Source organism: Lactuca sativa, chromosome 5 (genome assembly GCF_002870075.4).
Source record: "Lactuca sativa cultivar Salinas chromosome 5, Lsat_Salinas_v11, whole genome shotgun sequence".
Taxonomy (NCBI): Eukaryota; Viridiplantae; Streptophyta; class Magnoliopsida; order Asterales; family Asteraceae; genus Lactuca; species Lactuca sativa.
This window is the reverse complement of record NC_056627.2, coordinates 352,179,352-352,251,440: the sequence shown is the minus strand read 5'-3', so window position 1 is coordinate 352,251,440 and position 72,089 is coordinate 352,179,352. Positions and strand designations below refer to the sequence as shown.

The 72,089-nt window shown below is 35.1% G+C and overlaps 2 protein-coding genes across 2 annotated transcripts; both read left to right on the top strand.

Annotated features, from left to right (window-relative positions):
* Positions 1–14,299: 14,299 nt before the first annotated feature.
* Positions 14,300–17,421, top strand: LOC128126154 (protein FAR1-RELATED SEQUENCE 5-like). Its single transcript, XM_052763917.1, has 6 exons — positions 14,300–14,429; positions 14,505–14,609; positions 14,792–15,608; positions 15,677–15,935; positions 16,071–16,709; positions 16,816–17,421. The coding sequence occupies exons 1-6, from the start codon at positions 14,300–14,302 to the stop codon at positions 17,419–17,421; spliced, it is 2,556 nt and encodes an 851-aa protein (XP_052619877.1).
* A 19,804-nt stretch (positions 17,422–37,225) lies between these two features.
* LOC111900638 (serine carboxypeptidase-like 20) lies at positions 37,226–68,712 on the top strand. Its single transcript, XM_023896520.3, has 14 exons — positions 37,226–37,380; positions 37,511–37,656; positions 38,027–38,100; positions 38,589–38,714; positions 38,820–38,922; positions 39,006–39,043; positions 39,130–39,231; positions 39,408–39,488; positions 39,575–39,832; positions 40,559–40,624; positions 40,708–40,829; positions 67,234–67,347; positions 68,138–68,183; positions 68,484–68,712. The coding sequence occupies exons 1-14, from the start codon at positions 37,235–37,237 to the stop codon at positions 68,565–68,567; spliced, it is 1,506 nt and encodes a 501-aa protein (XP_023752288.1). The 5' UTR covers positions 37,226–37,234; the 3' UTR covers positions 68,568–68,712.
* Positions 68,713–72,089: the final 3,377 nt, after the last annotated feature.

The window sequence follows — 72,089 nt, the reverse complement described above, 5'->3', positions numbered from 1 at the left end:
GTATGTATCACGACATGGTGATGCCCCTGTATGCAGAATTTCAGGGTTTTGCTTGGAATTGGATGAGGATCATTACCCTAAACTATTTTTTGAACCTTAAAACCTGTTTTTGATGTGGTAATAATTATGCTAATCCAATTTCAAAGGTTATTATCAAAATTTCAAGTTTTATATGGTTTATTTATGATTCTTGAAATTGTTGATATGCATGTTCATGAACTTATGGGCTTAGAAGATCATAGGAATTATTTGTAACTTGGTTGTTAGTTTAATTCTTGATCATTATGTGTTTAATGGAATCCATAATTTGTCCTCAAGTTACGGATTACCAAAAGTCATTCTTTTAAAGTCCATTATTAAACACATAGGTTACATAAAATGAAAAGTCACTCATTTTATTACATCATTAACTCATAAGTTATGAAAGATAAAAAGTTTTGAAAGTTACAAAACTTGCCCTCAAGTTTTAGAACATGTAAAGTCACTTTTAATACTTTAGTTCCAACCCCTTGATTTTTAAAAGTTAAAAATCAACCCTTATACTTTATAATATTATAAGTTAATATATATATATATATATATATATATATATATATATATATATATATATGTATAAGAGCAAGTCGTCTTACCATTAGTAGGCCTCATTCACGAAGCCAGTCTATAGGGGGGGGGGGGTATAAGGTTGCTGCCTATAAAATGGCAGCTTAATGGGTGTCCACTCTCACCCACCGCTTCCTTGATCGGTGGAGGGTCGTTATCCGAACGGGTAGGACAAGGCCTTAAAAAATTCTCATTAAAAGTATGATAAATATTATAAAGTAACTAAATGTTTTATTAAATTCTCAATCTTAGTTACTTTAGAAAAATGTGAATAAGGTGCTAATCCATGAAATTACACTTTACAATTTGTTTAAGTCGTTAGTGGAGCGTGTGTGGTTAACCGGCACACTAACTTGGACTTAACAAGGTAGGTAAATGGTGACTTAAGGTTTATTATAGGTCGGTAGAGTGCGTGTGGTTAACCGACACATCGATTGAGTGATAAAATTTAAGGGTACCAAGTAATTTGCATGGTTACTTCACACCTCTTTTTGTGATCCTCGGTATCCCAGTCACAAAACTTGGAGGGCACACTCGAGATTGAAACATGCCTTTGAAAAGTTCATTGAATCTCAAAAGAATCTAGGAATTTCTAAGAACCAATTAAAACCTAATAATTTATATTTCGGTTTTTGATGGAAATTGGTGAATCGTAGGGATAAGCAAAAGGACCGGACCGGCCCGAACCGGACCGGACTCGGGAACTGGCTTCGGCCAAAATCAAGAACCGAACCGGCCTGGCGGTTCTACCGGTTCCCAGTTCCTCCCGGTTCTTGTCGTGTCTTCAAATGTTGGAAACGGTCATCGAAAAATAGTATCTTACGGTTCCGGTTTTTGCCAGTTCTACCGGTTTTTTCCGGTTCTAATGGTCCCGGTTATATCGGTTCTGGTTCCTACCGGTTCCCGGTTCCAAAAATCCACAAAAATAATGTCCTGGTCCGGCCTGACCGGTTCCGGTTTCGATACCGGTTCCGGCCCGCTCCCCGGTCCATATGCTCATCCCTAGTGAATCATCATTCAACTACCTTTATAGCTTAGATTACGACGTCCCTCTTCTAAGTTATGATATATTGTGATTGGATCCTAACCTTAATATTACATTTGGGTGTTTTATTAAAGACTATCTTTATATCTAAACTAAACTTGTTCTCTTCTTTTTCAGATGTCTCCCAACAACTTTGCTTCTGGATCAAACCCTACTGGCTCATTTTCCCTCATGAACCTATGTGGGAGGGTCATCTTTTATGGTTCCAACTTTATGGATTGGATCCGAAACATCAGGATGGTGACTCGCTACGAGGATAAGGAATATGTCCTTGATAAGGAGCTAAAGGAGATCGATGAGTCCACTGCTACTCCCCAGAAGATCGCTGACTTCCGGACTCATGAAAGAGATGCCACCAAAGTGGCATGCATCATGATGGCCACCATGACAACTGAACTCCAGAAGTCCTATGAGGACTACTCCCTTTTTGAGATGCACCAAGATATGATGGAAAGATACCATCAGAGTGCTCGTCAAGAGCGGTATGAAATAATCTCCTCCATGATAACAACCAGGATGAAGGATGGAGAATCCGTCACGAGCCACATACAGAAAATACAAAGGTATGTGGATCGTTTGCTGAAGCTTAATGTGAACTTCCCTGAGGAGCTAGCAATATATATCATTTTGCACTCCTTACCCTCGTGTTATGATCAATTCCACATGACATACCACATGAAGAAGGAAGAAGTCACACTCAACAAACTTCAAGGAATCCTAAAGACCGCAAAAAAGGTATTAAAGGTAAGTCAGTTTTTACCACTCCTACTCCTACTCCAAACTCCGCCCCTGTCCTGGCAATCAGGAAAGGTAGAGGGAAGAAGAGGAAGAGCCCTTCGAAGGGTACCAAGGGTAAGACCATTGATGGCTCTTCTTCAAGTGGAACCAAGAAAGGTTTCGTCACTCCTTCTTTTAACCCAAAGGAGGCTGAATGCTTCTATTGCCATGAAAAGTCGTATTGGAAGCGGAACTGCCCAAAGTACCAGCAAGATGTGAAGGATGGGAAAGTCAAACCCAACCATGCAGGTATTTACACTATTCTATCTAATAACTCACCCTATTCTAACTCTTGGGTTCTTGATACTGGCTATGGTATTCATATTTGTTCTGATTTGCAGGGACTAAGAAGAAGTGAGAATGTGGAGCATGTAAAGATAAACTTGATCATGGGAAATAGGAAAGCTTCACCTGTCACCAAGATTGGAGTTTATTCTTTGTTGCTAACTAGTGGGTTTACTTTAGATTTGAATAAATGTTGTTATTTTCCAGAAATGGAAAGAAATATTATTTCCTTTCATGCTTTGTACAAACAAGGGTTTACCTTTTCTTTTGACAATGAAATTGGTGGAATAAATGCTTTCTTTAATAATGTTCTTTATTTTAAAGCACTACCTTGTGATGGTGTGTATGAAGCTGTATCTGTTGTAGGTAATCTAGGAAATAATGTGTTGTGTATTGTTTCTTCTAGTAATAATAACTTGGATAAAACATCATTATGGCATTGTCGTCTTGGACATGTGAGCAAGAAACGCATAGACCAACTCCAAAAGGATGGAGTCTTGGAGTCATTTGACCTAAAGTCAGATGATAGTTGTGAATCATTCTTACTTGGAAAAATGACAAAGTCACCCTTCACTAGTGCTTGTGCTAGGGGTGAAGGTTTGTTGGATCTGGTACACACGAATGTGTGTGGACCCTTTAAATCTTCCACAAGGGATGCTAATCGTTATTATTTGACTTTTACTGATGATTATAGTAGATATGGATATGTCTATTTAATCAAGCATAAGTTAGAGAATTTTGAAAGGTTTAAAGATTTTAAACAGGAAGTCGAGAATCAATTGGGCAGAAACATTAAGATGCTTCGATCCGATCGTGGTGGTAAGTATCTTAGTACAAAGTTCCTCGACTATCTTAAGGAATGTGGGATTATCTCACAATTGACACCTCCCAGGACACCACAGTTGAATGGTGTACCTGAGAGGCGTAATCGAACCTTGTTGGATATGATTCGTTCCATGATGAGTCGAGCTTTGCTACCAATCTCATTCCGGGGGTATACCTTAGAGACTGCTGCCTATATCCTTAATCTGGTCCCTACAAAGAAAGTTTCCAAAACTCCTCATGAGATGTGGACTGGAAAAGTACCCAAACTAGACCATATCAAGATTTGGGGTTGTGAGGCTTTCATGAGGCGCGAGACTCACGATAAGCTCGAACCTCGAAGTGAGATGTGTATTTTCATCGGCTACCCACATAAATCCTCTTCTACAAACCTAGTGAAAATGTGGTCTTTGTAGCAAGGAGGGGTGTCTTTCGAGAGAGAGAGAGAGTCCATAAGCCAAGGAAACAATTATTGGATTAATGTCTAAGTCCATAACTATAATTGGTAACATTTGACCCAACCCGACATGGTCCATTTGGGTTGCATGGCATCAGGACAATTGGATTGACAAGATGAGGAAAAAGGATACTAGTGATTTATATTAATATATTATAAGTTCTAATATAATAATATATAATCATATTATTTAATTATATTGATCAAGAATTAATTTGTAATTAATTAAGTGATCAAAAGGAACTAATTAAATATTGACTCTAAGATATATGTGTGTGATGGGTCAAGTTCATTTAGGTTGGGCTAAGCTTTCATGGATAGTCCATGGAGTATTTAACCCATGGATCATATGAAATGAAAGGTCATGGGTATTATGGTTTAACCCTAATCTCCACACTATAAAAAGATGTCCTTGGTTGGTGAAATTGGCACTAGTGTGTGTACATAAAAGGGCATGGCCGATTTCACTAGAGAGAACCAAAGTATCCTTATTCTCAAGGTTATTCCAAGTGTTCATGGTGTTGTGTGAACCATTTGAGGTGTCACACTTGGGGCACTAGGCACTCAAGCTTCATGAAGACAAGTTACAACAACAAGGTATGTATTCTAACTTGTTTTATTACCCAAGTATCATAAATTGTATGCTAGATAGGGTAATACCTTGGAATATTCATATTTGCATGTATACTAGAGAAAACATAGATCCAAGGTATATAGGGTTGGATGTACACTTAGGAGTGTTAGAATGCTCAAAACCCTACAACAGTGGGAGGCAAATTGACCTTGAAGAAATTCAAGAGTCAAGTGGTGAAGGAACTTCAAACCCTAGCACTCAATTTGAGGAGGAAACTCTTGTTGATCCAATTGATGAGTCTGTACCTATGAGGCATTCCACGAGAGTTAGGAATGCACCTGAGCATTACTATGGTTTCCATATTATTGCAGAAGGTGATACACTTGTTAGTGATGAGACACTGGTAAGTCTGGATGAACCTAACAGCTATGCGGAAGCCATGGTAGGCCCCGAGTCTGCTAAATGGAAAGAGGCAATGGAAAACGAGATACAGTCCATGTATGCCAATCAAGTTTGGAAGTTGGTTGACAATGTACCAGGACGTAAGACAGTTGGGTGCAAATGGATCTTCAAGAAGAAGACTGACATGGATGGTAATGTACACACTTATAAGGCACGGCTGTACACACTTATAAGGCACAACTAGTTGCAAAGGGATTTTCTCAAACTCTGGGAGTTGATTATGATGAGACCTTTTCACTAGTAGCCAAGGTTAAGTCTATTAGGGTATTGTTAGCCATTGCTTCATTTCATGACTATGAAATATGGCAAATGGATGTTAAAATTGATTTCCTTAATGGAAAGTTGGCTGAGGATGTTTACATGAGTCAGCTAGAGGGTTTTGTTAGTACAGAGTACCCTAATAAAGTGTGTAAGCTTGAGAAATCCATCTATGGATTGAAACAAGCACCTCGCAGATGGAATTTTTGCTTCGATGAGAAAGTCAAATAGTTTGGCTTTTCGAGGAGTGAAGATGAATCTTGTGTATATGTTAAGGCTAGTGGGAGTATAGTTAGCTTTTTGGTACTGTATGTGGATGACATACTACTCATAGGAAATGACATCCCAACCTTGTAGGAAGTGAAGTCCTGGCTTGGGAAGTGTTTCACTATGAAGGACCTAGGAGAAGCTACCTATATTCTAGGGATAAGGATTCTGAGAGACCGGAGTAAAAGACTAATTGGACTTAGTCAGAGTACCTACGTGGATAAGGTGCTGAAGAGGTTCAGCGTGCAGGATTCCAAAAAGGGAGAGTTACCTATTTAGTGTAACGCCAGATTGAGTAAGACTCAGAGCCCGGGTACCGAGGCTCAGATAGCAGAAATGAGTCGAGTACCTTATGCTTCTGCTGTAGGCTCGATCATGTATGCTATGACTTGTACTCATCCTGATGTAGCCTTTGACTTAAGCATGGTTAGTAGATATTAGGGGAATCCTGGCAAGGCTCACTGGACCGCGGTAGAGAACATTCTCAAGTACCTACAGAGGACTAAGGACTGGGTCCTTACCCTCAGCGGGAGTGATGACTTGAGAGTTGTAGGGTATAATGATGCTAGCTTTCAGACTAATAGGTATAATTTCCGCTCTCAGTCAGGCTGGGTCTTTACCTTAAACGAAGGAGAAATCACTTGGAAGAGTTCCAAGCAGGAGACAATGGCTGATTCAACTTGCGAATCAGAGTATATAGCAGCAAGCGAGGCAGCAAATGAGGCGATATGGTTGAAGAACTTCATTGGAGACCTTGGAGCTGTACCAGCTATAAAGGAGCCAATGGAAATTTTCTATGATAGTGAAAGTGCAGTTGCCTTAGCCAAGGAACCAAGGGATCACAGGAGATCCAGACACATTGACAGAAAATACCATTTCATCAGACATCGAATAGAAGAAGGACTCCTTGTGGCAAAGAGGGTATCATCGGATGGGAACCCAGCAGATCCCCTCGCGAAGGGACTGAGTAGGGTTAAGCATCTCCAACATGCGAGGCACATAGGGCTGAAGGATGATATTAGTTTTAGTAGTTAGATAACTCTAAAATTTTTAAAGTGTAATTGACATTTGATGATGAATAAAAGTTGTGTTTATTTATGAGTAAAGTGTTGCTATCTTTTGTCAATCGTTTACTATATTTCTTTTGCATGTTTTGACTTCCAGAATATTTATGTTATGTGTTACATATTATTCAAATTATCCACAGTCGGTCATATGTTGGAAGTATGTATGAATCAAGACTATCATGAGTTGGTTGTAGAGGACTAAGATGTTGGACATGGCTACAACACTCATGAGTGCTCATAAGTTCTGAGTATTGGATTCAACCCACGCTCACTGGTATCACTTCATGGAATTTATCTCGAGTGATCGTGAGACGGTAATATCATATAAGTCTTCAAACCTAGAGATATGACTTGTTACCTATGAATTGGTTATACATTGATTGTACGAAAACGCATTGGTAACTCGATGTTATAAAACGTGCTTTTGTGTGTGATTCAACAAGTAGTAGAACAAGCATATGAGTCGAAGTTTATCTGTTCCTTCTTGGATTAGAAGCGATATCTGGGCCCCTCGATGATTTTCTTTTGACCCATGTACCGGGCTCGGTCAGAACTAAGTTGATGTGTTCAATTAAGTTCTTTGTCAAACAAATCAGAAATCAGGAAACAAACTGCTAGACAATAAGTAAGACATTGTTCGATGTATTTGTCCGGCTGATATCTAGAACAGAGGATTATATGATCACTTATCTTAAATGACATATCATCATCTTCTCAGTTCCGAGAGACCTTGAAAAGAGCTACTATTGCTGATCGTTTCCTGAAGTCATACTTGCAGTTATAGTTATTAGACTTATCCAAATGGGAGACTTTTGGATAAGGTGTCTAAGTCCATAACTACTTCTGGTATGTACTTGACCCGACCCGGCATGGTCCATTTGGGTTGCATGACATCATGCATTTGGATAAACTAAAATGAGAAAATAACACTTGGTTAATTAATATATTATAAGTTCTAATATATTAATAATATTATTTAATTAGTATTGATCAAGAATTAATCTAGAATTAATTAAGTGATCAAAAAGGAGACTAATTAAATATATGGGTTGATTGTGTAAATCATCCATACTTATATAGTGGGCTAGATGCTCCATGGATTATCAAGTTGGGCTAAGGTCCATAGGATGCTCCATGGGAGTTACAAACCCATGGTTCATGGAAATGAAGAGTCATATCATTAGTGTTTACATGGTGTAACCCTAATTGTAACACACTATATAAATGATATGAAGCTCACCAAAATCGGTTACTAGTGGAAAAATAGAGGGCAAGCCAATTTCTAAGTGTGACATTCTCTCTCAAAGTTTATTCCAAGAGCATTTGGTGTTGTGTGAAACACTTGAGGCATCACACTTGGGGTGCTAGGATCTCAAGGTTTTCAAGGAATCAAATCAACTACAAGGTATGTAATTCTAGCCATCTTTTATGTTTAAAGTTCCCATGTATGCTAGATAGGATTATGAACCTTGGAAAACTATTTTGCATGTTCACGGTTTCTAGGGTTGCATGAACACCTTAGGAGTGTTAGAATGCTCAAAACCCTTCAGTTTTCGCCCTCAAGATTTGGTGACACTACCTCTATGGGGTCCGTTGTACCATTTACGCGGACTACAAGAGCTTGAGGTACATCATGGATCAGCCAAATGTGTTCATGAGGCAGTGTCGGTGGCTAGATGTGGTGAAGGATTACGACTGTGAGATCCTCTACCACCTAGGGAAAGCCAATGTTGTGGCCGTCACACTTAGTCGCAAGGCATTTGTAGCCCCGGTCAGAGACATCTGTTTGAGGATGACAGTAGTGACTCCACTTCTGGAGAAGATCCGGGAGGCCCAACAGGAGGCTAGGAAGGAGGAACACCGAAAGAGTGAGCGTATAGTGGGACAGATTTCATCCTTCGACTATGATAGCCGTGGGCTGTTGACACTTCACCGTGGAGTGTGGGTTCCGTACGCAGGCGATGTGCGCCAGATCCTAATGGAGGAGGCGCACAAGTCCAGATTTTCCATCCATCCCGGGGCGATGAAGATGTATAAAGATCTTCGCCCTGATTACTGGTGGCTCTGCATGAAGCGGGATGTAGCCTGACACATTGAGAGATACTTGACCTGCAGGAAGGTCAAGGCAGAGCACAAGAGGCCTCACAACAAGACGCAGCCGTTGGATATCCCTATGTGGAATTGGGAGGAAATTACTATGGATTTCATCACAAAGCTTCCCAGGACCGCACAAGGAGTGGATTCGATTTGGGTCATCGTGGATCGATTAACCAAGAGTTCCCATTTCATTCCGATTTAGAAGAGCATTTCGGCCGAGAAGTTGCCCGACATCTACATCAGAGAGGTAGTAGCCTAACACGGAGTGCCAGTCTCCGTGATTTCTGACTGAGACGTACGGTTTACTTCCAAATTCTGGAAGAAATTTCATGACTAGTTGGGTACTCGTCTGTACTTTAGCACTACTTTTCACCTACAGACGGATGGTCATTGCGAGCGGACCATCCAGACATTGGAGGATATGTTGCGAGCGTGTGTCTTAGACTTTGGTGGTAGCTGTGATACCTACCTTCCCTTGGAAGAGTTTTCCTACAATAATAGCTACTGCGTGAGTATCGATTGTCCTCCCTTTGAGATGTTATATGAGAGGAAGTGCAGAACCCCGATATGCTGGGGTGAGGTTGGGCAGAGGGTCATGGGGAGTACCGAAGTGGTACTCAAGATGACCGAGAGGATTCAACAGGTCCGGAGCAGGCTACAGACTGCTTAGAGTCGGCAGAAACGTTATACCGACAAGCGCCGCTCAGACTTGGAGTTTCAGGTAGGAGATATGGTTCTCCTAAAGGTGTCACCTTGGAAAGGTGTCATCCGGTTTAGGAAGCGGGGCAAGTTGGGCCCCAAATACATTGGTCCTTTCAGGGTTATTGCTCGGGTGGGCAAGGTGGTGTACATGCTGGATCTGCCAGCCGAGCTTAGTTAGATCCACAACACCTTTCATGTCTCCCAGTTGCGGAAGTGCTTGGTAGATGAATCTGCAGTGGTGCCTTTAGAGGATATTCAGGTGGATGACATCCTGAACTACATCGAGCGACCGATAGCCATCCTCGACAGGAAGACGAAGGATCTGAGGAACAAGAGGGTCGAGTTAGTGAAGGTGCAATGGAAGTACCACAAGGGCTCGGAATGGACTTGGGAGCCAGAGGATGAGATGAGGGAGCACTACCCAGAGCTATTCCTAAACGCAGAAGACTTCAAGGATGAAGTCTAAAATAAGTGGGGGATATTTGTGATGCTCGGATCCTGGTATGTATTTTAAATCAAATTAGTCATTTTTGCAAATGGACTTGACAAGTTAGAGGCCCTAAACTCGTTGAGTAGGAATGGATTTTTGGACGTGGAACTTGAAGTCTACTTGACGAGTTGAGAGCCTCAACTCGACGAGTAAGGATGCCAGAGTGAAACCCTAATTTTCAGGGTTTGCACCTTATTTAAACCCCTTAAACTCCAAAGGGTGACCTCATTTGTAGCCTCCATCATTTCAAATCCTAGCCGCGAAACCCTAATCCACCTTTCAGTGCTCTAGAGCGATTCTTGTGTGTTATTGGTGATTTTGAAGCTTGAGAAGGAAGGATAAGCTTGAGGATTCAAGAGGAAGCCAGTAGATCCGAAAGTTGAGCTGCATTTCTGACTCATTTGAGGTATAAAGTTGATACCTTAGATTTCCTTTGCTTAGATCTTCATTTAGGGTTGTATTTTGTTACATTTAGGCCATATTGAGTCATTTTTGGGATTTGAGTGTATCATGAGGTTTTGACATTAGATCTAGGCACTCATGAGCTTATGAGGCTTAAAGTTGCCAGCTTTATCAAGCCTTGGCCCTTCCCCATACCCTAGACCTCTTATATAGCTTAGTTTTGGTGTTTCTAGCTTCATGGCACCATGTATAAACGTAAAGTTAGCAAATTTACATGGTAACTTAGTCCCAGGGGATCAGATCTATGGTTTGGAAGCATTAAAATCGAATGGAAACGACTGAATGAGTTTAGCCTATGGGGGACTCGACGAGTTGTTAATGCAACTCGGCGAGTTGGGTCGTGGTCCCCCAACCTTTTCTGTTACTAAGCAAACTCGTTGAGTCTAGGAGATAACTCAGTGAGTTGGCCATGATTTTGGGTTTAGAAGATTGAAGATCTCGACGAGTTTAAGGAGGAACTCGGCAAGTTGAGAAGGAAATGTCCCAAATCTGTTATGAGGAGGAGCTCGACGAGTTGGATCGAGATTTCCAGGGATTTATGGATCATGGAACTCGACGAGTTGACGGACCAACTCAACGATTTGAGTAATCGGGACGTTGACTTTGACTAGGATGTTGACTTTGACTTTAACCATTGACCATAGTTGACAGTTAAAGGGGTTATGAGTATCAAAGGGTAATTAAAGGAGATTTTTGTGTGTAGGAGCTTGAGAGGAGTTGATCCCAGAGCCGAGGACAGTTCAGCTATTACACGACATTTGAGGTGAGTTACCTTCCAGTAGAAGTGGATCGAAGGCACCAATTCCAGCCCACTAGTAAGAGTTATAGTAGAGATGATTGTCTTTGTGATAATTATCTGGTATATCACTATCTGTTATGCTTTATGTGCTAGTATGCTATGATATTATGTGATAATGGTAGGAGGGGTAGGATAGAACCCAATATCGGTCGATAGGGCCGAAGGGGTATGCCAACACCCGGATAAGCTAGGTAGTATATGACTTATGTGTTTATGAGCTAGAATGTTATATAGTAGAAGTAGGGGTGGCATAGTCGCCGATACCGGTCGAAAGAACCGAAGGGGTAGGCCAGCACCCTGATATGCTAGGCGAGGTACCGTTCGAAAGGACCAAAGGGGTAGACTAGCACCCTGATATAATAGACAAGGTACCGGTCGAAAGGACCGAAGGGGTAGGCCAACACCTTGATATGCTAGACAGTCACCGGTTAAAAGAGACTGAAGGGGTAGTCCAGTACCCGTATATGTTAGACAATATCATTATGGTATGATGGGGGAACTCACTAAGCTTTGTGCTTACAATTTTAAGTTTTTGTTTCAGGTCCTTCATCTTCGAAGGGAAAGGAGTCGGCACGGTAGCAGCGCATCGCACACACGATTTTCCGCACAAGAGATTCTTAGGATTTTATACTCTGACATTATTATATTATGACGACATTATTATATTATGACATGTTTTGAGATATTTGACTTATGGCTTTTTATGATATGAGATAACTTCATGATGTTTTCAATAATTTGTTTTATAAATTATTAAATTAAAAATGAAATTTTTGGTATTAAATTTTGGGATGTTACACCAGCGATGTAGGATATAGGTAATATGGGGTTGGAAAATTGGAAAAAGGAGGTGCCGAAAATCGATCCTGCGACCTCTTGTACAATGGTCAAGCACTTACCACCTGACCAACATTGTTGTGTTCTAGTTATGCACAAATTATTAATATTGTGTAGATAAAATATATGATTTTGTAAACATTTATAAAATTGGTTTCGGTTTCTATTGGTTTTACCATATCCAAAATCGAACCCAAACCGAAATTTTTGGTTTTTCAAAAATCTAAACCCAAACTATCGGTTTTCGATATGGTTTCAGTTTTTCGGTTTCGGTTTTGTCAATTTTTGTCTATTTTTGGGTTTCAGGGTTCGGTTTTGCTCACCCCTGTCCACCCAGACCCGATCCAATGGGGTGGGCAACCTGGGCGACGGTCCCAAGCCTCATCACGGTTTGTGGCCCCAAAAATAATTTGGCTATATGTTTTTATATATGAAATGTGTTGCATTCAAACTCAAGCTATTTTTAGATTAGCTGGTTAATGTGCGTTTCTTGCTAAAAAATGGCGCTAGTTCGACTCCTTTCTCAATCTATCAATTTTATTTATTTATTTATTTTAAATCTACTCCAAATATAATGGAGATAAATGATATCCACCACCACATAATTAAATAATTGGGCCCACCTTACAAAAGTTCTATTCGGTTCTTTTTTTTCTATTATTCATATATGCTCCATCCATTCGAAAATTGTTGTCCACATTTGATTTTTCAAGTCTTTTTTATTCAACTTTGACTTTAAATAAGTTACTTTTTATTATATAATTTTTTATGCAAGATATATGAATAAGTTGTTTTTTAATTGTATTTTCATTGTTATAAGTTTCATAAAAAACTATATAACACAAATAAAGTTATTTATGGTCAAAGTTGGCATAGAAAAGCTTTAAAAGTCAAATGTAGACAATAATTTTAAGACAAATGAAGTATTATTTATGAGCAAAAAATTACACTCCTATGTTATTTAAAAAAATTGCATAGATGTTATCTTTACATTTTATTTTTTAGTTTATTTGTAAAAAAGTTACACTTTTATGTAGTTTTCAAATAACTTTTATATTATGAAACAGATTAACATGAGATTTTATAAAGTATTAATTTTTTTTATGTGGAAAAAATTACCCTCCTTTTATCTTAAATCAAATCAGACATTAAAATACGGATTTTAATTGTTATTTAAAAAAGTCGACTATTGTCTGTTATCTTTACACTTGACTATTTAGTTTATTTATAACATGGTTTTATATTATTGAAATTTAATATATATATATATATATATATATATATATATATATATATATATATATATATATATATATATATATATATATATATATAGGTAGAGGTTCATTTGAGACCAATACTATTTTGTGAGACATAGGGACCACATCTTAGCCTTTGATTAGATTTGATCTTGTGGCCATAAAAAAAAAGGATTAACATTAATTAATTTAGTTGATTAGTTAATTAGGGTTAGATTAGTCAATACGTTAAATTGTTAGCTTAATTTTCACGTCATCCAGAAATCATCTCACCTGTTCATGTTGTTCAATTCAAATTGATCGTTATTCTATCTCCAATCTTATATTCTGTCAACCGATAATCGATTTTGATTTTTGAAATTGATCGAACGATGCGAAATCAGAGCTTTTAAATTCACGATTTTTGTGTTATTCGAGTTCATGTTCTTGATTCTTATTCATCTGCAATTCACGATAAGCTGAGTGATTTTGATCAATTTTAACTTTGTGATCATCGATTTCGGTAGAGGTTCAAGTTTTCAACGATTTCTTCTAATCCTCATCTTCAACAATTGTTTACGATCTTTCAAGCCGTGAATTGTACTCAACGTCATGAAATCGTCAGTTGATCAAGGTTTGAGTTTTCATCGATTTCACTGTTAGTTGCATATAACGTATTCAATTTTTAACCTAGTTCATGAATTGAATCATCAACTATTATCGATTTCTCAAATTTTATATTTGTATGATTTGTGATTTCAGAAATCAAACATCATCTTTTGTTGAGACATCCAATTCAGCAATCAAAGATCATTTGTTGTTGAATTTGTTTGAGCTAGAAAACAATTTAATCTATAATATGTTGTTTGACAATGTATCACCTATTTCATTGTTTGTTTTTTAACTTTTCATTTAATCATTATGTTTTTCAGCAATATGTCATCTGTTTTCTTTTGATTAACATCTATTTGCTTTTCATTAACATCATCTTAGTGATAAGTTCATGAGACTGCATGTTATTCTTATAGAATATTTTACATACATTGATATATCAATAATGATAACAGTTATGGATGATTTGGATATGCATGACATCGAAAACAATCATCTTGATGAAGAAAATCATCAGTTCGGTTATACTGATTCAGAGTTTCTTCATAACGAGGAAAATCAATCGGAAACCAAAGGTAATCATTGTTTTCATTGTTATTTGCATATAACACATTCAATTTTTAATGTAGTAACAATTATGTATGATTTAGATATGAATGACATCGGAAATGATCATTACGATGAAGAAAATCATCAATTCAGATCTGGTGATTCAGAGATTCTGGATAATGATGGAAATCAATTGGAAATCCAAGGTAATTCTGTTACTGATATCGGTTATTCTTTATAGAATGATGTTGGTGATAAGTTCATGTTACTGCATATTATGCTTTATAGAATAATGCACATATAAGATTGTGGTTTTTTATGATTACATTTATATGAATGCAAATTATTATGATTATATGTTAACATGGTAGTATATTCTTTTTTATAGTTCAAAGTGACAATGTTGCAGCAGAATATGGATCTTGCAAAGAATTCATTGGAGCTGGTGGTTCTTTATTTTGGATTCCAGTGGTTGAACCTGGTTGGATACCTACTTTGGGTTCAATTTTTAAAGATATAAAAGATGCTATTAAGTGGTATAAAGGATATGCATTAAGATCTGGTTTTGATATTAGAAAATCAACAGAGAGGAAAAAGAGTGGAATCACAACTTCGAAATATTTTATATGCAATAGAGGGGGATTGCCAAACACTTCTATCTTAGACACAATTAGTGATGATCATAATAAGCAATTGAGAAATAGTAATTGTAAACGCACAAATTGCAAAGCTTTTGTTGCATTCAAAGCTATACCACATTCTTCAAAAGTTTACCTGTGGCGCTTTGAACAACAACACAACCACAAATTGATCAATCAAGATTGTATGCATCTTTCAAGAGCTAAACGTCAGTTGAGTGTTGTTGATCAAGCTTTTATACATAAGCTTTCGAGTGCAAAGGTGGGGGCAACTACAGCATATAGACTAATGTGCGTTATAAAAGGAGGATGTGAATTTGTTGATGGACTAGAGATAGATTGGAAAAATTTTACAAGGGATATAAATTGTCACATCGGGGGAACTGATGCAAATTTGTTGATTACAAAGCTTCAGAATCGTAAAGAGAATGTTACAAATTTTACATACGAATACAGATGTGACAAGAAGCAGTTAAATGCTCTCTTTTGGGCTGATGACACTTCAAAACAAAACTATGAGTTAGTTGGGGACGTTGTTTCGTTTGATGCAACATATCGTACAAACAGGTATTTATTATAGAAATATTAATATTTTTAGTTATATATTCTAATGATATTTTTTTGTGTTTTTTTAGGTATTGTATGGTATTTGTACCTTTTACTGGCATTGATAATCACAAAAGGTGCGTCACTTTTGGAGCTGGTTTGTTGTGTAGAGAAGATACAAATTCCTATATTTGGTTACTTCGGTCATTCTTGAAGTGTTTTGGAAAAGCACCAATCATGGTTGTGACCGATCAAGATCCAGCAATGAAAAAAGCTATTGAGATAGTATTTCCATACACAAAACATAGATTTTGTATGTGGCATATCACAAGTAAACTTCCATTGAAGGTACTAACATTATTGTTATATTCTTATCAGAATATTAAATGAAATATTTTTTGTAATTAGGATAATAGATTAAATGAAATGCCTTTTTATACTATATTATATTCTAACAGAATAATATATGAATTGTTTTTGAAGGTAAGCTGGGAAACAATGAATGAATCAGATTTTAAGGCGGACTTCAATAGTATAGTATGGGACTCCAAAATTGTTGTCAATGATTTTGAAATGAGATGGGATGCATTAATGGTAAAATATAAGTTGCAAGACAATAAATGGATGAAAGATATGTTTGATTTGAGAAGCAGTTGGATTCCAGCCTATTTTAAAGATGTACCGATGTCAGGTCTAATGAGAACAACTTCTCGGTCAGAAAGTGAGAATTCAGCATTCAATAGGGTATCGCATCATGGTTATACGTTAAACAATTTTATGAATGCTTTTGAGTCTGTTATGGAAACGCAAAGGAATAATCAGATCAAATTTGATTTTGATACATCTACTATAATTCCAATCATCAAAACACCTCTTGAAGATATGGAGAAACATGCATCTATGGTATACACCAGGACTATTTTTCTCATGGTGCAGAGGGAGATTCTTCATTCACTTGTTTCTTGTTCACAGAAGAGTGTTACATCAGGCGTTGTTTCTGACATATGCATTGTCAAACATAAAAGGACAAATATATCAATGAAGAAGGTAGTAGTTGAGAAAAAAGAAAAAGTTGACATCGATTCTGAATGGAATTTTAACACAAGTGAAGGTGATTTTGAGGTAATGTTGACATTTTAGAATATACTTAATATTCTAATAATTCTGAAAAAATATTCTAATTTTTCTTTTTTGAATATGCTTATTATGCTAATACTTTTTGAAACAGGTTGAATTCAACAGAGAAGATCTAACGGTGAAATGTTCATGCATGCTTTTTGAGCGGTTTGGAATTTTTTGTAGACACATCTTCTGTATTCTAAAGATTTATGATATACAAGAGATTCCGTCAAGATACATTCTTAAGAGATGGAGAAGAGATATTATCCCCACCACAGTTTTGAAAAGGACGTTTAGATATAGTGATTCGTCTGGAAATGTTGAGAAGGTTGCATACAAAGCTTTTTCCATGCTTGATCAATGCCTGTCTTCATTAAGTAATGATGACAAGAAGTTAGAAGAGTTCATGCAGAAGCTTGAAGTTTTTATGACTGATATTGGTGAACAAGGTTCAGACAAAGTACTGGTTACAAAAGAAGATCATATTGATAAACTTTACGGAGCTACTACGAATCCTGAAGTTGTTGATGTTGAAAATCCACCTATGGTGAAGAATAAAGGTTCTGGTACAGGAAAACGTTTAAAAAGTGCTTTGGAGAAGGCTACTATTCAAGGTAACAAGCAATCAAGATCATGCAAAACATGTGGGGTTAAAGGGCATAATTCAAGGAAATGTTTGACATTGTTGAATAAATCCAAGGTACAAAGTGCATAGTTGTGTCTAGAAATATATTTCGATTTTTTTCGTATTTCAATAAAGTTCAATAATACCATATAGATAAAAGTTTGACTTTTTTAGTTTGGATATTTTTCTGTTGTTTTGGTTTGTGATGATGTATGAGACATTTGGGTTGTGATGATGTGTTATACATTTGAGAACATATTGATTCTTCTAATATTTTCAATCTTTAATTTTTTGAAGTATATACGAATGATTGCAGTATAATGCTTTGTTATCAAAATATTATAATACAAGATTATGCATGTAAGAATGTTATATAGGTATATGCAACATCTAATATTATTCTAATAGAATACTGATGCCATTATACATTATTCTATTATAATATTCTACCATGGTCATTAAGAAGTGATCATAATACCTACTATACATTAAGCATTAATCACCTAATAAACCATATCATTAAGAAGTGATCATAATACCTACTATACATTAAGCATTAATCACCTAATAAACCATATCAAGTTTCTTACATAATACTAGGCATCATTTTTTTTGTCTAATTTGTTCAAAATAATACAGATATTAGAAAAGGAATTGTTGTTAAGTCACCATAACTACATTTATAAAATTCCAAACTTCTATCAAATTCTATTACCCATTTCCAATTCATCCATCCTTTGGATACCTTCCTCTAACATCTTTTTTCTAGTCGTATGATCAAATTTTCCAAATTCGATTGCCTCTTTGATAACTCTTTCCTTGTGGTTGTTGATTTCATGTGTAGCAATCTTAACAGCATATAAGGCACGTAATTTTACAAATTGAACAGCTTGCACATCACTGCCTTTTTCCATTTCCACATTCCACTTTCCTTGCTTTTCTCCACAATATTTTTCCATATGTCTCATTAAAAGTGCTCCATTCTCTGTTGTCAACTCCTTTGTGTTCCAGTCAATTTTCATCATCTTTACTGTTGTTGATCGCAAACCTTCGATATTATTGATGATAAATGTAGTTTTCTCCAAATATCGTATAAAGTACAATTTCTGCAATGTATATTAACAAAATTACATTATTAAATATATTATATTGTAAATTTAATACAATTAATAAAAGTAAATGAAAACTTACTAATGATGTTGGTGTCATTCCATAAGTTTTTTCTAACGATTTTGTTTGTATGCTGTCTATAATATGAACTTGTGGATATGTTAGGTTGAAAACAACAGCATACATCTGATCACCGTTATGTATTGGGAAAACCACTTGCAATTCCAACAAATTCATCAAAAAGTTAACATAATTCCTATCTTTTAATAATGTAATATTTTAATTAATAAAATATTCTTACGAGTTTAAGATCATTGAAATCTACATTTGCCTTGACATTAGATAGAAACTTATCAACACGAGTCTCAAAAGTTAAAAAACGCTCGTCAAAAGATTTAGTTTCATCTAACAACTCAGAACTCTGTAAACATAGAAAAACAAAAAAATTAGAATATCTTGTTACAATTTACAACTAAAATATAGAAGTTCCAATTGTAAAAGAATTTACCATAATTTTGGTATTGAAGAACAGGCGGTATGGTTTACTTTTTGATTTTTGTTCCTCGTAATTTAGAACAGCAGCCCAAGAATCAATCACACGATGATGTATAACATGTTCAGGCCTCATGCTCTCAAAATCCTGTCTATGCATAATCTCTCCCGTATTTGTTTCAAAAAGTACCTCCCTTAATTTTAAACATGAACAAAAAATATGTCATCAACATTAGAATAAATATACACATGTATTATACCAAGAGTTAGTGACTTACATTTTATTTTTCTCCTGTGCACATCTTATTAGAACCTGAATCAAAAGAACATTCTGCAAATCGATTCTATCAAATAAATTCACAGCTTTATCCATATATGGTGATTTGTAAGAACTTATATAATTCTCCCCTGTGTCAAAATTTTGAGATTCAAGCCTTTCATCACCATTTTGAGATTCAACCCTTTCATGTGATCCCTTTTTTTGTTTTCATTGTTTTGATTATCTGCACTTGAAAAAATAGGATCTGAAAATAACTTAATGAACTTCTCTTTCAATTCATTTGTTATATCGACATCTCGGAACTTTGATATACAATCAAAAACAATTCCATACATGTCCTCCTTTATTGATGAAACTTTATTGAACATCTTATCAAAGTTATCTTTATATTCCTGAAAAATAATAAAATAATATAATTATGAGCATGTAATATTTTATCATCTCAGAATATCTAGAATATTTACTATGAACCATAAGCATGTAATATAAGAATATCCAGATTTTTATAAAATCATACTTTAACCTAATATAAAAAGACATTAGAATATTTTTCTTATAATAAGTTACGATATAATTAAAATATATTCTAAAACATAATTTAATAATATATTATACTTAGAATATACCTCAATACGTGTGTCCTGATTTTCATTCTTCTCAAGTTCTAAATTTGAACTTTGTTCAATTAGATTCCCAACCCCAAATCCACCAGCTTCAATCTCAAAAGATTGTCTTTCCTTCAACTTATCTGCTGTCCACATCGTAACTAATGGTGTTTTATGTTCTATTTTTTGGAGCTTGCATTCAATTTCATCACAGTAAATTAGCTGCATTATTTCAACATCATATTAGATACCCATTTTTAAGAAAAAAAAATAAGTATATGAAAAAACATACCAATAGCAACAACATCGGGCCTTTATAATAACACTTGGGGTCGTCTGGATGCCATCTCCCTTTTGAATTTTTCACACAGTACAACAAATATGCACACCAATCGATTTTAGAAATGTCATCTACTTCAACAAGTTCTCTAACTGGAACTAAGTTGTTTGTCCCCATAGGAATGGATTCTGCAAACGTATTAACGAATAAAGCTATGAAACCCAGCTTGAAATTCATATCCACTTGTTCGGATTTTTGAATAATCTTCTTGTAATTTGTTGCATTTGCCTTTCCATCCTCAAGTTCCTTCATCCATCCATCAAACACTTGATGATCTTCACTAACCTTGTCCAAATCAAATAAGCTTTTTCCAGTTTTGGGTAAACCAAACACTTTATGAATTTTTTCCTTTGTGATCTTTATTCTTTTTCCTTTAATCAGAATACTGTTTGTGCCTTCATCGTAATGCTTAAGCACAAAATGGCAAAGTTTTAAGGGAATACTCTTAATGTTGATCTTCAAAAAGGCTTTAAATCCCATCCGTTTCACCCAATCTTTTTGTTCTGATGTCAAAGAACTTACAGCATCTGTCATCAATCCAGGTGTTGATCTAGTGTTTATTGAAGGCAACTCCTTCAATATATCTTTCACAGTCTTTTGCTCTTTCACGGTTTTTTGTTTCATTATTGCTGCACGATTGTCCCCACTATTCGTCTTCCGTTTTCCTTCTTTAATCTTTGTCACTACAAAGTAATATTCCAAACAGAATATTATACATATACACTTATTATATCAGAATATTCTATGAAATTTAATCCAAAAATACTATATCATCTAAGTAAAATGTAGATATTTATTCAAAATATATTATTTATAAAAATTTAAACTTGAATTGTAAAGTATAAAATCATAATGATGTAAAATGTTTATGCTAACTCTAATTGTAAATGCATAATCAATAATAACAAATATGAATTTTATCTATATATGACATTCTTGCTATTCGAATAACATTAATACACAAGATATTATAGTACAAATACAATAATTGATGATATACCTTTTTTTTTCTTTGGCTTTTGGTGTTGTAGTGGCTGATTCATCAATAAGCTTCAATGATTTTCTTCTTTCAATTAGTCGTTCGGCTATTGAAGTTTTTTCATGAGTTTTATCCATATACAACCTTCTTGCTGTTTATTGTCATTTTCATAATCAAATTAGGAAATAATAATTGATTTATCATATCCAAATATCTAGAGTAACATTTAAAAATATTCTACTAGAATAAGATTAATAGAACATAGAAAAACATTAATAGAATATAGAATATTTTATTTGTAATACATAGAATAACATAAACAAATGAGATAAATATTTTATTAGAAAATATTGAATACACAATATATCATTTATTCTTTTATATTTTATTATAATACATAGAATAGTTTATTAAAGTATATAGAATAACAGAAATAAATTAGATTAACAATTAAAAATATTATATTAGAAAAAATTAATAGAATATAGAATATTTTATTATAATACATAGAATAACAGAAATAAATGAGGTAAATATTTTTATTAGAATAGAATAATTGATGATATACCTTTTTTTTCTTTGGCTTTTGATGATGTAGTTGTTAATTGATTGATCGACTTCGATGATTTTCTTTTTTGAACCAACTGTTTGCCTGTTGAAGTTTCAACCTCACTACATCTACCCAGTGTCATCACTTTTATTTTTGATTTTGTCATTCTTGTTATAATATTATCTGCATGAAAATAATTAATGTTAAATACAATTTAAATGTAATATGTAATAGAAAAACACTTACATTTATTTCAAAATTATATTCTAACTCATCATAATACATACACACAAAGAAAACAACATATAAAGATACACATAATAAATTTAAAGCAAATTGACCAATATGCCCCTGCACTGTTTCTTTATGAGATTAAAATTACTCGATTTTTCTATAAACACAGTTACATACATACACATTAAAAACAGAAGCAAATTGATGAATATGTCCCTGTACATAGTATTTTTTCCATCCACTTACCCTAGTGATGCTTGACTTAACCATGCATAAAGTTTATATAATGATTAAAGTTTTGTGTAAAAGAACAGTTAGAAGTTGAATCACATAGTAAGATGTCAAAAGTGGAATGATAACTCTCTATTTTATCAGAAAATGCAGAAAACACATATAATAACGTGATTGTTAATTACACAATTTTGTTTTTGTTTATTTGATGAGTTCTATACTAATTAAGATCAAGTTCTGAATTATTACAGGACATAATATGCAATTGTTTAATGGAAAAACTTTATTATTCTTATTCAGACCAAGACCACCGGGACCAATACCATGAGAATGTTTCTTTTTCATATCTGCCTTGAAAGCACTTGTGTATATTTCCTTTTTCACATACACACAAAATCTCAAAAGTAATAAATAAATGTGTTTGGTTGAAATCAAAATTGAATGCCCCTGCAAATAGATGAAAGGCTAAAGCTTTATTTATCATTAATCCAAAGAATCCCACATCAGAATGTATTAAATGTAATATAAGTAGGGGCATATTTTTGTTATAAATACATACTCAAACAACACAAAAACGCCCATATTCACTAAGAAACAAGAGCCCGATGCCCTAATTCTCAAACATATATCCCCGTTTTCAAACGAACTCAAGGATATAAAGATATACCTGGAATTTCTTGAGAAGTTTTGGTAGATTCTGAAGCACGCGTTGATGTAGCCATTTTCGTTGATAAGAAATACTCGATAAGAATGAAATTAAGTTTTAGGGTTTTATCGATGTTATCAAGTGAAAATCGGAGTCACAACATCGAAAATTGAAATTGATACAGGGAGAAATCGAAGATGACGAGTTCAAGAGCACAAGAAGTTAGGGTTTTGATGGAGTGTTTAAAACCGAAAATGATAAGAAGTTTTGGAAGACGGTTTTTGAGAACACAGATGAAGAAATTGAGTTTTTTCATTTTAATGTTCTTCAATCGTGCATAAGTATCAAATCTCAAAGTTATCACGTTTGTCCCTTTTTCGTCCCTGGAAAATAAGTCTTAGTATTTTTAGTCCCTTTTAATTTAAAAACTTTCAGTTTGGTTCAAATACGTCCTAGTATTTTTAGTCCCTTTTAATTTTGAAAACTTACAGTTTGATTCAAATATTATTTTAATTGTAAAATAAAATTACTTAATTACAAATATTCTAAAATAAATATTTTCATTTATTCTAAAATTTTACTTATACTAATAGAGACAATGTATTTTTTTTTATAAAGTATACTAAAATTTTTATTATCGTAATTTTTTATTATTGTAACATGATACTAAATCTAATTTCATTTATTATTCTTATTAAAATATTGTAAAACAAAATTACATATTATATTAAAACGATTTATTATTAAGTATTTTAATGAAACCAGAATAATCAGGATAATTCACATAAAACAAATTAAAATAAGCTTAATACAATACTAACATTATGTGTTTTAATCATTTATCATTTTACCAAACAATTTTTTAATCAAATAAATATGCATCATCAAACAAAAAGTTTAAACGCAATATATCATTTACTATTAAGCAGTAAATATTTTATCAAGATACCAACTAACTGGTTTAAGCATATCATTTAGCAAAATATCAATGGTTTAAGTATATCCTCAAACATAAGCCTTTAAAAAAAAAACAAAATAGAAAATAAAATGTATGTATGTAATAAGCCAATATAAAAATTCTTCAAACTTTCTTCATTTCCAAATTGTCTCTTGCTTCACTGCCTTCTTTCACCAACATACACCTAGTTTTCTTATCAAGTTTTGAAAATTCCAATGCTTCTGTAACATTCAATTTTCTCTGCTTGTTGATTTGATGGTTTGCTAGCTTAGAAACATAAAATGTACGCAACTTTGCAATTTTTTTAGATGTCCTAACACTTTCTTCTCCCAGTTCCACATCCCATTTTTCTTCTTTCTCACCCATGTATTTTTCCATATGCCTCATCAAAAATATACCATCATCATTTGTCTTAGTTTTTGTTTGCCATGCCATTTTCATTTTCTTTGGCTTCATAGATTTAAACAAAGAAACCTTATCCCGCCGATTGTTGTCCAAAAACTTTGAAAAGTACATTTGCTGCAATGCATATTAATAAAATACCATTATTTTTCTAAAATGATAACTATATTAAGTAAATAAATCTTATAAGAATATAAATATTATATTTTATATTCTAATCAGAATTTATTTACTAATACAGAGTGGTTTTTTAAAGTAAACAATTATGATTAAAATAAAGTTTTTAGATTTATGGAAGAAACATTTACCACAAGTTTAGGAATCTCTCCATAGACATCTTCTACTTTTTGGTGTATCTTATGTTGTCAATGATTATATGTTCTGGATTTGTAAGGTTGAAAAGAACACAATAAAAATGACCACGGTTGTGTATTGGAAAAAACACATGTAGTTCAAACATAAATACAAATGAATTTTTATAAATTTTAATATGAATATGTTATATTGTAATCAAAAATACATACCAGATTAATAGAATTGAAATCCACTTTTCTTTTGATGTCATATAAGTAATTGTTTACAGCCTCATCAAAAAGTCGGGATCTTTCAACAAAAGGTATTGAAGAATCCAATAATTTTTCTGTTTGTACATATAGAACAATAGAAATATTATAATACATTGTTTTAAATTATAATTAGAATATAGAAAATAAATTTTAAAAATTAAGTACCATAATTTGAGTGTTGAAGAAGACACGTGGTGGTGATTTTTTGTTTCTCAGGTTTTCTTCTTCAAAATTAAGAACAGCAGCCCAACAATCAATAACGAAAGGATGTATCTTATGATTTGGACGCATACCCTCAAAATGCACCCTATCCATTATGTCTCCAGACTCAGTTTCAAACAGCATTTCCCTTCAAAACAAAAATATTGAATTGTAGTTAAAATATTCCAATAGGAATATCACACAATTATGAATTTACTTACATTGGATCTTTGTCTGCAACGCATCTAAACATGATTTGCGCCATTATCTCTTGCTCAGTACTGACTTTTTCACTTAAGTCAATTACCCTATTCACAAAAGGTGATCTAAAAATATCTGGATTAGTCACCTTCCTTTTCCCTCTTGCATTCACATTCTGATCCTTTTTCCCTTTCTCATCTAAAATATGCTCTTCATTCCCTTCTAATTCTCCATCTTCATCACTACCCTCAAAATTATCACCAGTTTCTGCATTGTTTATTAGTTGGGTTATTTGAAGATCAAAGGAGGGAAATTCTGAATTTTCAAATGTTAGCTTTTTTGGAACAGTAGATCTGACAACTGGATTTTGAATTGTATTTGAATCTGGATTTCTGTTTGAGAATATTCTAAGCAAATCCTCATCCATTTTTTCTATGAATGAATCAGACCAAGGGGAAAAATCAATAGATATACCTTTTGGATTGTGTTTTGGTGTAACAATTGAGCTCTCACCTATGTTGTCTCCAACCACCTTCTCTACAATATTCCCCTCCCCAATATTCTCCCCACCAATAATTTCACCACCTTTAACAAGATTTTTGCTCTCAACATTGTCTTCTAAATTCTTTTTTTCAATAGTCTCGTCTATATTATTCACCTCTGAAGCCAAATTTATTTTGTCATCAACATTTATGCCTTCAAATTCTATTTGTCTTTCTGGATTATGCGGATGTCTAATCGTTTCCTCGCCAATATTATTCTCAAAACCCAAATTTGTTCGGTCATCAACATTCATATCTTGATCTTCTTCTTGTGTTTCTTCATTCTCTGGAAACTTCTGTTGTAATGGTTTAACAGCTAAAAATGCAACCAACTTTGTATTCATTCCTTCATCTTTATCATCACCAGAATCAGAAATGTTTGTTTTATTAAGCTCTTCATCTCTATCTGATTTGACTTAAGTTCTCTCCTTAATAGTTTCTGATTTCTCTCGACTAGAAAAAAGTGCAGTTGAAAATATGTCTCTAAACTTTCTTATCATCTCTTTCGTTTTATTGTCTTCAGGGAACTTCGATAGACAATGAAAAATAATATCTTCCATATCATTCTTTTCAGTTGAGACATTGTTGAAAATTTTTTCATACTTTTCTTCATATTCCTGGGAAAAAAAGACATTAGAATATTTTTCTTATATTAAGTTAGGATATAATTAAAATATATTCTAAAACATAATTTAATAATATATTCTATTTAAAATATACCTCAATACGCATGTCCTGATTCTCATTCACCTGATTTTCATTCTTCTCAAGTTCTAAATTTGAACTTTCTTCAATTAGATTCCCAACCCCAAATCCACCAGCTTCAATCTCAAAAGATTGTCTTTCCTTCAACTTATCTGCTGTCCATCGTAACTAATGGTGTTTTACGTTCTATTTTTTGGAGCTTGCATTCAATTTCATCACAGTAAATTAGCTGCATTATTTCAACATCATATTAGATATCCATTTTTAAGAAAAAAAAATAAGTATATGAAAAAACATACCAATAGCAACAACATCGGGCCTATATAATAACACTTGGGGTTGTCTGGATGCCATCTTCCTTTTGAATTTTTCACACAGTACAACAAATATGCACACCAATCGATTTTAGAAATGTCATCTACTTCAACAAGTGCTCTAACTGGAACTAAGTTGTTTGTCCCCATAGGAATGGATTCTGCAAACGTATTAACGAATAAAGCTATGAAACCCAGCTTGAAATTCATATCCACTTGTTCGGATTTTAGAATAATCTTCTTGTAGTTTGTTGCATTTGCCTTTCCACCTTCAAGTTCCTTCATCCATCCATTAAACACTTGATGATCTTCACTAACCTTGTGCAAATCAAATAAGCTTTTTCCACTTTTGGGTAAACCAAACACTTTATGAATTTTTTCCTTTGTGATCTTTATTCTTTTACCTTTAATCAGAATACTGTTTGTGCCTTCATCGTAATGCTTAAGCACAAAATGGCAAAGTTTTAAGGGAATACTCTTAATGTTGATCTTCAAAAAGGCTTTAAATCCCATCCGTTTCACCCAATCTTTTTGTTCTGATGTCAAAGAACTTACAGCATCTGTCATCAATCCAGGTGTTGATCTAGTGTTTATTGAAGGCAACTCCTTCAATATATCTTTCACAGTCTTTTGCTCTTTCACGGTTTTTTGTTTCTTTACTGCTGCACGATTATCCCTATTATTCTTCTTCCTTTTTGCTTCTTTAATATTTGTCACTCCTTCAACATATTTTCTATCACCGGTTCTCTTTTTTACATAGATTTCTTCATCAGATTCATCATCTAATTCATTACATCAGTCATAGATGTTAGTAACCCCACAAAAATCCAAAAATCATATTTCATTTAATTACAAAGTAATATTCCAAACAGAATATTATACATATAGACTTATTATATTAGAATATTCTACGGAATTTAATCCAAAAATACTATATCATCCAAGTAAAATGTAGATATTTATTCAAATTATATTATTTATAAAAAATTAAACTCAAATGTTTGCAAAATCGTATATCAGCTAAGTAAAACAACAAAAAAATCAAGTATAACATGATTTATGATATAATAATATATAGAATGTGTAATATCATAGAAACATACTTTCACATCAATAAACAATAGAAAAATACTTTCACATCAAAATATAATATACTTTTATTGTATGTCAACATATATATTATGATCCATAAGTAATTCAATTATGATCCATAAGTAATTCATGTCATAAGTAATTCATGTCAAACATAGTCTATGAAAAATATTCTTCGAAACACTCTAATATTTATATTGTTCCATAATATTGGAATTGTAAAGTATAAAATCATATTTCATGAAAAAAAAAGTTTAGATTATTTTACCCGTTGAATGTGTGTATGATTCTGTCTCTGATTCTGTTGAAGAATCAGAAACATGTTTTTTCTTTTTGTGCTTCACATCATTATGGATTAATTTCTTGTGGCGCTTGAAATGTTTTTTGACTTTTCTTTTTTTCTTTTTATTTACTTTATCTGCATCAATAATTATTCTATTAGAAAAATATAATATACTTTTATTGTATGTCAACATATATATTATAAAAGACAACATATTTTACCATATTCATCACTATCTGTTGTGGATGTCTCTGACTCTGATGTCTCTGACTGTAAAGATGAAGAATCTGAAACATAGTGTCTTTTTTTCTTTTCAAGTATTTTCTTCTTTTTTGTATTTTTAGCTGTATGAAGAAATTTAAAAATTGAAATAAATTAGAATATTTATTTTAATCAACTTGAATGTTCATAATAATCAACCAAAAAAAATAAATCCAAAAAATTTATTTTGTGATTGAAAATTAGAATAAGTGTTTTAAAGAATGATTGTTGATACCTTTTTTAATTCTTTTTCTATGATGTGAGGATGAATCAGAAGAAGAATCGGAGTCGCTTTCAGAAGTAACAACGTTTTTTTTTTTTTGTTTTTTTTCTTTGATTTTCCTTCATCTGCCTTCTTTTTCTTTTGATTTACAATTTGCAAATCTTTTATCATGAAATTTAAGAATTAAAATCAATTAGAATATATGATAACACAAAGTTAGAAAAATAAATCCAAACATTTGTTTTTTTTTTTATGAATTATTTGAAAGAAAGTGTGTTCATACCTTTTTTAACCCTATCTTGACTCGCTGAATCTGTATGAAGAAAATTATCAAATAAAAACAATTAGAATATTTATTAAAAGCATTTAGAGGTTAATAAAAGCAATTATAATATTTAATCTAAAAGTAATCACAATTTATACTTATATCAATATAGATTTCTTTCCTTGTTTTTCTTACAGTTGCATTTGTTTGCACTTTTTTAGCTGCATCAATAACATCAAATTCCATTAGAATTTACAAATCTTTTGTCATGAAATTTAACAATTAAAATCAATTAGAATACATGATAAAACAAAATTAGAATATTCAGAATAACTAACTTAGAAAAATAAATCAATTAGAATATATTAGTTTATGATATATAATATGGTCACAGTTTTATAAATACAAAACAACAAATTTATATTTATCAATCAACATAAGGTTTGTCTTCTTTTTCTTTTGATTTACAATTAAAATCAATTAGAAAAATAAATCCAAACATTTGTTTTTTTTTATGAATTATTTGAAAGAAAGGGTGTTCATATCTTTTTTAACCCTATCTTGACTTGTTGAATCTGTATGAAGAAAATTATCAAATAAAAACAATTAGAATATTTATTAAAAGCATTTAGAGGTTAATAAAAGCAATTATAATATATAATCTAAAAGTAATCACAATTTATACCTATATCAATATAGATTTCTTTCCCTGTTTTTCTTACAGTTGCATTTGTTTGCACTTTTTTAGTTGCATCAATAACATCAAATTCCATTAGAATTCATATTAGTTTATGATATATAATCTGTCACAGTTCTATAAATACATAACAACAAATTTCTATTTATCAATCAACATAAAATTCACTAGAATAAAAAGATTTTTTTTGGCTAAACAATATACTACAATCATAATAAGAGATTTGTGTTACCAAAATCTATAGTATTAGACAATTTATGGATCTAAATCTAATTAAATGATGAACAATTAGTTAGAATAACATAACATCTTTGCTGATTTTGATTAAGAATATTTAGATCAAATGAAATGGGGGAATAATTAGAACACTCTGTAGAGTTAACATTTAGATACATAGACTCTATATAAATCACAAACCGAGATTTAGGTTTAGATTGTATGCTTTATAATGCTATATTCATTTACATACTGACTTCGAAATATAAATAGTTAGTGAACTATCTCGATTATTACACATTTATTGAATACACAACACGATTTAAAGTGAAAAAACTTTCTATAATAAGAACAGATAGGTTTATTGTGTAAGAACAAGAGGTTTGTAGTATTATACTTACTTGGAACAGCTGTTGATACAAAATCAGAATCAGAATCTGTAGAATGAGCCATTTGATTCGATATCAAATTCAAAATCGAAATGTTTTTAATGTTCTAGTTGATTATCGAGTGGTTTTCGTGTAATAATCGGAAGATGAATTTCAGGTATAATCAGAATTAGAGTCTGAAACAATGATCGAGATTTGGAAGCAGAACGTTGATCGAGATTTTGGAAGCAGAACGATGATCGCGATTTGGATCAAATGGGTTTTAGGGTTCGTACCGGGTGTTTGTTTTTGTGTGTTGAAAGAAAAAGAATGCAAAATTCCATTAATGCCCCTCCGTGTCTTGATCTAATCCCAAAGTTCCATTAATTTACAAAATTGCCACCGCCTATTTTATGGGTTAATCTGAATTAATATTAGCCTTTGATTATTTAGGATGAGTGGTCAAGATTTGGTCTTCCCGTCTCACAAAATCAAGTGGTCTCACATGAACCTAACCCTATATATATATATATATATATATATATATATATATATATATATATATATATATATATATATATATATATATATATATATATATATATATATATATATTTCAAATAACTTTTATATTATGAAAATTAACATGAGATTTTATAAAGTAATTGTTAAGAAAATGTTGATATTAACTGATATGAGGATGATTTTAAAAATTGACATGATATAACTAAAAAATCAAGTTTTTATATGGTGTAGATAATCTTGATGATATTTCATTTCAAACTATAGATCTAATTTGTTTTTCTTCCACAAGTATAACATTAAAAAAAATACAATACTAATAATGTCTTTCATATTTAAACTATGCAGAAATTATAGTTGAATCGGTAGCTTTAAAAAAAATAATATTTTGTTCAAGTATATGTGAAACATTTTTTTTAATAGAATGTCCTCATTTTTTAAGGGAAAACAACTTATCAAGGTAATTAACTTTTCGGTATGTTCACATCTGGGTAACTATTTTTTTTTGTACACATCTAGACAACAAACTTATTGAAAATGTTCACATATGACAGGTTACATCCAAGATGTGAACACTTTCAACAAGTTCGTTACCTAGATGTGTACAAAAAAAAGTAGTTACCCAAATATGAACAAAACAAAAAGTAAGAGTAAATTACATGAATGATCCCTTTGGTTTGGGGGAATTTGTGTTTTTGGTCCCTAACATATTTTTTTAACTCGGATGGTCCCTAGTGTTTATTTTGTTGCACGTTTGGTCCCTGCCTTACCTAAAAAGACTATTGTGCCCTTATTAATTTATTTTTAATTAATTTTCTTATTTACGAATTTATTTTTTATATATTTAAAAAAATTAATAGACCCTACATATCTGTATCTCCTCATCGTAAACCTGAAACCACATTTGAGAAATCTAATTTGGGTCTCACTGGTCACCAACCTATCTCTCACCCTCTTCAATTTCTATTTCTTTTTCATCTTTAGTGACATCGACGTCTTCACCATGTTTTTTTTGTCCTTCAACTCTGGCGAACCAACACCATAACCCACTGTCTCTTCATCTTTAGTGGGTTCATTGAGTTGTGGTGTTAATTCGATAGAGTTGAAGGACCGAAAAAAAGGGATGATGAAGACGTCGATATCACTAAAGATTGAAAATAAATAGAAGTTGAGGAGGATGAGAGAAGTGATGGTGAGGAGATACAGATATGTAGGGTCTATTAATCTTTTTAAATATATAAAGAATAAATACATAAATAAGAAAATTAATTAAATAAAATTAATTAATAAGGGCACAATAGTCTTTTTAGGTAAGACACAGACCAAACGAATAACAAAAATAAACAGTAGGGATCATCCGAGGAGATATAGATATGTGGGGTCTATTAAAATTTTTAAATATATAAAAAATAAATACATAAATAAGAAAATTAATTAAAAAATAAATTAATAAGGGCACTATAGTCTTTTTAGGTAAGACATGGACCAAACGTGCAACAAAAATAAATAATAGGAACCATCCGAGTTATAAAAACAAGTTAGGGATCAAAAACACAAATTCCTCCAAACCACATGGACCATTCATGTAATTTACTCTTACTTTTCGTTTTGTTCACATATGGGTAACTATTTTTTTTATATACATCTAGGTAAAGAACTTGTTAAAAGTGTTCATATCTAGGATGTAACCTACTACAGCATGTCATAATGGTCATATAAATACTTCCAACAAATTTGTTACCTAGATGTATACAAAAAAAAAAAATAGTTACCCAGATGTGAACATATCAAAAAATTAATTACCTTGATAAGTCATTTTTGTTTAAATTTACCTAAAAAGGATAGAGAAATGTAATATATTGTTTATAGTAAAAGTAAATATATTTTAAATTATCTTAATTGTGAACGCAAATATTTTAATAACATATTGGTTATTTTATAAGTATTCCGTTTTGCTATTATTTTTCCGGTTTTTTATATGAACAAAAAGAGACAGACCGGGTATGAAAATCGGTCTTTTTAAAACCCAAAAACCAAATTGATTGGTTTTCACTATGTTTCGATTTTTTGTTTTTGTTCACCGTTGGTTTTTTTACGCCTTCTCATTTAACTAACACCCCTAAAACTCAATCCAATTATTGGCGAAGGGTCCTATTCTTTATTTTTCCTCGGCCACAAACCACCTTGGGATGGCCCTATGTCCACCACCTACTACTTGCAACAATCACCATATGTATCATATGCATTTAATCACATAAACCCATACAACCACCGCAATCCATCTCCACTACCACCGCAAGTCAACGTTTCTCTCCAGCAACACCCACCTCCGACCAATTTTCCAAGGGCCGCCTTTCCGCCAGCGTCGCCCCTTCTTTGACAAATCGGTAATTTTCTCTGCTCATCTCTGATATCGATTTTCTGTAACTGAAATTGAATCTGAAATCGATTTTCAAACTTTCAAATATGAATCGACGAAGGTTTACCGGATGAAAGATTCTTGGACTAAATCGATTTTCAAACTCTTGCTGGGTGGTATCAATTTTATGTGCCTTCTGTGTATTTTAAATGATGAGAAAGTTTTGCTTCAATTAGAGCATCTTTCAACCCACTCCCATTCTCTATTTTTTTCTCCCATTTTTTCCCCTATTCTTCTCCAACCCTCCCCCCCATTTATTCCCTAATTTTGGGGGATATGAATAATATTACACCAAATATGGTGTTATACTATTCATTTCTCCCAAATTGGGGATGAACTTTGCGTTGTCAGTTTTAGTCCTTCTGTTATATATTTATATATTTTTAGTTCCTTTTTACCTACTAATTATAATTTAAATATAATATTTAATACTTATAATATTTTGTTATATATTAAATTATATTAATTAATTATAAATATAAAGTTTGTTTTTTTGTTCATCAAATTCTTATAAAAATTTAAATACATATTGACATTTTAAAAAACGATAACGTATTTTACAAAAACTTATAATTAAAATATATATTACAAATACGATAACATATGCTATTAAACATGTAGTTAACCTATATATTACAATAATAATCTAATAAAAACCAACAAGTGACAATACTATTATTTATAAAAGTGTGTATGTGTAATATTTTTATAAATGCATGTATAATATTTATTTATAAGTTTATTATAAATATATAATTTTTTGTATTTAACATTAATGTAATGAAAAAAATATAAATTATATATTTGTTAAAACTAAATTAATAGAGGGGTGTCTTTAATAATTTATGTAAGTTAGAATAATAAAATATATAATAGGAATATACTTTTTGAGGGTAAAAATTGAGTAAAAAATGGAGTAGAGTTGGAGATGAAACACTATTTGTTTCATTTTTTACTCCATTTTTGTGGGGGAAAATGGAGATGGGTTGGAGATGGTCTTAGGATCGAAATTGGTTGTGTATTATTCCAAGAATTGTCTAACGTTAGGTTCAGAACTTCAATGAATGTCTTTGAACCATATACCTTTGTTGAGAGCTTGGTTTCTCCCTAGTTTGATAAATTTCGAAACTTTGATTTTACTTCGATTTTTCTGCACAATATTACTTTTAATTTGACAAACTTTTGAAACTTTAATTTAATTTGAATATTGGATTGACATTTTGATAATGGCATTTAGAAATCGTAATTTCATTTTTATCCTTGGAATTTGCTACTAATTTCACTTGATCTTTTGTTTGATTATGTTTATATATCTTTGTAATGATTCAATCATACTTTTTGTTTTCTAAATTGAAGCCCTTGTTTGAAGAATTCTATGGATGATCGGTTATGCTTTGATGTTCTGGTAAATGTGAATGGAAGAATTCTTATTTGAAGGCCATTTTTTGTTCTTAGATTCTCTAGATTTTGATGTATTTGGTCATTCTTTATGATAGTCGATGGAGTTCATCATTAATAAACACATCTACTAAATTATGTCTTTTATGTTACAAGAGTATTTTTGTCATTTTCATCGTCCAACACAATGAGAGCCTTAACTAAACACTATGTTTTCATTTAGAACATCGAAATCATTGAGGTCCCTGAATCATTTATTTAGATGTGAACCATTCATTTAGATATGTTGTGTCATGTCCAGTCCACTGAAACAAACGCCTTGTAAATATGTATGGAAATAGCAACTCAAGGTCCAACATAATATGTAATTTAAATTCGTAAACATGCACAAGTTTCCTTTCCAAAAATAAATAACTAAATAAATAAATAAAGCACAACACCTCAACCCATCACAACACGTAATAAGTGTACGTCATATGATCTAAAATATATAATTAAACATCCTTTCTTCTTACACGTGTAAGAGCCAATAACATCGTACACCTATCTATCTCATGGACTTGCAACATGTATGTATCCAAGCAACACCAAATACTATTCCACTTGGTACATAAGTCCTAAGGCTATCAGGAGTGGGAAGCTGAAGACGCGTGGGAGCTGACGTGTCAGCTCCCTTCACGCGTGAACACCGCCCCACCTTCTGATGGGGGTCTTGTTCCGTGGACGGGAAGACGGGTGAAGACGTTTGATTTGATTGGCTATTCACTTTTTGACCGTTGCTTTATTACCGTTTGTAAAAAAAAAAATTAATTAATTAATTATTACTACCAACTCTCTATATATATCACATATATATTACCATTCAAACACACACAACATTTTGAACACAAAGAAACATACTCTCATTCAAAAAATACACTTTCCTCCATGGATCCAAACCAAAATAACCCACCCACCCCAAACATCCCAAATACTCCAAATGATCCTTTAGCAAACATTGGCTATATGCAATTGTTATCATCCCCCGTTCAACAACAACCTTTATTTACCAATCTTTCATACCACCCACACTACTACCAAAACCAACCACAACCACAATTTGTTCAAACCCAATTTCAACCCTTTCAACAACAACCTCCTCCGCGTTTTCAGCCCCAAACTTTCCAACAACCACAACCAAGTTCACAACCCTCTCAAGTTCCATTATCGCAATCTCAACCCGTAAACCTCGACGATGAAGACGACGACGAACGGGTTCAAGAAACACAACCAAGTCGTAGAAGGCAAAAAAAATCCAAAGATTCAACAAAGAAGAAAAACACCCAATGGACCGAGGAGGAGGAGGCGACTTTAGCTAAAGCTTGGATTGCCATATCACAAGACGGGGATGTCGCCAACACGCAATCGGGACATAGCTTTTGGAATCGTATTTTAGACCACTTCCACGCATTATTGGGAAGGCAAACGAGCCGGACATATGATTCAGTCAATGCTAAATGGCGCGATCTTAGAGCAACGTGTACCAAATTTAACGGCGTGTTTGACAATTTAAAAAATATGCATCGAAGTGGTAGCAACGATTTCAACATTTTGTCAACGGCGTTGCACCAATACAAAATTACCAACAATGGTAAACCTTTTGGCAACCAAAAAGCGTGGGAAGTTTGTCGCAATGGCCCAAAATGGGTTCTTTATCCGGAAACAGCGCATTCGGGATCTACCACCGGTTCCAATAAAAGGCCGAGAACGTCCGAGTCGGAGATCGGTGCTAACCTCGACCTCAATGATGAGTTCGACGCCACCGAGGGTGAGGGTCCATCGGACGTCCATCTTCGTCGATCACCGGGTAGGGACAAAGCGAGAAAGGGGGCTTCGTCTAGCGGAAAATCAACTAACGAGGACGTGTTAGCGGAGAAAATTGAAAAAACTCTAAATTTTTTAGAAAAAAAAAATTTGATTCAACGGAGGAGCAACGCCGGCGACAATTGGCACTCACCAATCTTCAAATCGTGAGCACAGTGCCGCAACCCAATCTTGACCCGGAAAATTTAAGGGTCTTTATGCAAATTCAACAAGAAGTTCTCGACCAATATCGCAACTAGATTTGATGTTTTTTAATAATTTAGGTTTAATTTTCTAAGTATGGATTATGTTTTTTTAGTATTTTAGTTTTAATTTTCTGCGTTTTAAATTATGTAATATGGTTTTAATTAATATAAAATATGTTATTTATTTAATATTTTATTTATTTAACAAAATGGTAAAAAAATAAAAAAATAATATAAAAGTGAATGTTGTTAGTGGTGACCATTTCCATAGTGGAGTAGGTTGGTGGTGAAGGTGACGTGGTGCATAGGTGGCGTCACTTTTCCGGTGAGTTTGTAGTGACCACTCCATATAGCCTAACCACAATGCTCCAACTAAAGCTAACACTAACACACATATCATGGCTTCATTTTAATATCGTGGTTAACATGATCATGCATCCCCAATCCTCTTTAGCGTTTGTGTCCTTGATCATCACATACTCTTACTGTATAATTTATATCTATGCAAATCAACTCATGGGAAAATCAAGGATGTTACAATATAGGTAATTTCATTTGAATAATAAAAACATATATCAAATAATTTTTCTGAAAATGGTAATAATAATAATTAATATACTTGTCAACTTGGTTCCTGAAAAGTGGGGGGCTGCCTTTGTGTGAATAGAGAAAGTTCCCCACAAAACTTTAAAACCGATTTTGTAAGAATCTTTCCCCCTTTTCTGTGTCGAAATTACAAAATTAAGAATCTTAACATGATTAAGGTAATGAACTCAATCTACCTATTCTTATCTATTTATCTCTCATTTACCAATTTCTTGGCACAATCCGCCCCTGAGAATGCCATAATTTCTTCACTTCCTGGTTTCAGTGGCATTATACCCTCCAAACACTATGCTGGGTACGTCTTAATGTTTGCTTTTTTTTTTTTTTTTTTTTTTTTTTTTTTTCTCTCTCTATTATTAAGAAAATAGTTGAGCTTTCTTGATGGATTTTTGTTTGTTTTTCATAATATTTGATGCGGTTTACAGGTATGTGACATTAGATGTAGACCATGGCAAGAAATTATTCTATTATTATGTGCTTTCAGAAAGAGATCCTTCTAAGGATCCAGTGGTTCTTTGGCTCAATGGTGGCCCTGGTTGCTCCAGTTTTGATGGGTTTGTTTTTGAACATGGTATATACTTCACTTTTCTTCACTGTTTTATTAGAATCCTGTGTCTATCTGTGAGAAAATTTAAGCCATAAGGTGGATTTTTAAGATTGATCTACAGAGTTGACTCTTTATTTTATGGCATGATCCAAGAGGCTGAATTTGTACACAACTTAATTCCATGAACTATTGTTGACTTTAGCAGTCAAACATACGAACTATAGCAAGTATTAGTTTATAAATTGGCTAGTGACATATGAGTGGTTCTTGGATTTAGCAGTCTAATATATATATATATATATATATATATATATATATATATATATATATATATATATATATATATATATATATATATATATATATATATATATATATATATGTTGTGTTGTAGGTCCATTTAAATTTGAGAAAACCGGAGGCAAGCGCATGCCGAAGCTTCATCTCAATCCATATGCATGGAACAAGGTTTATAAATACCAATGTTTTTTACTTCATCAAAACTAAGTTGATAATGGGGTTAAATGCATGAAATAGCAATCTACTTCCTTTGACTTTTTTAATAATAGCATCCTAATTTTATTTTCTTCCTGTCACAACATTGTATTATAAAAAAATCTATCCAATTATAACATCGTTATCCAAAAACAAGGAAATTTTCATTACTACAATTGGTTAGATATTTCATAGTACATTGTTCTGATTTGAAAAAAATTTGAAAGTACAATGCTATAGTTGGGTAGATTTTTCATGGTACAAACTACAAAGCCTACATAAGAAAAAAATGTTGCTACAACCGAAAGATATGAACGTGGGATGCTATAAGACAAAAATATATAAAATAGCAGTGTTATTAATATATGGTATTTAGACATTGATAATATTACTAATTACATAAAGTTGATAAATAGTAAGAATTATAATTTTGGTTGCGATTCATATTTGCATTTGCTCAGATCTCGAATATGATATTTTTGGACTCTCCTGTTGGAGTTGGTATGTCTTACTCCAATAATACTAGAACTGACTACATCACCAGCGATACAATAACGGCTTCAGACTCTCACAAATTTCTCCTTGAGGTATTTTTAAAATTAAAGAAACAAAAAAAAGCTTATCAGTTATCACTAAACACATCTATTTTGAAATATTAACATATTTTAATTTCTTTTTCTGTATAAATTTAGTGGTTCAAGATATATCCCGAATACCTTTCAAATCCCTTTTTCATCGCCGGTGAGTCATTTGCTGGAATTTACATCCCTACACTGTGTGATCAAGTGATCAAAGGTAACTAACTATCTCTCTTATATAAACCCAAACAAACATGATTCAGAGTAAATTACGATAACGCCCTCCTCGATATTCTTCAGGACTTGATGCTGATGATAAACCCACTCTCAACTTCAAGGTCCATCCTCAATTATCAGCTTTATGATATGTGTGTGTGTGTGCACGCAAAACAGTTTTCTGTGAACTAAATTTATTAGAACACAGGGTTACATTATCGGAAATGGAGTTTGTGATGATGAGTTTGATGGAAATGCTTTTGTTCCGTTTGCGCGAGGGATGGGGCTCATTTCGGAGGAAATATTTCAGGTAGTACGAGCTTCCTATCATATTCCTCTGTTCCAACAATGAACACTTTGACTTTTCAGGTCAAATATATCACGTTTTAGTTTTTCAAAATTGATATGGATTTATTTTGCATATTTGACATCAGCAGTGGGTTTTTTAAACGGTTGTTGGCATAACTTGACCCTAAACACGTGCAGGATGTTAACAAGGAGTGTAAAGGGATATTTTACAGACCTCCAACCCTAAAATGTGAAATGAAGCTTGACTTCGTTGACCAAGTAATTTATTAATTGTTCTTTATTCTTCCAAAAATTACTATTCTATGATACATTTGCTTACCTTGGATTTGTACACCTACATCCAGCATTTTGACGGTTTAAACATATATAACATTCTCAGCAAGTGTTTTCACGATAAAAGTATGATTAGACATGAAAATACTAAATTGCCCATGAGCTTTAGGAAATTGGGTGAGACCGATACACCGTTTCCTGTGCGAACCAGAATGTTTGGGCGTGCTTGGCCTTTTAAAGCTCCGGTGAAGCCTGGTTATGTGACTTCTTGGCCAGAGCTTCTCAACAATACAGTACTTCTCAACAACACACGAGGTGTCCCGTGTCAAGTAAGTCATTTCAAAACATAATGACTATTTCTTATTTATTTTCTGTCACACTGATCATCACAAAATATTTGTTGTTTGTTTTATTGACGGGGCATTTAGGACCTACCTTATAATATTGGGAAAAAAATGATGGAAAAGAGAGGTATAGACCATAGACAATAAAAGAAATAACATATTTGGTGGTAGGAAAGAGTCCCACATCCGTTCTAAGAAGAAAGTGGTTCTAAGAAGAAAGTGGTGGGGGTTTCCATTATAAATAGATATTGCGTTTTTCATATTTCTACACTATGAAGTTTGTTGAGGCATGACTTTACTCCAAGTTTAAGTTGGAGTTAGTCAAGCTTTTTTAAATGAGCAGTTTGGGATAAGTCTTTTGACCACTAGAAAACACATGGTTCCCTAACCAAGTGCAACCGAATTGGTTCCTGGTTAACATCCTGCACGTGTTTAGGGTCAAGTTATGCCAAGGAATGGAATCACTCTCGACAAAATACATAAATGCACCCCTTAACCTCAACATCAAAAACATAAATATAAAGATGCCCGATCTTCTCTCTTATAACGAATGCAACCTTAAAGTCAAATATTATATTCTTCTTGGATAGAGTGACCGATTGACTTTTTTTTTTTTAATTTAATAATTTATTTATTTTTTATTTTGGGTTGTAGAAACTTAAAACATTTGTTGGGTTTTGATAGGACAAATGGTTTCTATTTTTTTTGTAGGACCGTAATGTGGCAAAAATATGGCTAAACAAAAAAGAAGTTCGGAAGGCAATTCATGCCGACCCGGTAAGATAAAATAGGTTTCTATTTATAGTAAGATTATGCAGATGGGATTTTCAACAAATTGTGAAGTTAAATGAATACTTCAGATTAGTGAGGCCGGAGAGTGGGAGCCATGTACGCGTAGGCTTAGATATCATCATAACACGGGAAGCATGATCAAGTACCACACAAAAATCATCGCTCGGGGTTATCGCGCTCTTATTTTCAGGTACACCCTTCTTTATATATTGCAATCTTATGATGCTTTTGTTGGGTAAACAGTAGGATGATGGTGGAGAACCGAATTCAATATGGATCGCGTAAGGTCACTTTCAGAACGGATATTTTCACCCTATGCCATGGTTACAAGAAACCTAGTCTAAGATAATAAAAATAACACGTGTGAATCCAGACATAAAAACACAAACCAAATTTCTAGACAAATTTTGAGTTTGTTATAGAAGAGAGAGGGCTAAGAAGACATTAATGATGGCTCAATAGAGGAGTCGTATTTATACTTTGACAAATTAGGGTTTCCGTCTTCAAATAAATTAAACAAATCACGAATTAATGACATAATAAATGGTTTCTAAAACTGACGAGATTTGTTAATATTACCATAATTACCCACTAGAACTAGGATTTTCCACTATTAAACTAATTCAAACTTCTAAATACCTTTTGGGGCAGTGTCCCTAGGATTCCACAAGGGGGTGCAACCTTCTTGACCCCTACTATTTTGTTGTACCGGCTTATAATTCGATCTTATATGTAACGACCCAAATTTTACAAAGAAAATTTTCATTTTTAATTAGTCAACCATTTTTCATAAATCATAAAGATTCCAATAATTGTTTTCAAAACCATCAATATTACAACTTTATTATTTTCAAAACATCAAAGTGTTCCCCAAACCATATCGGAAAAGAGAGATAGAGTGCACGCTGCATCATTACGCCTTGCCTTTGCCCTTGGACTCCGAAGTACCTGAAACAAATCCACAGGTGGTAAGCTGAAAGCTTAGCGAGTCTCCCAGAGAATACCCCACACAAACCACATATCACATTAGCTATAAAGCTACATCTACCACATAACACCTGTCAATTAGCCATAAAGCTATCTCTACCGTTAGCTAAAAAGGCTATCTCTACCATCAGCCATAAAGGCTGTCTCTACCATTAGCCCTAAGGCCATCTCTACCATTAGCCAAAAGGCTATCTCTACCGTTAGCCACAAAAGGTTATCTCTACCATATATCATGCATATATACATATCACACCTCTATGTAACAAGTAAACCAACTATCACAAGATGCTTCGGCCTTGGTGCCTTAGACCCATTGGTATGGTGAGAAAACTCACATCTTAAAGGCTGAACTGGCAAATTGGATTCATGTATGTCCTGTGTTGCTCTTCCCAAACTGTTTATAATCAATGAGTACATATCTCAACATAGTCCCATAAATACCCCCAGGATCAACCCTGGTCAAAGTCAAAGTCTATAGTTAAGGTCAACAGTCCATATTGACCTTGACTCGCCGAGTACAATCATTCACTCGTCGGGTTCCCTGCTTAACTCATCGAGCTCCTTGGTGTTTACGACCGTAAACCACCAACCGTACACCTTTGACCGTAAACCCTTCGCCGTACACCGTTGGTCGTAAACCCTTGGCCGTAAACGAGAAAACCCTCTCGACTCGCCGAGTCACTTGCACGACTCGTCGAGCCCCCCAAAGTTCATCATGATTACAATCATTTCCAGTGGGACTTAAGGTCCCAAACTTTAGATCCATCATCTCCTATTGTAGATTTCATGTAAAGTTACAAACTTTACGTGTATACAGGGCCTTTCATAACCATAAACACCAAAACTAATCCTCCAACAAGGTTTTCATACATGGAGAGGAATAAGCATATAAAGCATGCAACTTTATGATATTTAGGACCTAGTGAGGTTCAGATCTGGAACCATACCCTTGTGATAGGTCCATATATAGGCTTGCTTCCATTTCCTTAAAGTTTGGTCATGAACTCCCAAATAGAATCTAGGCTTAAGGTAAAAGATTCATACCTCAATTTGATGCCCAAGACGAACTAGATGCTAGATCCAGTGTTTTCCCCTTGATTCTTCTTCTCCAAACTTGGATTCCTTCCCAAATTCCCAAATTCAAGCTCTCAAATGCAGACACTTCACACACTAGAGAGTTTGCGGCCATACACAGTCTCTTATGATGTTAAGGGAGGCTATAAGAGCATTTAATGAGGCTTATATAGGGTTAAACCCCAAAATTAGGGTTTTCATTAAACAGCACTGACTCGTCGAGTCGGCCTTCTAACTCACCGAGTCACTTCCAATTCGTGCCCTTGAAATACTACCCTACTCGACGAGTTGAGCTCCCAACTTGCGGAGTCCATGCATGAAACTTCTCCATTGGCAAGTTTCCAACCAATGCTCAAACCAAGTGTTACAAATCTATCCCACTTGAACTAGACTTTGTCCTCGAAGTCTGCTGAACCAAACAAATCTTGGTAATGCTCTCGCATATCCTTTTCCGGCTCCCAAGTCCATTTGGAGCCTCTCTGATGCTGCCATTGCACTTTCACCAGTCTTACTTCTTTATTCTGAAGATCCTTGGTTTTCCTATCTAGCACTGCAACGGGTTTCTCAGTATAGTTCAAACTCTCATCCACCTGGATATCGCCTAGAGAGACGACCGCGGCCTCGTCGGTGACACACTTCTGAAGCTGCGACACATAGAATGTGTTGTGAATCTGGCTAAGCTCCTCCGGTAAATCCAAACGGTAGGCTACTTTACCCACTCGTGCCGATATCCTGAATGGCCCAATATAGTGGGGGTCCTAGATTACCCCTCTTTCAAAATCTGATGATTCCCTTCCAAGGTGACACATTCAATAACACGAAATCTCCCACCTGAAATTCTAAATCTGACCGTCGTCGGTCAACATAACTTTTTTGGCAACTCTGCGCAACTCATAGTCGGTCTCGCACTTGTTGAATTAGTCCCGTAGTCTTCAGCACTACCTCTGTGCTCCCCCATGACTCGATGTCCAACCTCATCCTAACAAACCGGGGTTCTACACCTCCGACCATATAACATCTCAAACGGAGCTCGATCGATACTGACATGATAACTGTTATTGTACGAAAACTCTACCAGTGGGAGATACGTATCCCAACTTCCTCCAAAATCCAACACGCATGCATACAACATATCCTCCAGTGTCTGTATTGTCCTCTCGCTCTGTCCGTCGGTCTGGGGGTGATACGCCGTGCTAAAATGTAGCTGAGTGCCCAGCTCCTCGTGGAATTTCTTTCAGAACCTAGATGTAAACCGAACATCGCGGTCAGAAACTACCGACACATGCACCTTGTGTCTAGCCACCACCTCACACTCGTAAATATCTGCCAATTTCTCTGCGAATATACTTTCGGATATTGGAATGAAATGGACACTCTTCACCAGCCTATCCAGAATCACCCATATGGCATCCATACCCCTCGCCGTCCTTGGCAACTTCGTAATGAAGTCCATTATTATCTCGCCGATGATGCTCAAACTTGACCTTCCTGCAAGTCAAGCACCGCTCTACAAACCAAGTAATTTCCCGCTTCATGCATGGCCACCAGTAAATCAGCCTCAAGTCCCTATACATTTTCGTAGCTCCTGGATGTATAGAGAACTTGGACTTATGTGCTTCCTCTAATAACTTATGTCTCACTCCCCCAGTCACCGGTACCCATACTCAGCCACACTGCGTCAAGAGACCACGACTATCCTTAACAAACAGAGGATATTGTCCTCGGATCCTATCTACCTTCCTATTCTCTATCTTCACTCCCTCAACCTGGGCCTCTTTGATCATCTCCAACAATGGAGAGATCACCGTCATCCTCAAACATACATTCCCGATCGGGGAACCTGCCGTCTTACGGCTCAAGGCATTGGCCACTACGTTGGCCTTCCCTGGGTGGTATAGGATCTCGCAATCATAGTCTTTTAGCATGTCCAACCACCTTCTTTGTCACATGTTGAGGTTCTGTTGGTCCATCAAATACTCCAGACTCTTGTGGTCGGTGTAAATGGTACACCGTACTCCATACAAGTAATGCCTCCAAATCTTGAGGGTAAGCACTACTGCCCCCAATTCCAGATCGTGAGTTGGGTAATTCGCCTCATGTGGCTTCAACTGTTGCGAGGCGTATGCTATCACATGTCCCCTCTGCATCAGTACTGCGCCCAATCCGGAAATCGATGCGTCACAGTACACCACTAAATCATCTAACCCCTCGGGTAATATAAGGATTGGTGCCTCGTACAACTTCTACCTTAAGGTCTCGAAGGCCTCCTGCTGATCCGAGCCCCACCGGAACGTCACATTCTTCTTGGTTAACTGGGTCAATGACACAACAATCTTGGAGAAATCTTGGATAAATCTCCGGTAATAACCCGCTAAACCTAAGAAGCTACGAATCTCTGATGCATTCTTCGGTACTTCCCATTGCATCACAGCCTCAACCTTGGATGGATCAACCAAAATACCCTTCTGATTGATGATATACCCCAAAATTTGTACCTCTCACAGCCAAAAATCGCACTTTGAGAACTTGGCATACAACTTTTCTACCCTTAGGGTCTCTAGTACCTCCCTTAAGTGTTGTTCGTGCTACTCCCTGGTCTTAGAATAGACCAAAATATCATCAATGAAAACAATCACCGACCGATCCAGCCTCGGTCTACACACCCTGTTCATAAGATCCATGAAAGTTGATGGGGGCGTTGGTGAGCCCAAACGGCATCACTACAAACTCATAATGCCCATACCGAGTCCTAAAAGCCGTCTTCGGTATATCTTCATCCTGAATCCTCATCTGATGGTATCCCGACCGAAGATCAATCTTGGAAAACCAAGACGCACCCTGTAGCTGATCGAACAAATCATCGATCCTTGGCAACGGATAACAGTTCTTCACCGTTAGCTTGTTTAGTTCCTGATAATCGATACACATCCTGTGGGATCCATCCTTCTTTTTCATGAAAAGAATTGGTGCTCCCCACGGGGAATTGCTCGGAAGAATGAACCCTCGGTCTAACAGCTCCTAAAGCCGTGTAGATAACTCATGCATCTCAGGTGGTGCCAACCAATATGGTGCCTTTGCCAACGGAGCGGCACCCGACACTAAATCGATGCGAAACTCCACCTGCCTCTCCGGAGGCACTCCTGGTAACTCTTCGAGGAAAACATCCCGAAAGTCCTGAACAACCAGCACACTGCCCACATCCTTCGTGATCTCCACCCTTGTATCCGAGATATAAGCCATAAATCCCGAACAACCCTGATGTAGGAACCTCCTAGCCCTCGCAGCCGAACAGAGGTTCGGCCCCTACGATGCTATATCACCATGTACTACCAATTCTCCCCCACTTGGGGTTCGAACCCTCACCAACTGCTGCTCACAGTCAATCATGGACTAGTTGGCCCCCAACCAATCCATTCCGATAATCACTTTCAGCCCTCGCAACGGTATCAGAACGAGGTCGACACAAAATCTCTCACCGAGCACACTTAGGGCACAGTCTCGATACACCCCCACAACACTAATGGTGCGGTCATCTGCAATCTCCACCTCGAGCGGGGAATCCAAAGTTCCTAGGGCGTCCTAAAACTTCTTGCTAAGCGCAAGAGATACGAACGATCGGGTAGCACCCGATCAAACAAGACATGAGCAGACATACCATTGACCAAAAAGGTCCCTATACAAGCATATAATACGCATAAGCAAAACAGATACCTAGAGCAGGGAAGAATAATTACGTACCAGCCACGACATCTAGCGCTGTGTGTGCCTCCTTGGTAGTCAGCTGAAATGCACGAATCTTCACTGTGGGAGCTTCTGCTTTAGCAGGGAAACCATCGGTAATCCTCATATTGGCGGGTGCAGGCGCCGCCACCGCTCCTCCTCCTCCCTGAAACTTCGGACAGTTGACCCGCTTATGGCCGGTCTGGTTGCAGTGAACAAATTAAGCCTTTTGCGGGGTAGTCCCTGCTCATACATCCTTGTTGGCCACATGCATAACATCCCGAGCCTATAATACAGCAAGCTCCATTGTGTACCCGGCTACACTTGGCACATCGGCCCCGACCCTGCTGGCCCTTGCTGGAAGTGTCTGTCGTCTTAGGCTTCTTAGTCTGTCCTATTGCTGCCTGAGCTTGCTCAGGCTTTTGCTTCGTGCGGGACTCCAGCTCCATTTCCTGTTCCCGGGCCTTCTCCACCATTTCATTAAGGGTCTTACACCCCGTAAAGCTCACAAACTCCCGAATATCGTACCTCAGCATGGAATTATATCGGGTCCGCCTCATTTCCTCATTGGTAGCGTATTGCGGAATCAACAAAGCTCGTTCCCAAAACTTGGCGGTGATTTCCGCCACAGTCTCGGTGGTCTGTTGCAAATCATGAAACTCTCGCACTAAACGTTACACCTCAATGGGTGGTGCAAGCTCCAGATCAAATCACCGAACAAACTCGGCCCACGTCATCTCAGCCACCCCGGCTGGTCCCACCTATCTAGTAACCTCGCCCTACCAATCCAAGGTCCTGTCTCTCGGCATCCAAGAAGCTAACCCAACCTTTACCACATCCGGGCAAGAACTCGTGCGTTGGGCGTTTTCGATATCCGCCACCCATCCGACGCCCCACATGCCTTGATCTCCTGAAATAAGGGAGTTTAGGCCCCCAACTAGCCTGCAACAATCTCAGTCCTGAATGATCTGAGTCTCTCCTCCATGATCTCCATTACGCCCTCCTTGACCGTCCCAAAAATGAGTGGGGTAGCGTCAAGGATGCCCTTGGTAACCTCGGCTGCAATAAGCTCACACAGCCTCTCATCTATGCTGTCTGTAGTGTCACCCGATCCATTCTCGGATCCAGATCCCGATCCTGATCCTCCCGCCCCGAAACGTGTCACTACCATGCTGAACTGGAATATCATAACTCATAATGATCAGGATTTTCATAAAACGGATCTCTCCATACCGGCCCTCCTTGAAGTTTTCAGATCTAACATTAGCTTGGGTACAGGGCCTGTGCTTCCAGTAATACATGCCCAATACTAACTACCATACCTACCTGTACCTTTCCCCAAGGCTCGACCTGATAATTCCAATTTGTCCCAAATAAACCATATACTACCAACCACCGCATAACCCACATCTAGACTGTTCTAAGATTTCCTCTACCCACATCAAACAAACAAATCATCACATGTTGCCTTTATGCATGAAAATTATACACAGAAGAGGATCAAATAGACTTTCGAATAAAAGATTCTACCTTAGGACCACAACCAAACAAGGAACAGGAAGTAAGACCAAATTGATCATTCTAAGGCTATAAGCTCCTAACCGTGTATAATTTTAAAAACATACACATAGCAAATTCCATACGATTATCCAAGTTCAAATATCAGAATAGCATGACTAGCATATTGGGGATATACTTACTTGGCTCGGCTGATCACGCGCGTTGCACTTTCATCTTTTCCTTCCTTCAAGAGCTTTTTATGTTATTTTTTTTAAAACAAATTTACCCTTTCCTTAGTTTGAGTCCTTACACACCCGAGAGTATGCCCAAATCCCTCAAACCAAGGCTCTGATACCAACTTGTAACGACCCAAATTTTATAAAGAAAATTTTCATTTTTAATTAGTCTACCATTTTTCATAAATCATAAAGATTACAATAATTTTTTTCAAAACCATCAACATTACAACTTTATTATTTTCAAAACATCAAAGTGTTCCCCAAACCAGATCGGGAAAGAGATATAGAGTGCACGCCGCATCATCACGCCTTGCCTTTTCCCTTGGACTACGAAGTACCTGAAACAAATCCACATTCGGTAAACTGAAAGCTTAGTGAGTCCCCCAGAGCATACCCCACACAAACCACATATCACATTAGCTATAAAGCTACCTCTACCACATAACACATGTCAATTAGCCATGAAGCTATCTCTACCGTTAGCTACAAAGGCTATCTCTACCATCAGCCTAAGCAGTTATCGCGGTCGAAATTTCATTAGCGGTCACATGCCGCTATTTGAAATCGCGGTTATCACGGTGGTATAGCAGTGATATAACGATTTTTTAATATTATGTATAATTTATATTATATATTTATACAAAAAATTTATATTAGATTATTAATAATATATAGAATTAATATCATAAAAAAATCATATAAAAGCATAACATAATCTATATATAATATTCTAATATAGTAATATGGAAACTAAAAAATGTCAAAATGTCATCGCAACTCAAGTCGTTCGTGGTTTCTCAGTACTAAAACAGACGAAAAAAGGAAGTTGTCATTTGTTGTCTTGTTGTTTGTAATTAATTATATTTATTATTTGGATTATTAAGACAAAAAGTGTAGTGGACTAGTTAAAAAATAAGGATTTAATATTGAAATTGTTGGATATTATTCCTTTTATATATCAGCTCAGATACCGATTGTTGGAAATATAAAAATCTGATCACTGCGACAAAAGGCTCGGTTACCGGTCACTGTGTGATAGATATATAAGTTTAAGATATAAGATGTAAATATATATAAAGAATAATAATTGCGGAATAAGTATAAATATGAAAGCTATAAATGACTGAAAGCTATAATAATATAAATGACTATATTTAAATGACGTAAAGCTATAAATAATATAAATAACTGTATTTAAATGACATAAAGCTATAATAAAATATATATATAAGTATATAAATATATATCAAGTAGGTTCGTCAATAAATTGACTGAACTGGACTCGTGGAACGACTGGTCGATATTTGTTCTCTTGGAAGGACCGGTCGATATTGGGACTCTTGGAACGACTGGTCGATATTTGTTCAAAGATCAATCCGGTATTTGATAAGTAGTAAAAAGTTCATTTTCATGTAAAATGGATTGTTTACAAAACAGTGCAAAGTACACGAGTCATGTATTTGTATACGGGTATCGGGTGTTTTGAGGAGATTTGATGAGGTTGGAGTGGGTATTTGGAGGGTGTTAGGAGGTGGAATAAGGTTGTAATTTTGGTGGTGTAAGGCAGCAAAGATGGTGAAGTTGAAGGAGCTTTGGGTGGTGATGGATGTAGATTTTCGGAGTAAATCTCTCTGGATAGCCAATTCTCTCTCGCGTCTCTTTGGGGTTTCCCGTGGTCAAAATCGTCCACGAAAATTTCTAGATGTAGGTAATGTCCTGAAGAATTGATGGTGAAAATCTCCCTAGTAGTATTTTGGCTGTGTTGTTCTCGCTTTTTTGTTTTCTAACATGAAGATTCTGAACTCAAAAACAGAAATCTCTCTGGATAGCCAATTCTCTCTCGCGTCTCTTTGGGGTTTCCCGTGGTCAAAATCGTCCACGAAAATTCCTAGATGAAGGTAAGGTTCTAAAGAATTTGTGATGAAAATCTCCCTAGTCTTATTTTGGCTGTACCGAGCCCAGTTGTCTTCGTTTCTGACTTGAAGATTCTGCTGTCGAAAAACAGCAAGTGGTGATGGTTGTGGTTATTTGAAAGGGTTTTTGGAGGAGGTTTAAGGAGGGTATTTGGAGGGTGTTTGGAGATTATTTTGAGATTGGAAGGAGGTTAATATAAGGGAGGTGTTTGGTGGTAAATGGTGTGATAAACTAGGATAGTGAAGATGAAGAACCTTGAGTTTCAATGAAGAAGATGAAGATGGTTGATGGTGTTCTTCATTTAGCTTGTTGATGATCTTGGTGTTCTTCACTTCATTGTTGTTTGGTGATTGAGAGAATTTTATGTTCCAGGGAATTACAAAGAAAAATGAACACACACACATTACATACTCACTCACATGTACATATATGCATATGAAACAAATATCTATTTCACTTGAGTGTAAGATGCAAGTTGATGTAGAGCTAGAGCAAAAAACGTGGGTCTTCTTTTGCTTCTCATTTCCTTGACTTTGACTATTCAACATAGATACATATATAATACATATATATATATATATATATATATATATATATATATATATATATATATATAATACATACATATGTATATAATACATACATATATATATATATATATATATATATATATATATATATATATATATATATATATATATATATATATATATATATATATATAATACATACATATGTATATAATACACACACACACACACACACACATATATATATATATATATATACATATATATTGTTGAAATTGTTTAGTCACACATATGTGTTTTCGTCATTCGCGTGTTTTCGTATTTTCCGTTTTATCACGCATTCATGCAACCTGAAATAACTGATAATATTTGTTAGATTATATAAAAACAGTTCATCTTATTTCAGTGATGGTCACATACTAGGTTACATAAGAACATTTTTCAACAATTTCCCCCTATGTGATCATTGTGAAATAAGGACAGGTATAATCATATTGACAGTTTAACTTTCGAAGATTCGAGATAAAAGATTTGTCAATAGATAAGATATATATAAAACCATAGCAATTGATTTTAAAGTTTGTGACTTGTTTTAACATATCTTATGTAAAAGATTTTCAGAAATTTGTTTCCGAATCAAAGTCTCGGGTTCGGTTATCAAAGGGTAGCCATATATGTATCTAAAGAAATTTCTTAAGATTTTATAGCATTATTAATGACGACAAGTGGTTTAACAGGTCGATTCAGATGAACGCTCATAGGTATAGCTCACACTTCACTTGGGTGTTTAGTTGTTCTGGCAGCAGAACAAGTTAATGATCACTAAAAATGAGTGATATCTCTCTCTGACGACTCACACTCATATTGGAGGTGTTCAACTATGCTTTTCTTGAAAGGTCACTTAGTCTCATTATTAGATAATCAATCACATAAGACTGGTTTCGGCATTACTCAGCGGGTTTCTTCATTCATGCCATTAACTTTCTCTCTCTCTCCGTCGGGAAATACATGTAGAGGGGTTTAGCAATTTTCATAGTGCAGTTTGCAACTAAGAACTTTCATTGATGAAGGCTACAGTATCCCGGGAAATCCTTTGTTGTTGCAGCTTTTTCTTTGATGGTATCCTTTTTGTTGATCAATATCGATTTTTTGTAAAAAGATATTTTATTTTAGCATCGAGAATTTGCTACATTCTGAGAAAATTTGGATTTTTGAGAGTATCTATCTTGCGGGATTAAGATATCCCTTTTTGTGAAAAATGGTTAAAAACAGATCAATGGATCTTTTGATGATTGTTTTGAAATAACCATTTGGTTGAAACTTTGTTTAAAAATACCAAATGTAGAGTTTTTTTTGTTTTGGTTGGTATTTCTTCAGTGAATGATATGGCTTTCTTGTTGATTCGTCTTTATCTTGATTCATCTTTGAAGATTAGATGTGGATAGATCTTTGTTTATCTTTGATAAGTGATTGTTGAAATCCTTTTTGTTTCGTCTTTTCTTGTTGATGGATCACGGGATCTCAAGAGTTCATTTTTGGTTGGCTTATATCTAGGTGGGGATTGGTGGCATAAAAGACAGTTTGTCTATTATATAAGAAATGAATGTATCGTCCCTGGTCATTTTGATATCTAAGAAAAAATGAGACTGTGACAAGGTATAATCGGATATACCTTATAAGCAATAGTGACACACCTAATCTCACAAGAAATGAATTCCACAGTGATATAGATTGACGAGGCACGAATTCTCACATGGGTTTTTGTTTTCATCTGAACCTCCTAACCTTATGTCCCTTGATTGTTTAAAATCATCAATAATGAAATAAAATCGAAGGAAATAAAGTTATATACATTATGAAAAGTAGGAGATTTGAACCTTCACTCCAATTGAGAATCAATATGACTTAAAATCTTCATCGAGCATAAGCATCTGAAAATTAAGTCAAAAGACGATTAATCACAAGGTTCTATAAAAGCTTATTATGGCAAGTATTTTATTCTATTTTTGAAGATTTGTTTTTCTGAATGTTTTTGGAAATATTGGTTATCTGAATTTTTTTGGTATTTTTGAAAAAGAAAGCAATTTTCAAATGTTTTTGAATTTTCTTTTTGAATGAAAGTAAACATACTTTTGTACAAACAAAAGTTAAAAGTTTAAGGATGGATGTTATCTGGATTTAACATTCCTAGACGGCCTAGGAAGTATTGAAACTTTGTTTCATCGAGAGCCTTAGTGAAGACATCGGCAATTTGATCTTCGGAGTTGATGAAGTGTAGTTCGATATGACCCTTTTGAATGTTGTCTTTGATAAAGTGATATCGAATGTCGATGTGCTTTGTCATGGAATGGTGAACGGGATTGTGAGAAATGGCAATTGCACTGGTTGAGTCACAAAATATGGGAATTTGTGAGATTTTGAAGCCATAGTCACGCAGTTGAGTTTGCATCCATATGACTTGTGAACAACAACTGGCGGCAGCGACATATTCAGCTTCTGCTGTTGATGTGGACACACACGTCTGTTTCTTTGAAGTCCAACTCACTAGTCTACCTCCTAGGAATTGACAGCTACCAGATGTACTCTTCCTATCTAGCTTGCATCCTCCGTAGTCTGAGTCGGTGAAAGCGTTCAGCTGAAAATCAGATTTAGCTGGATACCAAAGGCCAAGTTTGGGAGTGCCTTTAAGGTATTTGAAGATACGTTTCACAGCAACTACATGGGATTCCATAGGATTTGCTTGGTATCTAGCACAAACACATGTAGAAAACATGATGTCAGGTCTGCTGGCAATGAGGTACAAGAGTGATCCGATCATTCCACGATATCTTTTCTGGTCAACGGGTTTGCCATTTAAGTCTGCATCAATTTTGTATCCAAAAGCCATTGGGGTTTTTGCGGTATTGGATTTTTCCATTGAAAAACGAGTGAGTAGGTTTTTGACATAATTCTCTTGGTTGATGAAAATGCCATCAGTTGACTGTTTGATTTGAAGTCCGAGAAAAGTAGTCATCTCCCCAATCATGCTCATTTCAAATTTGCTCTTCATTAGATCTGCAAACTTAACACTTAAAGATTCATCAGTAGAACCGAAAATAATGTCATCAACATATATTTGTACGATTAACAGATGTTTATTAAAGATTTTACGAAAGAGTGTTTGATCAATTGAACCTCTTTTAAAACCTGATTCTTCGAGAAAGGTTGACAACGTGGCATACCAAGCTCGAGGTGCTTGTTTCAAGCCGTAGACAGCTTTCTGCAATTTAAAGCTGTGATCTGGAAATTTGGGATCTTCGAAACCTGGTGGTTGTTGGATGTATACTTCGCGATCTATCTCTCCATGTAGGAATGCACATTTAACATCCATTTGGAATACTTTGAAATTCTTATGTGCAGCATATGCAAGAAAGATGCGAATTGCTTCAATTCGGGCAACTGGAGCATATGTTTCATCGTAGTCGATTCCCTCTTGTTGTGAATATCCTTTGACTACAAGACGTGCCTTGTTTCGACAAATGACTCCTTGATCGTCAGTCTTGTTTCTGTATACCCATCTTGAACCTATAACAGTAACATCGGGTGGAGTAGGAACAAGATTCCATACGTCGTTTCTTTCAAATTCTGCTAGCTCTTCTTGCATAGCTTTTACCCAATCTGGATCTTTTATAGCAGAATGTATGGTTTTGGGTTCAGTCATGGATAAGAAGGCTCCAAATAAACATTCATTTGTGGATGCGCCTCTAGTCTGAATGCCTATGTTGGGATCTCCGATGATTTGGTCTGTTGGATGATTTCTGGTCCACTTTATTAAGCGATTCTCTTCCGCTATAATAATTGGAGTTTCAGTATCCCATTGTTCTTCTCCGGGCGTTTCATCTTGGAATAGGTTTGAAGGTTCCCCCATAAATGATGCATCGGGATTGTTTTGGCTATTTAGGGATGGGGTGTTTAAAGGAGGATTTGGTGTTTGTTCCAAAGAGGAAGTATGTGTTGGTGGCTCCCCCTCGAATTGATTTGCATCATTTTGGTTTGTTTGTGGAATTACTTCACTGGGTGTTCCTGTAGGGTCAATTAAAGTAGTTAGAAGTTCAGAATTGTAAGCGGTTTTTGGTTGTTCAAAAAGCAAATCAAGATCGATTTCAATGTCTATGTCAGGAGAAGGTGTTTGTTGAATTGGATTTTGAAAAATATTTTCAATCATTTTTGAACCAAAGTGTTCACGATCCAATTTCCTAACATAAAATTCATCGAAATGAACATCGGTACTTTCTTCAATTACTCTAGTACGTTTATTCAGTACTCGATAAGCAGCTGAAGAAAAAGAGTAACCAAGGAAAATTCCTTCGTCCGACCTTGATTCAAATTTTGAAAGGTGATCTTTATTATTCTTTACGAAGCATCGACAACCGAAAATATGGAAAAATTTGATGTTTGGTTTTCGGTTGTTAATGACTTCATATGGTGTTTTATGAAGATGTTTATGGATTAAGGAACGATTTTGAGTATAGCAAGCTGTGGCTATTGCTTCTGCCCAGAAGTATTGTGGCAGATCAGCGAAGATAAGCATTGATCTTGCAGCTTCACATAGAGTTCGGTTCCTTCTTTCGACAACACCGTTCTGTTGTGGAGTGTATGGGGCTGAGAAGTTATGTTCAATTCCTTTGTCTTTGAGAAATGAATCTAGAGTATTGTTTTTGAACTCTAAACCATTATCACTTCGGATTCTTCGAACAGGTCGTTTCAACTTCAACTCGATTTGTTTGATGAAGTTGATCATCTCTTCAGGTGCTTCTGATTTTAGTCTTAAGAAAAAGACCCAAGTAAAGCGCGAGAAACCATCAACGACAACAAGAATGTACTTCTTCCCTTGTATGGTTTGGGTTTTGGCAGGGCCACAAAGGTCTATGTGCAACAACTCTAGTGGTTCGGATACACTAGATTCTGAGATGCTTTTGTGAGTGGATTTGGAAAGTTTTCCTTTTTCACATGCAGCACAAAGAGTTTCGTTATCAAGCTTCAGAAGTGGTAGCCCTCGAACAAGATCATCGCCGATTAATTTGTTGATGTACCCAAAGTTTAGATGGGAAAGGCGGCGGTGCCATAACCAACTAATATCTGCTGGGGCTTTAGATAGCAGACAGATATCGGGTTTACCATAGATGAGATCCATGTCAAGTGGATACATATTTCCGGCACGGTCAGAATCAACTATAACATCTTTGGTTTTGGCGTCCATGATCAAGCTTCGTTGTTTGGTGAAAAGAACTTCAAGATTGTTATCACACAGTTGAGAAACACTGATGAGGTTGTGTTTCAGGTCATCGACGAAGGCAACTTTCTTTATGGTAAAATTACCATTTGTTATGTTTCCATAACCTTTGATTTTTGCTTTCATGTTGTTTCCGAAGGTAACATCTTGATTGGTTTGTATAGGTTTGAAGTCACGTAAGTAGTTCCGGTTTCCTGTCATATGCTTGGAGCAGCCACTATCAATATACCATGTATCATCATTGGGTTCTCCAGCATTAAGTACCTACAATCAGACAGAAAGTTTAGGTACCCAAATCTGAATGGGTCCTGGTTTGTCAGTTGTTATTTTGGGTGCTTTGCTTGATGAATTTCTTTTATCATTTGACTTCACATTATTGTAATGGTTTGGTTTATGACAATGGAATGGTTGAGGTTTGATTTGATCTATTAAGTTTACCCAAAATGTGATTTGTTTTTGAAAGCCTGTGGGTTGATAAGATCTGTGATTTGGTGAAAGATATCCTAGATGTGAAGGTTTGTTTGAAAAGTTTTCTTCATATCTGGGATGTGATGGGCGGTTTTGAAAAGCTTTTTGATGATGATGGTTTGAAACTTTCTGATGTGATGGTTTTTGAAAGTTTCTTGAATGATTAAAAGTGATATCTTGAAAGCGGTTTTCACAAGGTTTTGGAAAAGGTTTTGGTTTTTGTTTGGAAACCTGTTTATGAGGTATGACGTAGGGTTTAACTGGTTTCTTTGGTTGGTTTTCAAAAATGTTTGGCATGATAAGTGGGGTTTTGGTGACTTGAATGGATTTTTTGCTTGTTTGTTGTTTCTTGGAGTATTTTTGTCCCAGACTAGTTTTTCCAACAATTGATGAAGTCATTGTAGGAAAAATAGTTGGTATAGAAGTACTACCATCCTCATAAGAGGAATTTTCTCCATTCAAAAAGTTTTTGAGTTTAGTGGTTCCATCGGTATGTTTGATTTGGTGAGTTAAAGAACTTGCAGAGTTTGTTTCAGAATTTACAACTCTTTTGAAAGACTTTTTGGAAACACTGAAAGCAGTATCATCTGGACTATAGTTGATAACTGTTTCTTCATCTGAATCTTCCTCATTAACAGATGTGAAAAGATTTGGTAGAGTAGATTCAGAGTTTTCACAATTCGTCATGTTTTCCTGTTTTGCTTGTTCAATTTCAAAGGATTCTCTTCCAATTCCTGGTCTATAATTCGTATCAATTTTGCCAGTTCCCAAGGTGTTTGCCTTGGTGAAAATATCATCACTTAGTTTTCTGGCAACTTTGATAGAATCCATATTCCATATCAGTCTTTTATTCTCGGTCTCAAGAGAATTGATTTGTTTTAAAGAATCAGTCAGCTTTTCATTTAAAACGTTGTATTTGTCAGTTGATTCTTGAAAGTTTTGTTTCAACTGAAGGATTTCCATTTCTAAAACATCTTTTATTTCAGAAGAAATGACTGACTGATTTTTTAGTTCCAAATCCCTTTTCTGAATTAGGGACTGATTTAATTGTTCCAAGACGTGATTATAATCTTCTGATTTTCTTTCAACGTCTCTTTCCAATTTGCTTTTCGTTCTTGTTGATTCTCCAAATTTGAGTTGCAAGGTTTGTAACTCAGATTTGCAAATATCATAATTGACCATTGTGTCATGATATGTTTTGAGATCAACTTCCAGACTAGTCTCAATTTTGGTTATGTGAGACTCAAAAATTGTTTTGGAAAAACCAAGTTCTGAGATCATAGACCATACCTGTTCTATGACGTTTGGAGCTCTTGAAGGTATTTCAGCACCAGCTACGAAGCAAAAGTTTGATTGTGTTGGTTCGTGTTCAGCTTCGTCATCAGAAGTTGGCCAGTATTCCACACTTGGTTCATGGATTGCCATCAATGCTCTTTGCTTTTCTTGGTTTTCCAGTTTCTTCAATTCATCGGCTCTTTGAGCATAGTATGCTGAGTCTTTGATTTTGGTTTTGTTTTTGGCTCGACATTCTCTGGCATAGTGATTTGTTCCTTTGCAGTTGTGACAAATGATCACTTCTTCATCACTATCATCCTTTTGACTTTTAATCGGAAGTCTTTCAGGTGTTTGAGTTTGGGCTTGTTGGGAAGGTTGAGAATGGTTTTGTTGGAATCCAAAATTTTGGTTGTTTTGAAAACCATTGTTTTGATTGTTGTAACCTTGATTTTGGAAACCTCTATTTTGATTTTGAAAACTGTTGTTTGGATTGTGATTATGACCTGAGTTGGGATCGTTTTGAAATCCTTGGTTTTGAAACCCTTGGTTTGAGTTATTTTGAAAAGAAGGTCTTTGAGAATTTTGTCCAAAGTAAGGTCTAGGTTGAAAACCTGAGTTGTTTTGACCAAAAGATGGCCTTGGTTGAAAACTTGAGTTATTTTGTCCAAAAGATGGTCTTGGTTGAAAATTTGGTCTAAAATTTGATTGACCATGATTTGGGATAAATCTTTGGAGATTTGTGTTTGCAACCAACGCACACAGTTGTTGATAATCTGCTTCATCATTTGAATCAGACTGGAAGGCTTGGTTTTGAAAAGATGTAGTCTGATTAAAATGATTAAAGTTTTGATCATTGAAAGGTGTTTGATTTTGAGAAGTTGTGGACACAAGTGCAAGTGGTCCTCCAAAAGCTGCAATGGTTGGTGGGTCAATCGAGGATTCATACGATTGAAGTTCTCCATACAAGTTGTACAAAGTTTCAGTATGAATAGCTGGATTTCCCTGAATAATGAGTTTAACCATTTTCCAGCTTTCGAAAAGATTGTTTAAAAACTTGAGATTTATCTCGTGTTGTGTCTTTTTGATACCCAAATTGTTCATTTTAACCATAATCAAATTGAACCTATCATGAGAATCATGGATGGTTTCTGATGAAAGCATTTTGAAATTATCGAATTCATTCAAAACAGATGTTCTTTTGTTTCCGATAATTCTTTTATTTCCACAAAAACGATTTTTCAAATTCTCCCAAATTTGATTTGCGGTTAACAGTATAATGTCATCCATTTGACTTAGAATATTGTGAGGTATTCCAGAAACAAGTTCCTTTTTGGCTTGGAGTTCCAACTTTTTTGTAATTTCAACTTGAGTGGCTTGATTTGTAGCAAGAGTAGCCATATTTTCTGGAGTAACATATGTTCCTTCTACACACTTCCAGACATCTTCATTTATAGCATTAAGATGAAGATTCATACGGCCAACCCACGAATTATACTCTTCAGGAATAAGTATGGGTGCCCGTGAACCAGATCCTAAGCTATTTGCAATGGAGACAGAGTTCATGTTGGAGTAATTTGCCAAAGACATTTTTGAAAGGATTTTGAACAAGTGATATTAAAATGAAATTTTTAAAGAAAAGCTTATGGAAGGTTTATAAACGCTATAACCAAAAGTTTTTCGACAAAAATTTCAAGGTAAATCACACAAGCTCTGATACCAATTGTTGGATATTATTCCTTTTATATATCAGCTCAGATACCGATTGTTGGAAATATAAAAATCTGATCACTGCGACAAAAGGCTCGGTTACCGGTCACTGTGTGATAGATATATAAGTTTAAGATATAAGATGTAAATATATATAAAGAATAATAATTGCGGAATAAGTATAAATATGAAAGCTATAAATGACTGAAAGCTATAATAATATAAATGACTATATTTAAATGACGTAAAGCTATAAATAATATAAATAACTGTATTTAAATGACATAAAGCTATAATAAAATATATATATAAGTATATAAATATATATCAAGTAGGTTCGTCAATAAATTGACTGAACTGGACTCGTGGAACGACTGGTCGATATTTGTTCTCTTGGAAGGACCGGTCGATATTGGGACTCTTGGAACGACTGGTCGATATTTGTTCAAAGATCAATCCGGTATTTGATAAGTAGTAAAAAGTTCATTTTCATGTAAAATGGATTGTTTACAAAACAGTGCAAAGTACACGAGTCATGTATTTGTATACGGGTATCGGGTGTTTTGAGGAGATTTGATGAGGTTGGAGTGGGTATTTGGAGGGTGTTAGGAGGTGGAATAAGGTTGTAATTTTGGTGGTGTAAGGCAGCAAAGATGGTGAAGTTGAAGGAGCTTTGGGTGGTGATGGATGTAGATTTTCGGAGTAAATCTCTCTGGATAGCCAATTCTCTCTCGCGTCTCTTTGGGGTTTCCCGTGGTCAAAATCGTCCACGAAAATTTCTAGATGTAGGTAATGTCCTGAAGAATTGATGGTGAAAATCTCCCTAGTAGTATTTTGGCTGTGTTGTTCTCGCTTTTTTGTTTTCTAACATGAAGATTCTGAACTCAAAAACAGAAATCTCTCTGGATAGCCAATTCTCTCTCGCGTCTCTTTGGGGTTTCCCGTGGTCAAAATCGTCCACGAAAATTCCTAGATGAAGGTAAGGTTCTAAAGAATTTGTGATGAAAATCTCCCTAGTCTTATTTTGGCTGTACCGAGCCCAGTTGTCTTCGTTTCTGACTTGAAGATTCTGCTGTCGAAAAACAGCAAGTGGTGATGGTTGTGGTTATTTGAAAGGGTTTTTGGAGGAGGTTTAAGGAGGGTATTTGGAGGGTGTTTGGAGATTATTTTGAGATTGGAAGGAGGTTAATATAAGGGAGGTGTTTGGTGGTAAATGGTGTGATAAACTAGGATAGTGAAGATGAAGAACCTTGAGTTTCAATGAAGAAGATGAAGATGGTTGATGGTGTTCTTCATTTAGCTTGTTGATGATCTTGGTGTTCTTCACTTCATTGTTGTTTGGTGATTGAGAGAATTTTATGTTCCAGGGAATTACAAAGAAAAATGAACACACACACATTACATACTCACTCACATGTACATATATGCATATGAAACAAATATCTATTTCACTTGAGTGTAAGATGCAAGTTGATGTAGAGCTAGAGCAAAAAACGTGGGTCTTCTTTTGCTTCTCATTTCCTTGACTTTGACTATTCAACATAGATACATATATAATACATATATATATATATATATATATATATATATATATATATATAATACATACATATGTATATAATACATACATATATATATATATATATATATATATATATATATATATATATATATATATATATAATACATACATATGTATATAATACACACACACACACACACACACACATATATATATATATATACATATATATTGTTGAAATTGTTTAGTCACACATATGTGTTTTCGTCATTCGCGTGTTTTCGTATTTTCCGTTTTATCACGCATTCATGCAACCTGAAATAACTGATAATATTTGTTAGATTATATAAAAACAGTTCATCTTATTTCAGTGATGGTCACATACTAGGTTACATAAGAACATTTTTCAACAGAAATAACACACACTCGTTTTTTTCTTTGTCAAAGTAGCTTAATATGTACGAATTTGTAGAAGCGGGTGTAGCACCGCTATAGCGCTGATGAAATTCGTGGTAAATGGTGGTCAATAGAGCCGCTAATAGTGTCACGACTATTCGTAAACATTATTTCAAAATAGCAGTTTAGTAACACCGTAAAACGCTATAGCGCCGCTATAACGCGCTATTGATAGCATAGCCATCAGCCATAAAGGTTGTCTCGACCATTAGCCCTAAGGCCATCTCTACCATTAGCCATAAGGCTATCTCTATCGTTAGCCACAAAGGCTATCTCTATCGTTAGCCACAAAGGCTATCTCTACCATCAGCCATAAAGGCTCTCTCTACCATTAGCCATAAGGCTATCTCTATCGTTAGCCACAAAGGCTATCTCTACCATATATCATGCACACATACATATCACACCTCTACGTAACAAGTAAACCAACTATCACAAGATGGGACAGCCTTGGTGCCTTAGACCCATTGGTATGGTGAGAAAACTCACCTCTCAAAGGCTGAACTGGCAAACTGGATTCAGGTATGTCCTGTGCTGCTCTTCCCAAACTGTTTATAATCAATGAGTACATATCTCAGCATAGTCCCACAAATACCCCCAGGGTCAACCCTGGTCGAAGTCAAAGTCTATAGTCAAGGTCAACAGTCCATATTGACCTTGACTCGCCGAGTACAATCATTCACTCGTCGGGTTCCCTACTTAACTCGTCAACTCGCCGAGTAACCCGAGGGACTCGTCGAGTTCCTAGGTGTTTACGGCCATAAACCACCAACTGTACACCTTTGACCATACACCCTTGGCCGTAAACCCTTGGCCGTAAACGAGAAAACCATCTCGAATCGTCGAGTCCGCCAAAGTTCATCATGATTACGGTCCTTTCCAGTGGGACTTAAGGTCCCAAAATTTAGATCCATCATCTCCTATTGTAGATTTCATGTAAAGTTACAAACTTTACGTGTATGCAGGGCCTTTCATAACCATAAACACCAAAACTAATCCTCCAACAAGGTTTTCATACATGGAGAGGAATAAGCATATAAAGGATGCAACTTTATGATATTTAGGACCTAGTGAGGTTCAGATCTAGAACCATACCCTTGTGATAGGTCCATATATAGGCGTGCTTCCATTTCCTCAATGTTTGGTCATGAACTCCCAAATAGAATATAGGCTTAAGGTAAACGATTCATACCTTAATTTGATGCCCAAGACAAACTAGATGCTAGATCCAGTGTTTTCCCCTTGATTCTTCTTCTCCAAACCTGGATTGTTTCCCAAATTCCCAAATTCAAGCCCTCAAATGCACACACTTGACACACTAGAGAGTTTGCAGCCGTACACAGTCTCTTATGATGTTAAGGGAGGCTATAAGAGCGTTTAATGAGGCTTATATAGGGGAAAACCCCAAAATTAGCGTTTTCATTAAACAACACTGACTCGTCGAGTCACTTCCGATTCGTGCCCCTGAAATACGATCCTACTCGACGAGTTGAGCTCCCAACTCGCGGAGTCCATGCATGAAATTTCTCCATTGGCAAGTTTCCAACCAATGCTCAAACCAAGTGTTACATATCTCCCCCACTTGAACTAGACTTCGTCCTCGAAGTCTGGTGACCCAAACAAATCTGGGTAATGGTCTCGCTAGATCGACTACATTAGCAACCCCTTTGTATTCCGCCTTAGCACTAGATCGAGAAATAGTTGTTTGACATTTGGATGACCAGAAAATCAAGTTGTCCCCCAAGTAAACATAGTAGCATGAGGTAGAACAATGGGTGTCCGAGCAATCCGCCCGATTTGCATCAATGTATGACATAAGGTTGGTTGGTGAACTGGCACTCATGTATAACCTCATATGTAGTGTGCCCTTAAGATATCGAATGATGCATTTTAGGGTGTTAAAGTGGGCAGATCGAGGTGCATGCAAACTTGCTGGACAACGTAAGATATATAGTTTATTGGTGAGTGTTAAGTATTGAAGAGCCCCAACAAGGCTTCAGTAGGTAGTCAGATCGTCATTTAAGTCACCCGCTTCACTACTTAGTTTTTCGGTTGTATCTACTAGCGTGTGTACTAAGTTGTAATCTCCTATTTTGGCCCGTGCTATTATTTCTAAAGCATATTTTGCTTGAGATAAGAGCATGTTGGTAGCGTCACGTTTGACCGAGATGCCAAGGAAGTAATGTAAGGAACCTAAGTCCTTCATAGAAAACTCTGACGAAAGGCATGATATAAGTTGTTAGTGAAGAACCGAAGAGAAGACGGTGAAGATGATATCGTCTACATATAAGAGGAGATAAGCAATGTTGGTGTTGTGGCTGTAGATAAATAGAGAGTGATCACATGTGCTATGTCGAAAACCAAGAGTAGTAACGTAGTCTGTGAAACGTTGGTACCATGCGCGAGGTGCTTGTTTCAAGCCGTACAAGGACCGTTTTAATCTGCAAACATAATTCGGAAATATGGAATCTCGAAAGCCAAGGGGCTGATGCATAAAAACCATCTCAGAGAGGTGCCCGTGAAGGAAGGTAGTTTTTGACGTCGAGTTGGTTGATTTCCCACTTTTTGTATAAAGCAATGCTGAGAACCGTCTGGATGGTAGCCAGGTTATCGACTGGGATGAAAGTTTCCTCGCAATCGACACTTACCTGTTGAGACCTTCCATCACAAACCAAACACGCTTTATAGCGCTCTAGGGCACCATCAACCTTTGTTTTATGTTTAAAAATCCACATACATCGAATAATGTTCATGTTAGAGCGACCAGGTACTAAATTCCAAGTATTATTATCACTAAGAGCGTTAAAATCGTCAGTAATGGCATGGTTCTACTCAGGTATAGATAGTGCATCAACGAGGTTGTGTGGGAGTGGAGCAATGGTGGTGATGGTAGAAGTATGTAAGGATAAAGGTTGTTTTGGTTTAGTGATGTCGAGTATAATCCGGGTGGTAAATATGCAAGGTGGTGGAGGTGGAAGTGGCGGATTTGGAATATGAGTGGGTAGTTAGGCATTGGTAGTAGGAGGTGATGGGATGTTCTGTTGAGTGTTGGTTTGTCGGTGATGATAGTATGGATGAGAAGTGGTGCGTCGACGGTAGTAGAGGAATTTGTAGGCAGCGGAGTCTTTGGGGAGGTGGGTGTGGGGCTACTTGACTTGGTAATCTGAGAAGAGCCGGGAGATGTTGGGGTGGAGACAGGAGATCTTTGGCTAGTAGGATAGTTATTCAAATCCTAGACGGTTGGATGTGGTTCGATTGTGAGTGACTGTTGAAGGAAATCATCGACATGAGGGGACAAGTGAAGTTTATTAAAAGGGAAAACATGTTCATCGAATACAGCATGTCAGGATATTATGATCTTATGAGAGGAAAGATCATAGCATTTATACCCCATGTGATTGGTGGGGTATCCAAGGAAGATAAAAGGAGAGGATTGGTTTGCCAGTTTATGATTGGGGGTGGAAGGTGTGAGAGGATAGCATAGGCAACCAAAAACTTTAAGGTGATAATAAGTGGGGTGTTTGTGAAAAAAAGGAAAGTATGAGCAGAATAGTGTTTTGTTTTGTGGGGAAGAATATTGAGAATATACGTTGCCATTTGAAGGGCATGGTGTCAAAAGGTGGTGGGGAGAGACGTATGAGCAAGGAGGGTGCAAGCCATGTTATTGATGGTGCGAATGGTTCGTTCCACTTTTCCATTCTGAGGCAATTTGTGAGGACAAGAAAAACAAAACTGCATGCCATTAGTAGTGCAGAAGCTATGAAAGGATTGATTGTTATATTCGATGCCATTGTCACACTAGAAACATTTTATGGAATATTCAAATTGAGTGGTTATGTGGTTATGGAAGTTGAGAAAAAACAGAAAAGACTTTTGATTTGTTGGATAATGGGTAAGTCCATAAATAAATAATGTAATCATCAATAATCAACACGTAATAACGGTGACCTCCCGAGTTAAGAACCGGTGAGGTCCATAGAACAATATGAAAAAGTAAAGATGTAAAGGATGTAGAAGCATAAAATGGTAGCTTTTTATGTTTTCTAAATACACAAGACTGACAAATATGTTTATTGTAAAAGGAACGAACATAAATAAAATTGTTTTTATTTAAAACACGTAAAGATGATCCGGGATGTTCCAAGCGATGATACCAAAGATCTTGTGACAAAGCAGCAAATGTGGAAGAATTGGTGACTTGTGTATTTGGTAGTAAAAGAGGGTAGAAATCTTCGGTGCTATCACATCGGAGGATAGGAATCTGGGTCTGGTAATCCTTCACAAGACATCCAAAAAGGTCAAATTCAATAGTAACAAAACTATTAGTGGTAAGGCGACGGACAAATAAAAGGTTTTTAACGAGGTTAGTAGCATTCAAAATATTTGAGAGTTTGAGAGGTGGGAAGGGAGGTTGAAGTATGGTGTATCCAAAACCATGGATCGATATATGTAAACCATTACCAACGACAATACGATTCGGTCAACTATTATTGACATAAGTTGAGAGTTTACGTGTGGTATTTGTCATGTGATTGGTGGTGCCTATGTCAAGATACCAATTGGGGTCCATATTCAGTGTCATCATGTGCATGGCCTTTTTGATATTAGTTGAGTGTATGAAGATTCAGAAGAAGCATAAGTGCATGAGGTGGACCTAGAATAGTGGTTGTTGGTTGGTAAAACTGATAATGAGGAGCTGTGGGGTGTGGAATGGATGGAGAGTTCCAACTAGTTCCATTCCAGTTCATCCATGGTGGTTGTTGCTTTTGAGTGTATTATCCGCTCCCACGACCGTGTCCCCGACTCTTTCCGCGCATGCCCCTACCTCCGCCACGATAAAAACCTTCAGAGGTGCCTCTAATCGAAGACTGAGGCTGATGAAATTAGAGAGATTAGGGCGTATCTGAGGTATCACACCGATCATGAGTGCTAGAAGCTACGACATTGGTTGACGGCGGTGTGATAGTAGTAATCGATGAAGCAGTAAGGGCATTATTGGTAGGTGTTTGTAGAGATTTCCTGGTTTCTTCAAGACATAATTTTGATCAGGTAGTGTAGAAGTCGAGAAGCGGAGTATATTATTGGAGAAGAGTATCAATGCTATCGTTTTGATCCGTAAGGCCAACGATAATTTGTAGCACCAAACGTTGATGATCAACAGGAGCATCCACATCAGTGAGTTGGTGTGAAAGTCTCTTGACTTCTTGACAGTAAACAACTATATTGGCAAAGTTTTCAAGTTTGGTGTTGGTAAATTTTTGTTGAAGGTATAGAGCTCTAGCATGTTTACTATCGATAAAGATATGCTCTATTGCTTTCCAAACATTAGTTGTGGTGGCTCCTGGAGTGAGGATGGTGATGAGTAGATCCCTAGATATTGTCCCATATATCCATTGCAGAACAATGGCATCTAGCTGGGACTATTTTTCATTGGTCTTGACAGCAACATCTTTTTCAATCGTAGAAGAGGGAGTGGCTTTAGAAAGAGGTAAGATATGATTGATTACTTGGAAAGCACGACTTGATGTTTGATACGGTAACAACAACATGATGAAGAGGAGTTGACATTGTAGTAGATGAGATCTAATGAGTAGAGCATGAAGAAGAGATGAGAGGGACGATGATCTGCAACTAAGGTTGAAGAATCTTGGTTTCTAAAAATACAAATTATCACAATATAATCGACTAGTCTAATAACCATGCATTCACTGAACATATAATATATAGTACAAATAATAATCCCTTTAACTCACATACTAATTCCAATTACATAAAATGTCTGATGACACTAAAATCACCAACAACTTTTGTTACAATATGTTTTTCTTTGTTTTGTTATATTTTGTTTTGTTTTGTTTTTTCTTATCTTGTGTAAATAGGAAACACAAAATATAATGAAAATAAAAAGTTATATTCATATACTCATGCAGCGGGGATCATGATTTGTGTGTTCCTTACACCGGAACTGAAGCTTGGGTACAATCGTTAGGCTACAAGGTTATCGAAGAGTGGAGAAGTTGGAAGGTCGATGGCCAAGTTGCAGGGTATGTCTTTGTTTCCCAAAAAAATATATGATACCAAAACATGACCATTACTCACGTGAAGCTTCACCTAGATGGATTGATAAAAAGAAGAGGGTTCAACAATGAACCATTTTAAACCTTAGAACCAAAGAACCAATATTTTCTCAACTTTTAGAGCAAATTTTTCATCAAAAAAAAAAAACTAAAGATATAGATATTTATAACCTTTTATCCTCCATCCATTGATATCAAATTTGATAAAAAAAAAAAAAAAAAGATTGATTTGTTTAGATTCACACTATGAATTTGTTTAGATTCATATCGTGAATCTATACAGATTCACCCTGTGAAATCTATTCACACTGTGAATTTGTGTAGATTCATACAGTAAATGTATACAAAATTAATGATTACTATATTTTTAGAATTTTTTTTGATAAATAATAATATCTAAAATTTGAAAAAATAATGGTTCATTGGTTCTATGGTTTTAAATGGTTCCATATTAAACTTATATATATATATATATATATATATATATATATATATATATATATATATATATATATATATATATATATATATATATATTAAACTTATATAAGATCTAAAATTTGAAAAAATAATGGTTCATTGGTTTTATGGTTTTAAATGGTTCCTTATTAAACTTTTATATATATATATATATATATATATATATATATATATATATATATATATATATATATATATATATATATATATATATATATATATATATATATATATATATATATATATATATATGTTGAAGTATTTCTGCTTGTTGCAGATACTTACGAGCATACGCGAACAACCTCACGTTTCTTACTGTCAAGGTTTGTCACACGTAAATGTATATGCAATCTCTCAATATTTAAGATGCTTGTAACGAAATGATGTTCTAAGATGTTCAAATTGAATGCTTCTCATATCCAAGTGCATAAATTTTGCTTTATTACATGGTCCCACATCCGATCATATATCAGACACACTATTTTGCAAATCGGTATGACACTAGAATGAAGCATAGTGCATGTTTAAAGCATAAATTGGATATAATGTAAGATGACACGAGTTTACACATTTAATTAAGTATTAACCGGCGAGAGCCTGTGTGTTGGTTTGATATGATGCAGGGATCGGGGCATACGGTACCTGAGTACAAACCCAAAGAAGCGTTGGCGTTTTACTCCCGTTGGTTAGATGGAAATAAAATATAGAAAAATCTCCATTAATTGTTTTCAGAAGTTGTTAGTAACATACTACCGTGCTTGTTAATTTGAAAATAATTTGCAGGTGTTATGAAAAGGGAAAGGTAACATAACAAATGGCATGTACAGTTTTGTTTTATTAAGTGGTATTTGATAAATTAATTAAAATGAAATGATTTATTAAACTGTATGTCAAATTTAATATAATATTTCCGTAAAGTTCGGGATTCCCTTTTACAATTATCCGTGATTAGTCGACTTTACCGTAAATTGTAAGTTTTAGTTAGATTAACCTCTTGTATTACTTTGTTAGGTTGATAATATACTAACGACATATCCATCAATCAATCTAGTTTTTCTTCAATAACTTGGCCAATATATATAATTGCTTGGCTACATTCCATTCGATTCACTTTTAAACGACGTTGCACCAAATTGATCATTCCCAAACATCAATTCACCAAATTGCGATATTGATTCACAAAATTGGCACATCCAATATTTTTGTGTATTGACCACAACAATCAGTGAATCCCACCAAGTCCATCTTCGAGTATTTTCATTTGTATTCATTAATTTTGTTATGGTACACAACCTCCATGGGTCTGCTTACTTTGCTAGAACCCTACACCAGAATAGAATGTTGGTATGGTAAAAATAAAATATTAATTGTCTTTTCACTACTAGAAAGGCTCCTGTATTTTCCTATGAAAATACGCGCGGAACACGAATGTGTAGCAATTTCCTACAATGTTCTTAGAGAATTTCGAGTTTTCCAATAAAAATTCAGGACTAACACAAATGTGTAACAATTTCCTAAGGACAAATGAAAAACACATCTTTTATATTTCCTTGGAAATTTCTGCACGTTTCCGAAGGATATAAATAAAATTTTATGCGGAAAAGTTCTATTATTTTGGTCAAACTTTTAATAAAGTTCTAAAGTTTTTTTTTTAAAAGAAAAGTCATATTATTTTGGAAAAACCACATAATCTATCATTTCATGTTAAAATATAAAAAATGATTTTTTCGTTAATTTGGACAAAATGTTAAACAATCGGGAATTTTATGTTGAAAAAAAAACTTTTAAGACTATATTAAAAAATTTCCCAAAATAATGATATTTTTCTACATAAAACCCGAAATAAATACTCTGAAAGAAAAAACATGCACGATACATGATTCAAACATGGGTCTTTAAATTCTAGTTACACACACATTTTTAATTCACAATTTAATTTTCTTGGGAAATCCCTCCTAATTTCCTATACCCATTTCTGAGAGAATATAGACAATCCAATAAAATGAAGGCAATACGTTGTAGTTTATTTGGGGCTTTAAAAGGAAAATACCGGCTATAGTAAAAAAAAATAGGAGGTAAATTCAAAATTTGGACATGAAAAATGAAAATTCCGGATATAGACATACGTTCCGCAGAGGACCCTCTGCGGACCTCCGCGGAACCATGAATTCTCCGCGGAAGGTTAAATTATGTTCTATTTTCTCAATTTAATGTTGGTCCGCATAGATATCTCCGCGGAGACATTAAGTCCACCGCGGAGGGATTGCTTTGACGTTGATTAAAGCCTCCGCAGAGGAGGTGACGCGGTGCTCTGTGAAGGCCTTAAAGTCGACGCGGAATGGGTGGTTGCAAGGCTTTTGGCGACGGTTTTTTGTGATATAAATGGTTTATTTCATCTTTTTAGATCCATTTGCAATATTAGATCGGTTTTAGTGTTAGAAATTTGTTTTCAAAGAAAATATGAATTTTGTTATTTTACATACGAGGGGTTTTTGGAAGATCAGTAATGAGATTAACACCTACGTTAGACCAAAGTTGTCCAACTTAGGTTTACTGTTTCCGCTAAATTTTGAACATCAAATTTTGTTTGATTTGGTCAAAAGTAAAGCTAGTGCGTTCAATAGTAATATATCATTGTCATTTCAACACCCGATTCATGGGTATGTTATGAATATTGTAGACGAAGCAGATGTTCATCAACTCAGAAATGTAATTTCTGAAACGAAGGAGATTATGCATTTGTATTTGGAGGTGTTTGAGGGAAGGGTCGAACACACAGAAGCTGTTGACAAGATTGTATCATACAATGTTGAAAACATTGTATCTGATAATGTTGAAGAGTGTTCACAAGAAGAAACTGTGGCAGTGAATACAATGGAAGAAGAAAATTTATATGAGTTTGGAAGACTGCGTGACAAAACTCTGTCAGACGATGAAGAGTCAAATCAAGGTTGGTCAGAAGATGAGTTCACACATGGAAAAAAGGCTTTAGACATCTTTTACGGTATGCCTCCCACACCTGATTGTCCTGATCCTATTGTTGAACCTGGACCATTTCGCAATTTAGGTTCAGATGATGATATGTTTGTTCGTCAAACGTATGATAACAAACAACAACTAATATTTGCTTTGAGTTTTAAAGCAACTAGAGAAAATTTTCAGTTTAAGACAAAACATTCTAACAAAAACCGTTATGAGGTATATTGTGAAATTGAGAATTATACTTCGTGCTTATATGCAAAACGCATTGATCCCACTGGTGAATTTGAAATCAGGACTTTCAACAATGTGCACACATGTTCATCATTACAGATACACCCAAATCATAAGCTTGCAAATAAAAAAGTCATGGCTACTATATTGCATGAGATTATGGGAAAAACTCATTCCAAGGTTTGGAGGCCTAATGAAATATCAAGGGATTTGAATGCTTTGCTGGAAATCAATGTAAATTACAAACAAGCTTGGCGTGCAAAACAATATGCTATGAAACTGTTGTTGGGATCCTCTGAATAATGTTTTTCCAAACTTCCTATTTATTTTCACAATTTGAAGAGGCATAATCCCGATACGGTGGCCTATATACAAACAGATTCAGAAGATTGTTTCGAGTGTCGTTTTTATGCCATTGGGAGCATGGTAAATACAAAAAACTTGTTATTTAATATGTAATTAATTGTAAAAAAATTATAGTGTTTATGTGTTCCATTTTCATATATTGCAGATACGAGCGTTCAAACGTTTTTGTCGTAAAGTTATTATTATGGATGGTGCATATTTGAAGGGTGATTTTAGGGGAATGCAGTCGCTATGGATGGGAACAACCAGATAGTACCCCTTGCGCACGGAATATGGAAAAAAGAGAGTGGTCTTACTTGGACATGGTTTCTTGAAAAGTTGTATGAATGCGTTGGTGATTGTCGAGATTTGACATTTGTAACTGATAGGGTCAATGCAATTCGGGTTAGTATTGAAAATGTTTTCCACATGCTTATCATGGTGGTATGACTTTAATTTGGACTTTAATTATGTCAAATAATAATTTCATTATATATATATATATATATATATATATATATATATATATATATGTTCTTTACAGGGAAACGTTCAACATTACTAACAGTGTCGGCTGAAAAAGTAGTTAGAAAAAATGAAGAGCGTATGACAGGATGGTCTGTTTCTGGTGTTTCAGATGCAATATATCAAGTGCATGATTTCAAACATGG

Coding starts and splice junctions, on each gene's coding strand:
- LOC111900638 (XM_023896520.3), top strand. CDS start 37,235: ATGATTAAGGTAATGAACTCAATCTACCTATTCTTATCTATTTATCTC. Junction 38,715..38,819: donor CTCACAAATTTCTCCTTGAG/GTATTTTTAAAA, acceptor GTATAAATTTAG/TGGTTCAAGATATATCCCGA. Junction 67,348..68,137: donor GTCGATGGCCAAGTTGCAGG/GTATGTCTTTGT, acceptor TGCTTGTTGCAG/ATACTTACGAGCATACGCGA.
- LOC128126154 (XM_052763917.1), top strand. CDS start 14,300: ATGATAACAGTTATGGATGATTTGGATATGCATGACATCGAAAACAAT. Junction 14,610..14,791: donor AAATCAATTGGAAATCCAAG/GTAATTCTGTTA, acceptor TCTTTTTTATAG/TTCAAAGTGACAATGTTGCA. Junction 15,936..16,070: donor CAAGTAAACTTCCATTGAAG/GTACTAACATTA, acceptor TTGTTTTTGAAG/GTAAGCTGGGAAACAATGAA.